The sequence below is a fragment of the Rosa rugosa genome, chromosome 3, assembly GCF_958449725.1.
Source record: "Rosa rugosa chromosome 3, drRosRugo1.1, whole genome shotgun sequence".
NCBI lineage: Eukaryota > Viridiplantae > Streptophyta > Magnoliopsida > Rosales > Rosaceae > Rosa > Rosa rugosa.
This window is the reverse complement of record NC_084822.1, coordinates 6,413,140-6,483,609: the sequence shown is the minus strand read 5'-3', so window position 1 is coordinate 6,483,609 and position 70,470 is coordinate 6,413,140. Positions and strand designations below refer to the sequence as shown.

Here is a 70,470-nt window from a genome sequence, read left to right as displayed (position 1 = left end):
TGTGCTGCCTATTGCATTCAAACATATTTTTTTAACATCTACAAATATATATTGAAGCTATAAATTTATTAACAAAATTTATAAATATCTTACAATTTGCTCTTGGTGAGACATAAATGACTTTGACCCAGCTTTGTGGTGATGTGTCAACTTTGACCTATTTATAGTATTTTTCTCTGAACGAATCTGAAAATTATTATGAAATATCCAACAGTTAGTTGGAATCTGAATAAAAACGAAAACTAAGATAACAAAAAAGTGAACTGTGTTGAAAAATAGTTAAAAAAATAAACAATATTGTACCTGAAACTTTTCACTAGAAAAACGAGCACAGAGAAACTCCCATTCTTCCTGAGTCTTGACATCATCGTGTTTGTTTTCAATTGCTTCCTCGATTGTTGAAAATTTCTCAAAATGTTTCTTCAACTTATAACGAAAATTACAAAATACAGTCTGGCATGTTGTAATTACATATCTCTTGACCCAAGGGAGAGACATGTCAATGTCAAACTTGTTCTGCATATATATAATTTCATGTCAAACAAAATATTTAATTAAAGTAATCAATGTAAACTTACATTTTAGAAAAACAAACCATCACTCACCGTTATTCTTTTAACCAACTTATCCACTTCAATTTTTGGAATTTTCTTCCATTTTTCCACATTTAGTGGGGCATGGTTTCGAACTGTGAAACCAATTTCATTGGCCAACATTTCAGAATATGGGCCTGTAGGCCTACCATTTTGTTCGGTCAGAGTGACAGGTATTTTAGCATTCAATTGAGAAAGCACCTTATCTGCATTCACTCCTCTTGTCTTTCCCCGCACCTTTTTTGTTGGACCTTTAACATAATTCTTAATTAATGTACACAAATATATTTAGTTCTCAAAATATAACAATATATATATAATATTGTATATACCTGTAGGAGGGTCTTGATTACTGGTTGACATCACATTATCATTTTGCTCTTCAGTTGTAACATTTATCAATAGCTGATCATTAGCAGTTTGATGCTGAAGACGTGAACTAATTCTGACCCCTGTCATTATACATATAATTTAGGTATACCCTTCTAATTTGCAATTCATGAAAACAAAATTACATTCCGCTCTTTTTTCCCTATACTTCTTAGTACATAAATAATTGAAGTGATAAAAATTGAATTCAAGAAGACTGCAATACTACTTACCAGTAGTAGTTCGTTCTGTAGTGGTACCAATAGCAGAATTGAGTCCATCTTCTCCATAATTTTCGCATGATTGATTAGTAGTTTGCACACGAGAGCGTTTACTCATTGCACTACCTGTTATTACACACACATGTTAAATTAATCAATATGAGTCAAATAAATAAGTTAAATCTAACTTTCTGTAAATATTGTTGTAGCAAAACAAAAATTGAAGAATTACCTGAAGTAGAACGGGATCCATTTGGGCATGGCTGATCAGTAGTTTGCACACGAGAGCGTTTACTCGGTGCATTACCTGTTGTTATACATACATGTTAAATTAAATTATTAATCAATCAATCAGCTAAATGAATTATAAACTTATAAAAAAAACAAAATACAATACATACCAGTAGTAGGCTTTTGGATGTTAGACACATTGGAACGGCGCATCTTGTGACTACTATTATAAAAAATGCAAAATCAAGAAATAACAAACTTCTCTGTCAAAAAAGAAAAAAAAAAATCTATAACGATAGATAAGAAAGCAGTAGCACTGTATACAATTGCAAAAGGTCTATATGTTTCAGAAAGAAAGGAAAAAGAAAAAGAAAAAAAAAAACTAACTGAACAATTAATAAAATACAATTGTGCCTAATTCAAAACCTAAGTCGTGGTCATAAGCTTCAGATGGCACATCAACTTTTGAGCACAGTTTTAAATGTTGCAGCAATGCCAGTAAATTAAACAATGAAGTCAATGCACTACTACAATCAATTCATCAATACACAACAATAAAGGCTAATTCAATATTGGGCTAAATACTAGTTAGTACCCTGTGGTTTAGGTCCAAAATCAATTCAGTCCCTGGACTTCTAATTTCATCAAAAACACCCCTGCACTTTCAATTTTGATCTAATAGGTCCAATTCGTTAATATTCTTTCAAATAGTTGGATTTTTTGTTGAAAAACTATTTATTTTTAATAGTAGGACTCACTCCTAAATTGACAATGCAGACCATCTTGACACCACATTATAAAATATAGGCCATATATGATCCACATTAACAAGTTAAATAACTCAATTGTCGGAAAACTAACAAATTGGACCTATTAGATCAAAATTGAAAGTGCAAGGGTGTTTTTGATGAAATTAGAAGTTCAGGGACTGAATTGATTTTGGACCTAAACCACAGGGTAGTAATTTGTATTTAGCCCTTCAATATTCAACACCAGCGGATGAGGGGCATCTTCTGCTGTGACTAGCATATTAAGTCTAATACATTTACTGCAACCTTGTGAGAACCTATACAGTGCCTGTTCCTACATTGCTCCAAGAACATAAAATGCAGCAGGCCTATAACAACAACCATGAACACTACCATGGTACCACCGCAGCTAGAACAAACAAGCACTTTAAACCTAAAATCTAGCAACTGTCATCCAAAAAAAAAAATGCAAGATCTCCATTTTACAAGACATACCAGCGTCTATTTTCGAAAAAATTAAAACAAACAGTCCACATTTAGATTACTATAAAAGAAGAAAGATCAGTATTTACGTTTTGATACAAAACGACCCCTATCAATGAAATTGATTCCCTCTTCCTTCTTTTAGGAAAACTTGCAGGTTTTTTTTTTTTTAATAGAAGGAGATAGTCAGATTCATTTAGAAAACATAAACACATGAAATGTTTGCTAGAGCTAAAGGACAAATAATCTTAATTCTTAAATAGGACAACTGCAAAGTAAAAATTTTAGACATAAAAATTTGAAAATACCCTTATGCATGTAATTAGTTTCAGTTCAAAGACATCACTGATCGAGGAAAATGTCTAATAGTCCCAACCATTCCAAATTCTCAAACTGGCTAAATGCGAAGACAAATTTTTTGGTTCTTCACTTGCTATCCTGATCCTCAAGATTTGAAAGTAATAGCCCCATTGGCCTTTAAACCACTCTGCCAATCTGATCGCAGTCACTGATATCGAAAGCCGTTGCTACAGCCGGCATATGAAATCTAGAGTACCATGAAAACTACCATGGCCTTTTCTTCCCTCTCCGCATTTCTATCATACTGCATCCTCCGGTCATAAGAATACCATGTGCGGACAGGATGGATAACAAGTTTTTCTAGTTCAACAGCATTCTCTATCAAATACATGACAAGTTCAAAATCACTTGTACGACCATGATACTCTGCCACTTCCACTTCCAGGAAAACTTGCAGGTTACACAATGAGAAATTACTAATATCAAGAATCTCCAATGGAACTTATAGAAGTTCAAGTACAATGAGTCAGGGGGACCAAGACATTACCCTTGGCTTAGACAAAGAAAAAAATGAAGAGCATTAACAATATTTGTGATCAAGCAGAACAAAAACGTAATGTTAGGCCAAAAACAAAGATGCTAAAACAATCACAGATGTACTGACAGTATAAACAATCACAGTATAATGTTATTCCAATCCAATTTCTCCTCCCGAATTTTCACCAATCAAACAATGAAAAATGAAACTAAGAACAACAACAAAGGAAAATTGAGAAAATATTCACAACCAACAATTAATCATATCTGAGAATGAAGAAACATTTGAACATAATTCAAAATGATCAAATTGAATCAGAAAATCTTGTCGAGGAGGAAATATTCTGTCGGGACAAGAATATCTCATTGAGGTAGAAATATTCGGTCGAGGCAAGAAAATCTGGTAGAGGTGGAAATATCTGGTTGAGACAGAAATATCTAGTTGAGAAGGAAATATTCGATCGACACAGGAATATCTAGTCGAGACAAAAATATTCAATTTGTCTCCTGAAGTTGTATGACTTATATATTGCATTTAAATTGTTGAGGTTCACTCTAAAGCAACCACGAAATGGAAAATGAATTTAGAGAAACCAACCGCTCGATAGAGAGGTTGTAATATTTTATGGTGGTTGTAAAAAATCCAGCCAATTTGGTTCTCGTTTCAAATTTGATCAACTATGTCAAACTTAGTTACTCTTATAAACCTATATTTATATATCATACACTCCAAAGAGCAACCCCTATCAATTTAAAGAAAATGGAAAAACCGACCGTTGGATGGGATTATTACAATAAATTATGAGTGTGGTAAAAAATTTAGCCAATTTCACCATATTTTCGAATCCGATCGAATTGGTCAACCGTCGTCATTTGTATGTCTTCTTGCTTGACCGATGTCTTGACAACCGCGAAACGTGCTTATTTTTTCACATCACGTCTGTAAATATCCCATCGATGGATGTGCGTGTACATAAGATAAAAATTTCAATTTTAATTACAAAGACGTTGGCCTATATCAATTTGCCTCCTAAAGTTGTATGACTTGTATATTGCATTTAAATTGTTGAGGTTCATTATAAAGCAACCCTGAAGTGGAGAATGAATTTAGAGAAACCAACCGCTCGATGGAGAGATTGTAATATTTTATGGTGGTTATAAAAAATCTAGCCAATTTGGTTCTCGTTTCGAATTCGATCAACTAGGTCAAACTTAGTTACTCTTATAAACCTATATTTATATATCATACACTCCAAAGAGAAACCCCTATCAATTCAAAGAAAATGGAAAAACCAACCGTTGGATGAGATTATTACAATAAATTATGAATGTAGTAAAAAATTTAGCCAATTTCACCATATTTTCGAATCCGATCGAATTGATCAACCGTCGTCATGATATGTAGAATATATATGCACATAATCTATATAGAAGTATGAGATAATGAGAACTTTCACACACATATATAAACACACACACACACACACACACACACATATATATGTGTGTATGTGTGTGTTTGTTAATATATATACTTATATAGATATATGTGTGTTTATATATATATATATATATATATATATATATATATATATATATATAGGATTTTTCTCAGGTAAGGATGTCCTTAGTTTTTCTTATGAAACGGATTTACTGTTTTCACCCACTTTCCGATCACATTTTCACATCTTAACCGTTCAGTTTTTAGATCCTAATGTATGGATCACCTCTGCAAAATTTCAGCCAATTTGGTGATCGTTAAGGCGTCCAAAACTGCAATTTACACGAACGAACCGAATCTGTCGAACCGGAACCGTTCGTTTACATTGTTGTAATTTGCAGTTTTGGATGCCTTAATGATCACCAATTTGGCTGAAATTTTGCAGAGGTGATCTATACATTAGGACCTAAAAACTGAACGGTTAAGATATGAAAATTTGATCGGAAAGTGGGTGAAAACCGGAAATCTGTACCTAAGAAAAACTAAGGACGTCCTTAGTGTAGCCGAACTATATATATATAACACATACATATATAATAGTTTACGGGCTTTTACGGGCCGGGCCTAGCGGGCTTTTGGCGGACCGGGCCTATGGGCTGGGCTGGGTTTTTTTATAAAACAATACCCTTTTTTATTACTTTTACTGTTTTTTTTTTTTTTTTTTTGTCTTTGTTATTGTAGTCTTTAGAGTGAATAATTTTTTTAAAGTAGTGAATAATCTTATTTTTTTGCCCACCAAAACCTAAAGCGATGAAACAATTAGATCCTCGCTAAATGCATCAAGGGCGAAGAGATCAATCATCGTTGAAATAAGACTTTTAGCGAGGAATTCTTACATTCGTCCCTATTAAATTTGGCGGATCTCTTATATAATTTTGCGCCAAACTAATAACGAGGAAAATATTATTTTCCTCGATAATGGCTTCTTTTGACGACAAAATAATTCCTCGTAGAACATGGACCATAGTTTTGTCACCATTGAATTTGGTGGGTCTTACACAATTTTGTCACCATTGAATTTGGTGGGTCTTACACAATTCCCCCCCCCCCCCAAACTAATAGTGAGGAAAGTGTTATTTCCTCGCTAATGGATTCTTTTGATGAGAAAATGATTCCCTCGTAGAACATCAATTTTTAGCGAAGAAATCTTAATTTTGTCACCGTTGAATTTGGCGGGTCTTATACAATTTTGCGCCAAACTAATAACGACAAAATCTTTTTTTCCTCGCTAATTATTTTTTCTTTTACAATGAAATGGTTCTTTGTAGAACACAAACTTTTAACTAGGAATCCATAGTTTTGTCGCCGTTGAATTTGGCTAGCCTGACACAATTTTTTCCCAAACTAATAACGGGGAAAGTATATTTTCCTCGCTAAATGCTTCTTTTGATAAGGAAATAGTTCATCACAAAACATGGACTTTTAGAGAGGAAACCATAGTTTTTTCGCCATTGAATTTGGCGTGTTTTAAATAATTTTCCTCCAAACAAGTAACGACGAAATCGTTATTTCCTCGCTAATTGCTTCTTTTCACGAGAAAATAGTTCATCGTAAAACATGGGCTTTTAGTGAGGAAACCATAATTTTTTCGCCATTGAATTTGGCGGGTTTTAAATAATTTTCCGCCAAACAAGTAACCACGAAATCGTTATTTCCTCGCTAATTGCTTCTTTTCACGAGGAAATAGTTCATCGTAAAACATGGGCTTTTAGCGAGGAAACCATAATTTTGTCGCCATTGAAATTGGCGGGTTTTATATAATTTTCCGCCAAACTAATAACGACGAAATCGTTATTTCCTCGCTAATTGCTTCTTTTCACGAGGAAATAGTTCATCATAAAATACGGGCTTTTAGTGAGGAATCCATAATTTTGTCGGCATTGAATTTGGCGGGTTTTACATAATTTTCCGCCAAACTAATAACGACGAAATCGTTATTTCCTCGTTGAATGTCGTTTTCGCGATGAAAAAATTCCTCACCCTAGTCTCATATTTCCTCGCTAATAACTTGATGATTTAGGAGACCAAACTATGGTCACCTTTAGTGATGAACAAAAATATTCATCGTAGAAAGTGGTGTATAGTGAGGAAAATATGTTTCTCGCAGAAAACTTAATGACATTTAGTGAGGAATCGAAATCTTCCTCGTAAAAAGTGACATTTACTGAGGAAAATAAATTCCTCGCAAAAAACTTGGTCGCTAAAAAGACTTTTTGTTGTAGTGATGGTTCGGTTGGTGTAATTCAGACATGGTGCTCTCACATGGCTTTGCTCTCCTCTGATGCTATTGTCCTTCCCAAGCCTGATACTCCCTGCAAGAGGTTCCCTTTATTTATTTCTTTTAGTTCTCTAATCATCTGATTAATTATATTTCTTTCGACAGGATTAATTTCTCTAAACCCAGTTTTTTTTTTTTTTTTTTTTTCGCTTTTTACTTTCAAATGAGTAATTGGTAGTGGGAAAACAAAGATGCATAAAAGCTATGTAGTATTGTTGAAAATTGCAACTGAAGGTTCAAAATGCACTTGATGCATGATGTGAGGCGAGACTGTTTTTTCTTGATCTATCCATGTGTGGAGAAGATAAAAAAGACCCAAAGACTTATAATTGAGAAATTGAGAGCATTTTGGTCTTTCACAAAGTTAACTCATGATACTCTGAGAATGCGATTATAAATTTTTGAACAATCAGCTGCAATGTGAAAAACAAGAGTTGAAATTTTTATTCATATATAAATTTAGTTGTCTTCACTAATGTTTCATTAAAGTTTGTGCACGAGTCCTGAATCATATAATGATACATACAGTTAGTTCTAATAACAATTTTTCATATAACACATGCCAGTACCCCAGTTGGAATTGGTTTTGTTTATACTGTAATGACATTCTCTGTGGATCAAACAGTCACATGAGTGAGCATTATGAGCTGACAGATCATTGTCTTGCTATCAGCTGCAGGTACACTAGACAAGTGCTTTATAGTTTCTATGAATTGAAGCGTCCAATCTTCCAACTTTTTAATTTTCTATATCGACTATTGACTTACTACAAATGTTTTATGGTTTTGTACCTTTAGTGATAGACTTCCATTTGTTTGGTGTTACTCCTGCACAATGTTTTCAAAGGCGAAAGCGAAGGCGAAGGCGTACGTCTTGCTAGTGCCTCGCGAGGTAAGTGCCTCAAGGCATTGAGGCGACCGCCTTTCCCGCAAATATTATTCTAATATATTACATTTATAAATAATATGAAAACAAATAAAAATATAATCTAATAAATAAAATATCAAATTATTGAATTATTTGGGCTATTGGGGCTGAATATAAATGGGCCATTATCTTTTGTACTTGACTACCTCCATTGGATTGGCCCAAATTTTTTGTTTCAGAAAGTTACTAATCAAAACGACGTCGTTTTGATAAGAAGAAATAAAAAATAAAAAAAAAACCAGTCGACTTCATCTTCTACCTTCCGCCTCCTGCCGCATCAGAGCTCAGTTTCTGCAAAAATGGCCGCCCCATCTCTTTTCGGTACGCTTTTCCAGTAGCACACCCTAGTTTGGACTAGCGAGGCGATTTCCGATCGCTTCACACCGAAGCGCGCCCCGTGTGCGCACCGGAATCGCCTTTGAAAACATTGCTCCTGCAAGGAAACTGCCGATGTTCATCAAGTGATCCGACGATTGCAGGAGTTTTCTTCATCCCCCAAGGTGAGTTGCTTCTCAATTTTTCGCTTTATCTATCCTCCAAATTTTAGTCACTCAATTATTTACATGACATTTTTAGGAAAAATCCTCATTAATTGAAGCTAGAGAAGCTTGATGCTATGATGGTTGATGTTGCTGATCTCATATCGAAGCCATTTCTTGGCTTCAATAATAATCCAGTGGATGCGCGCCAAGCCATTTGACGGTCATGATGCATTTGCATTGGCCAAGGAAGGACTTCAGAAAATCATTGATCAGGGGTTAGAAGCTTTAGCTAATGACCAATTGCAAAGAGAGTTTCTCACTTATTCAGCCATACTTCTATCAGCTGATTCCTGCCCATCGGAATTGAAGGCTGACCTTTCATCATTCAGAGGTAATCTCCCAGAGGAAACCTCTGCTTTTATTCAAGCTAGAAATGAGTTGAAGGTGGCCTCAGACCTAGCAGCTTCAATTACTCTAAAGAAGTTTGTCCTCCAGCAAGAGTCTTCCAAGTATTCCGATGCAAGGAAAGAAATTCTTGCCTCAGAGGAGAGAATTGCCAATCTTAAGGCTACTCTAGCAACAGAAGAGAGCAAGAAGGCAAAGTTCGATGAGATTTTGGGTTCGATCGTGACTCAAGTAACCTCTGCCAAAGATGGATTGGTCTCGGACTTGGCACAAGTCTCCAGCATGGAGGGAACAATCCAAGCTGCTACCCAGTTAGTATCTCAGCGACAGTCGGTGTGGAATAGCTTAAGGACAACCTTTACGAAGTTTGCATGATTTATATCTTGGTTCTGTTTACACAAACTGGTCGGCACTATGATCTACTGAACTTTAGAATGTGACAACATGGTATAATAATATGTCTCACTTGGACAACATAGTGCTTTTCAACCGTTTGTATGTCTTACTTTATTGGAACCCTTAACAGGCATTCATGTTGAACCAAAATTTTCAGTGGAGCTGTCACTGGAGCAGAACAGAACTTGATCAATGTCAGTGCAGTGTGAGCGAATGAGCAAAACTTTAAGAAATGGCAAAACTTTGACAACCATTTTTATCTGCTGTGTAGGCTCAAAATTTGCTTGCTGAGTCGGCCAACAAAAGTTTTAAACCCTAAAGCCACATTTGGTTTGCGGAAAGGAAGTATTAGGAAAGGAAACTTGTTCTTTTCCTGCGTTTGGGATGCAAAAAGAAAGGAAATCGTTTCCTGAAAGAAGGGAAAATAAGGGGGAAAGTGGTTCCTTCCAAATCTCAAAGGAATCAATTCCCCCCTTCTTTCCTTGCATTTATTACTCACATCATATTATTTTATTACATTATTTACAAATTTTTTAATAACTTTCCTGATCAATGTCAGTGCAGTGTGAGCGAATAAGCAAAACTTTAAGAAATGGCAAAACTTTGACAACCATTTTGATCTGCTGTGTAGGCTCAAAATTTGCTTGCTGAGTCGGCCAACAAAAGTTTTAAACCCTAGAAATTATCAACACTGAAAAGCTTTACATTTAGCTTTCAAATGCTTGTTTTTTTTGTCATGCTTGGCTGGTGCAAAGGGATGGTAAACACTACTACAAAAAAAGCATTTAAGGACGTTTGAAAAACGTCTTCAAAGACTTTAGATGACACGCCAAAAAAAACGTCATCTATCAAGGAGTCATTGTAAGTCACTTAAGAGGACGTTCGAAAAACGTCCTCTAATATCTATAAGGACGCTCGAAAAACGTCCTCTAATCTAAAAAAAAAACATCATCTAATGTCTTTAAGGACACTAAAAAAACGTCATCTAATGTCTTTAAGGACATTAGAAGAGCGTCCTCTAATGTATATGAGGATACTTTTTAAGTGTCCTTAAATCTAAAAAAAGGGTCATCTAATGTATATTAGGACGCTAAAAAAACGTCCTTATATCTATTATAGAACACAAAAAAAAAATTGTCCTTGAAACGAAAAGAAGACATTTACATACAAATCATCTTTACAATCCCAAAACAAATGTCATTGCATCTATTACTCGTTACAATATACTTGACTACAAGCACATTCCAGTAAGTAATTCCTAGTTAATACTTTCTAATCTTATGTAATCCTAGATGACAATAGACATACATACTTGGCCTAATCTTCAATATATATCTTCAGTCACCATCTGATACAATTGACAAAAACACAAGTGGTTAACAAAGTTTAAGTGTGTAGTTTTAGTGAATACATTCAACAAGAAACTCTAAATTACCTTTCAAATTTTCTTCCTTATGAACTTATGTAATCTAATCTATTCATAGCATGAAGCAACGTACTAATTCAAATCCCTAGACCTGCAATAAAAAAAAATAAACATCAATACACTGGACAAGATACAACAAAAACACAGCATACAAATGTACAGAGCCTTATCTAAACAAAACAAATAGCACAACATTCATTAAATAATGAACAGACACATTCCATTCATGACTCCCAGCAAGCAATAACCAAAGCAACAAATTGAGCTAAACTTAATTAAGTAGTAAACAAAGTAACATTTGTTCATTAAATAATGTACAGACACATTTCATTCATGACTCCCAGCAAGAAATAACCAAAGCAACAAATTGAGCTAAACTTAATTAAGTAGTAAACAAAGTAACATTTGCGAACATAAGTTTGCTTAGAATTTGTAAAGTTTAAAATTTAAAAGAAGTATCAGGGCATGTAAGTGTTCTAATTTTTCTCATAGAAATTTAGACAAAAGAACCCACCAATATTGGAAACACTAGACAAAATTTACCTGATTAATCAAGAAGGGCCTTGTATCTTTATATTTCTATCAAGCTTTTGATCTTTCATTCCCTGTAATTTACATACCCAAAAATCAATAATCTTCTCTTGGAGAGAAGAAGAAACTCAACATCTTTACAGTATCACTCAAATAACAGAGAACTATAAGAAAATATTGAAATTGAAAATATGGTACATGATATTAATTAGATTACCCTATTGTGTTCATAAGTCCATTCAAACTTCAGTACGAACATAAAGACATAAATATATCATTCGTCAACATAGCTAGTGAACATTGCCTACCACAATGATTCAAGCTTTTTACAACAAAATGGAACAAGGTCAATACATAATATACCTCAAAGCTAATGCAATAACCCCAGAAGAAATGAGGCAACCCTGCTGCCACCTGCAGATAAAACAATAACAAAATAGGGTAGAATATACAAGGAAATAGAAAACAAAAATCATATCTCCCACAAATAGTGAAGTTGCTTACATCAAGAAAATTCTAGGGACCATTATCATCCTACACAGACAAATCCCAGTCTTATTTAGATTCTGCATCCAAACCATTGAAACTACCTCTTCTTAACAATGTAGGATACCTAAGTGCACAACGAGTAGAGTACAAGACATCTCAAACAAATAAATAAACTATGCAGATGTAAGAACAAATTAACATGAAAATAAATAAATGAGAGAGTAAGGACCCACCTAGTTGTTATACTTTGAATCTTCTGATTCTTGCCGCTCTTGGTCAATTTTTCAATGAATCTTACAAAATCAGCATACTTTCAGCACCTGAGAAAAGTTAGAGAACTAAACAAACCCTAGATCAGAAGGCCTTTTGGCTCATATAAGAAATTGTTGTGATGCACAAAGTGGGTACCTCTCAAATTGGAGACTTGAGAAAACCGATGACGCTTCTGCTCGGAAGTGTTTTACCCTATTTTGAGCTCCTTAAAATCAATATAACTAACAACAATTTAATAGCCTAATTTTGGACTCATTTCAGAAACAAAAAAAAACAACATACTCAAGAAAGAAAACACTCACCTACACTTGTTCGAATACTAAGAAAAGCGTAAATTGGCAAAATGAGAGATTTTGGCTTACTTGTAGAAGATAAAAGGACTTTACCTCTTCCATAGCTCCAAGACCTTCTTATGAACTCTGAAACTTCTTCATTTAAGTTTCAAGCCAAAACTGAAAAAGGAGAATCTTCCAAGTCTTTCACTCTAAAGATTAAAACTAATCAGAGTTTGTAATTTAAACAACAATTCCAAATAACACATATGCAAGCCCATCTTGAATCTGAATTTGAATTAAATACCTACCCCTTTGAGTGAAAGCCAACCTCTGGAAAATCAACCTCTGAAATTGATCTCTAAAATCAGAACCACTTCAGAGACGAGCCATCTGCTCATGAAAAGCTCTCAGATTTGGTTGGTTTCCAAATTATTTTCTCTTAAAGATTCCATGCCGGTTCAAACCACTTCCAGATTACTACTTTCATACAGGTTGCACAGAAGGTAGATTCAAAATAAAGTAATAACAAGTCATACCCTCGATCTTATCTGTGTGTAAATCAACTGAGAAACCTTATGACTGCATATTACTAAGGTTATACAGTAAGGGAAATCAAGTAAACAGACCTTATTCTAGTTGCTTCCAGGTATACATGGCAGACATAAACAATTGCATAAATTAAAGTCTAAGACTTGCTCGGAAGAACGGAGAAGAAAAACCAATTTTGACAAAACCTAATCTTTGACATGATTACTCTGATTCAGAAGCGAAGCACAGAGACCCATTTCAAAATTGAGGAAAAAAATAGATAGAGAAGTTGGTACCTTTAGAGTAGAGAACTATATAGATCGAAGAAGAAGACTATGCAAGGAACAAAAGCTATAGATCGAAGTCAGTGATTTGCGATGGGTGATTGAGCAGCAGAGCACATCGATAAAACTTGGTTTCTTTTTTTTCTGCTCAAGGAGAAGATACCTGGGTTTGAGTAAATGAACGGGGTGAATTCTAAAGTGAATTTGGCGAGATTCAATGGTGGGAAACTGAAACTCGGAGAGGGAAAATTTGGAGAACCCGGGAAAGTGAAAATTTAGGGTTTTCTTTTTCAATTTTGAAGCAGAGTACTGTGATTTGGGAGACTTATATTTATACCGAGCTTTCTATGTTTGGGTATAAGCGAATCGAACCTGTGATGTTATACCAAACTTGGAGGCGCCTTTGTCTTAATTACGTCCTTGTTTAGCTGGGTGGGTGTCCTTGCTTTCTCTCCGTGTTTTGATAAAAACTGAAACGTCCTAAGTATGATACAAGGACGCATTTTTAAAATGATGTCATTGTATCCAAAACCCATGTGTCCCCAATCTTGTTTTCTGTAGTAGTGAAAGGAAGTCTTGGGTGATGAAATGGAACACCATCCTCACTACAATATTTAATCTACAGTCTAGCTAGATTAATCACTAGCTTGAGAAACGTCAAAAGTTTAACATCCCGGGAAGATCAAATCTTTACAATAAATTATATAACCTGCAAGGATCCCAATATTGCTTTATTAATATGGCTGGGAGAGAAGGACAACATACAGTCGAACACTAATGAGACAGGAGATGCGAATACAGTCAATGGAAAATTTCATTAGCTGTAAGGGAAGAAGCAATTTGCATAGCTGTAAGCAGCTTTAACTTTTATAAGCTAAAAGTTACCTCGGCCTAACTTTTATAAGCTGGTGCCAAATGATTAAACATTTAGGCTTGATTTGGTTCATGGAAATTATAGTTTGTCTCTTGCCTTTCTCATGGGATAGAAAATTTCCATTCCAGTGTCAAGAGACAATTGAAAAGTTGTCAGGCAGTGGTTTCCAATTTGGGATGTAATGTGTTTGGACATGTGTGTGGTGAGGTGATAAGACACTAGACATTTTGTAATTAATGTAATAAATTAATAAAAAAATTAGAATAAAAAATAAATCTCTTGGAGGTATGAGAGGAATCATTTTTTCCATATTTTCCCTTGTCCTGAAAGACTAGTTCCGATTTTCAACCCCTTACCAAACACAACAAATACAAAGTTTTTGTTTCTTGGGCTCTCAAATATGCGAACCAAACTAGACCTACAATAAATTGCTTTATTGAATTTTACCAAATACATTTTATTACTTAACTTATTTATTGTTTAGCTTTTTAAGTAACTTAACTAAGTCCTCCCATAGTCCCCATATATCACCAATAAAATTCACTTTTGATGAATCTCTCATAATCTTACGTAAGGCAATCGTGTCATGTGTGTGGTAGGGCTGGGTAATCAATGGCCATGCAAGAATCAGCCATATTATTATACTTTCTCAGACGACGGAGAATAAACTGCTTTATTGAATTTTACCAAATAAGTTTTGTTACTTAAGTTTTTTTGTTAAGTAACTTTTTAAATAATTTGGTTCAAGTCCCAAAAAATTGGACCTTAGCAGATTTGGAAAAATAAATAACTAAAGCCCAACACTAAATTTGCTGGGTTTTACATGACGCTTTCCTCGCACCTCCAGAACAGGAGAGCAAGGTCAACTGTAAGTCTATGAGGAATTGAGGACCAAGTTTAATTTGGTCGCTTTTTAAGGAAAAAGGTTCCCTCACACCTCCAGAAGAGGAAAGCAAGATCAACAGCAACTTCGCCATGGTAATCAAAGCAGACTCCTTAACTCTTCTTGCTCTTCTCTACAATTTATTCTCTGCAGATTGTCGGATCCCATAAAAGTAACTCTTAACTCTGCCTCTTCTTTTTAAAAGCTTATAATTAATTGCTTCTGTTTTGTTTGGTGGTCGATGATGGTCCAGAGCCAGAGCCAGACACAATGCGCTCACCACCAGGCTTTCGTTTCCTGTGATCTCACTGGCGTTCCCAGCCCTGACACTCCCTGCAAAAGGTTCATCTTCCTCTTTAATATTCCCATGCCATGAGTTACTTTCGATGAATCATCATCATATGCTTTGTTATTGCTTGAGAAGTTGAGATGGAATATTAATTGCCTATTAAGTATTCAGAGCTTGTTTCTCACTTTTCTTTTATTTTTCTTCTCTAAACACATGAACGAAGTTGCCCAACTATTAGTCTATTACTATTGCTCTGAGATTTTCGCTATCCTTATTCATGAGAATGTAGATTCCTTCTTGGAAATATTTATGTTTAAAGCAACTAGCTAAGTCAACTCAGCCAAATTTAGCTTGTTCTTCAAATCCTAGATCTAGGTACATTTATTAGCTTTACACATCTGACCTCTACATTCCCAGAGCCAACAATCTCAATGAAGAATTCCATCTGTTTTTTCTCATTGAACAATATCTTCAAAGTAATTGTTAAAGTGAAAAGCTCTACCAGGATTCTCTACTTATTATACACCATCAAAGTATGAGCACCTGAGTTTGACTCATATACCTCCTGTTACTAATTTGTATAATGGTTTTCATATAGTGTAGATGTCAGCAACCAAAAGAGAATTGGTTTTGTTTGTCCTGCAAGGACATCTTCTGTAGTAGTAGTGTGTATGGACATTTCATTCAGCATTATCAGCATTGTCTTTGTGTCAACTGCAGGTAACCATTACAATATTTTCTACAAATTGCAGGCTCAAGTCCTATCTTTTTCTGCAGTGATTTATTATAATAATGTCTTCTGGTTTTGCTGACCTTTTGAAACAGTAACAAATTAATTTACTGTTGCTCCTGCCGTAAATTTCTAGATGCGGAAGTGATCCAAAAATTATGGGCCAGGGTGAGCTTTTCCCTTCATTTTTGGTTTTAGGTATTGGATGTTGCCAACAGGAGTGGCGATGCCATACTCAGAAATGAAGAGACTCATGTCCACTTTCCATTCGCTCACACATTTTATATTTTTAGGGTCGATCATCTTCATCCAAGCTAGAGAGCATTGATGCAATGATTGGTGATGTTATTGATCTCTTGTCTAAGCCATTTCCTAGCATCAATGTTCATCCACAGTTGGATGCTCAGTCGTTTGGAGGCCAGGATGAGCTTGCATTGGCTGAGGGACTCCGGAAGATCTTTGATTGCGGGTTAAAGGCTCTACCTGATCCCAAAGTGCAAGAAGAGTTTCTCCTTTACTCAGCCACACTGCTATCAGCTGAGTCATGCCCCTCAGAATTGAAGGTTAACCTTTCATCATTCAGGTGCAATCTTTCCGAGGAAACGTCTGCTTTCGTCAATGCTCAAGATGAGTTGAAGGTGGCCTCAGACTTATTAGCCTCAATCACTCAGAAGAAGTTTGTGGTGCGGCAACAAACTTCAAAGTATGATGAGGTGAAGTAAGAAATTGTTGCCTCGGATGAGAAAGTTGCCGACTTCAAGGCGATGATGAAAGAGTTGTAAGAACAAATCAAAAGGTTGGAAGCTTGTTTAGCAACAGAAGAGAGCAACAGGACAAAGATTGATGAGGCTATCGGTTCCATCGAGAAACAAGTCACCACCGCGAGAGATGGATTGGTCTCGGACTTGGCACAAGTGTCTTCCATGGAAGGATCGACCCAAGCAGCTAACGAGTTAGTAGCTGAAAACAGTCGGACTGGGATAACCTAAAGCTTAGTTTTACTAAGTTTGCATGATGCGCTTGGCCTAATTAAGCTGTTGTTTGTATTTTGGTGGGATAACCACAAGTGTCTACATGAATTCATTTAGTAATCACCTTGTTTGGGTTTAATGGAACTCCATTTATTAGTGCACGTTCCAACTTCCATCTCTTTCAAATTTCAATGCATTGAAAACAAAAGCCTTCAGAATCTAAGTGGTCACCTCACAATAACGAAAGCAGCTTTTAATATAGTCTGTCAAAGCGTCAAACAGATAATTGTGCTTCTGAGTTCTGATTATTGACAAGCATGAATATAAGAAGGCACAGCTTGCAAACAAAGGTATACTTTGCATGCAAACAAAGGTATACTTTCCTTGCAAACAAATTTATACATTGTAACTTTGTTCACCATCAAACGAAGTTCAAGTGTGACTGTGTGAGTCTATAATTTGGCCACTTTGGTTTCCTTCAAACCTCCAGAACAGCAAGGTAAACTGCAACTTGGCCATGGTAATCAAAGCTGACTCTAACTCAGGCTTTTCTCTTAAGGTTACCTATCTACAATTTCTTTTCTGCAGATTGCAATAAGTAATTTGGGTTTTGTTTTGTACAGAGCGAGAAACAGTGCGATCATCACTTGGCTTTTTTGTCCTGTGATCTCACTGGCGTTCCCAGCCCTGACACTCCTTGCAAAAGGTTCATCTTCATCCATCTTTTATTAGTGTCGTCTGAAATTTCTATACTGCCATGCCATGAGTTGTTTTCTCTAATCGTCATCCTATGCTTTTCTATTTCTTGAGCCTTGAGATTGAATAATTGTTTGGTATCTCCGAAAGCAAGATTCCCAATTGATCATTCCACTTCAATGCTGCAGTAGAAATGATTGTTTTCCTATAAAAGCCATCCTTTAAGAATATTGTCTATTCAGAGTTTGTTTCATTTTTTCTTTTTTCCTCTCAAAACCCATGAATGAAGTTCCCAACTGTTACTGTTGCTATGAGATTTTCGCCATCCTTTTCATGTAAAAGTAGATTCCTTCTTGGAAGTATTTGTGCTTGCATTAGCAAAGCAACTGGCTATGTCACCTCAGCCAACAATGTGCAGTTAGCTTTGCAAATTTACATTTAAATTAGAGCAATGAATTGGAAACAGTTTTGATGAAAGAAGGAATTCAGTGTTTTTCTCATTGAACATAATCTTTAAATAGTTATAGTAAAAAGCTCTAGGACGATTCTCTACTCTTAAATCACCAAAATATGAGTACCTGAGTTTGAAGAATACCTCGTATTACTAATTTGTACAACATTTTTCATACTGTAGATGTCAGAATCCCAAGAATAATTGGTTTTGTTTGTCTTGTAAGGACGTCCTCTGTGGTCGTTCTTTTTCGGGACATATTGATAAGCATTATCAGGAGACAAAGCATTGTCTTTGTGTCAGCTGCAGGTAACCATTACAATGTTTTCTACAAATTACAGGCTCAAGTCTTTCTTTTTCTGCAGTGATTCAATATGAATATGTCTTCTGTTTTGCTCATCTTTTGAAACAGTACCAAATTAATTCTCTGTTTCTCCTGCCGTAACTTTCTAGATGCTCAAGTGATCCAACAATTGTGGGCCAAGGTGAACTTTTCCCTTAATTTTTGGTTTCATGTATCATCTTTCTAATAACTCATACACGTACTTGCATTTTTAGAGTCGATCATCTTCAGCCAAGCTCGAGAGCATTGATGCAATGGTTGTTGATGTTACTGATCTCTTGTCCAAGCCATTTCCTACCATCAATGTTCAACCCAAGTTGCAAGAAGAGTTTCTCCTTTACTCAGCCACGCTGCTATCAGCCGAGTCATGCCCATCAGAATTGAAGGTTAACCTTTCATCATTCAGAATCTCAGATGTAATCTTTCGGAAGAAACCTCTGCTTTCATTAAAGCTCAAGATGAGTTGAAGGTGGCCTCAGAGTTATCAGCCTCGATTACCCAGAAGTTGTTTGTGGTGAGGCAACAAACTTCGAAGTATGATGAGGTAAAGAAAGAAATGATTGCCTCAGACGAGAAAGTTGCCAACTATAAGTCCACGATCAAAGAGTTGGAGGCACAAATCAAAGGGTTGGAAGCTTGTTTAGCCACAGAAGTAAACAACAGGAAAAAGATTGATGAGGTTATCGATTCGATCGAGACACAATTCACTACTGCGAGAGATGGACTGGTCTCGGGCTTGGCACAAGTATCTTCCATGGAGGGAACGACCCAAGCCGCTTACCAGTTAGTAACTCGAAAACAGTCGCACTGGGATAACCTAAAGATTATGTTTACTAGGTTTGCAATTGCAAACGCCACCATGAGTCGACATCCTAGTGTGAAGTGGGCTCAGCAGCTTGATACGCTTTACATCACTATTGAGTTGCCTGATGCCCAGGATGTAAAGCTTACACTGGAGCCTGAAGGAAAGTTTCTATTCTCTGCTACAGCTGGAGCAGAAAAGACACCTTATGTAGTTGATCTTGATCTCTATGACAAGATTGATGTAAATGAGAGTAGGTATAGTGTTGGCTCGAGAAATATCTGTCACCTAGTGAAAAAAGCTGAAAATAAATGGTGGAGCAGATTGATAAAACAAGAAGGAAAAGCTCCTGGGTTCTTGAAAGTTGATTGGGATAATTGGGAAGATGAGCAAGTCCATGAATGAATGAAAGAGCCTTAATGCTCACTCATGGAATAAAACGTCTAAAGCTCATATATACTCGTTCTATTATAGTCAGAGTAACTTATTGCCTTAATGAGTACTATGACAAGACTAAAAAAGTCAAATTTGAATTATGCTCATATTGATGCAATGTATTCTAACTTTCGCAAAGTTATGAATCTAGAGCTCTTATCGAGCGTATATGAAATTATCATTTACACAAATTGGTATTTATGACTAAGTATGCCATACTTCAATGCTCGGAATATTGTACAAATTGTTGTAGGAGAATTGTAATTGTATTTATCATTGATAATAGGAGCCCTTTAAATAGGGAGTTACAAGGTATACAAAAGGTAATAGAATCCGAATACAATTGAATACCTAGAATACTTTCCTATTACAACTCTAAACCCTAGTTTGTAGAGGCACACATTATGTCGACATCCTTCAACACTCCCCCTTGTGCCGCTCAAACTTGGCGATGACGCTTTGATTGTTGCCTCGTTAAAAACCTTGCCAGGTAACAAAAACCCTGTGGGACAAAAATAACCCTGGTCGAAGGACAAAAAGAGCACAACACGTCATTCACTCTTCGAGATCTAACATGTAGACATCATACCTCCCCCTGATGTCCATATCTCCCCCTGATTGCTACAATCATAGGAGTTCAGATAACTTTTTCAATCCGATGCTCTTCACATGTTTCTCGAATGTGGATTTTGGTAACGACTTAGTAAATAAGTCCGCTACATTATCCTCTGATCGGATTTGGTTCACTTCAATATTTAGAAGTGCTTGTTGTCATTTTGATGGAGGGGAGGAGGAGCACGGAAGGTGGCATTTTGCCTTGTGGGGTCCGATCCCACACTTCCGTTATCTATTTTCTCTGTAGGGATAGAACAAGCCCATATCAATCGTACCTCTCAAATATCGAAAGATTGTCTTTATACCAATCTAATGGCGTTGCGTTGGCGCGGGACTATATCTAGCCAACAAGCCAACAAGTTCATAACAATTGAGGTGTCCGGTCATGTATTGTGCTAAGTACAATAATGCGCCTATTGTACATAAGTAAACACTTCTGCTATTAACATGTCTTCGTCATCATCCCTGGGACGAAACGGATCCCTTTTAGGGCCAAGACTACGGACGACCATGGGAGTGCATCTTTGACTTTATCAAAATGCCTAAGCATCTATTGACACGGTATACAAAACCGTGTTCTCCCAAGGTCCTTCCTCTCAAACTCGGATTTCAGGTGTTCAGCGGTTTTCCTTAACTCACAAGGGTTCCAATTATGTTTATCAACATAAACCGCGACAATTGCAAATCCGGAACTTGTCATGGAAACGCGTGGGCATAGTTCATCATATCCCTTCCCAATCAAGTAGTCACTTTAGTGAGCGTTTCAACCTCGTTGCAAACGCGCTCCGTGGTCTAGAGCCACTTGACTTGGGTAAATGAAGTTCACAAGAACCTTCATTATATTCCGTATCTAGATCCCCATAAAGATACGTAGTGACCACATTTGTAAGCTGCATGTTCAGTTTATTTGGAAACTACCAAACTGACAAGGTAGTGGAGTGCAATGACATCCATTACGAGAGAATATATATTCTCGTAGTCGATTCCAGGGCGTTGTGAGAAACCTTGCGCCATAAGGCGAGATTACCATCTCCTTTTTTCGTCACGCTATCTAACGAAGACCTATTAATGTCAACAGGTTTTATGTTAGGAGGTGTTGGCATCTCAGGCCCGAAATCCTTCCTCTTCGTTAGTGAATCCAATTCAACCTGGATCACATCTTTCCATTTAGGCCAATTTTCTCTACGTTGGCATTCTTCAACGGAGTACGGTTCGATGTCATTGGTCTCAATAATTCCACGTCCTCATGTACACTAGTGTAGTTCGTAGAGATCTCTATATTCTCAGGAATTGGTTCTAACATTGAGGCGTCCCCCAACGATGTCTCTTGGACATAACCACAATCCAAAATATTCTCATGAGACGGATTTTGAGTATCAATGATCAATGGATCAAGTTGTGCCAAACTCGCTCTCTTCTTAGGGCGAGAATCCATCGAACCTATGGGTCTCCTACGCTCTCTAGCGGAACCCATGGCCTATGACGCCATTATGCCACCTTGTGGCGTCACCATACCACCATCCATGGTGGTGGTGCCGTACCCATCTTCTTTGGGTGACACCATGTCCTCTTGTGGGGACATCAATCCTTGCAGGCATGTTTGCAGCAGGTATATGTGATCTCGTCACTTTTAGGGGATCAAGATGAGACATAGTGGGGACAGACCACTGTCGTTCCTGTTGAACATTGACGTTCTAATCTCCCCCTAACGACGGGAAGACTGTCTCATCAAAGTGACAATGACTCAAATCCAGCGAAATAGAGATCGCCTGTCAAGGGTTCTACGTAGCGGACTTATATATATATGCATTCGTTGCAATGACTCATGTTGATGCGCTGTGGCAGCGCAATTGGCACATAAACCGCACACTCAAATATGCATAAGTACGAGATATTAGACCCGAACCCAGTCACTAGCTGTAACGCAAATAAAAGTTGAGTGGCTGCTATGAGTCGTAGACGAATTAGCATAGCTGCATGCGATATTGCATAACCCAAGCGGAAATATTGGTGCGCATTACCAAAGTCTGGGCTACCATCGTAGTCTTTTAATGGTGGCTTTTCCGCCAGACCAATTGGGTGTGTACATGGGAATACGATACTTGATATCAATACCCAATGATATGCAATAGTCATCGAAAATTTTCGATGTAAACTCTCTAGCATTATCAAGTCAAATTGACTGAATGAGATGATCTGGGTAGTGAGCCCGTAGCCATATGTTATGTGCTAGGAGTGTAGTATAAGCAGCATTACGAGTGGATAATGGCACAACACGTGACCAGCGTGTTTGCGTATCAACCAACACCATAAAACATCTATACGGTCCGTAAGTTGGTTGATCAAATCCATAGAATTCCCTTAGATTCTTTGTAAGAATGGAATTATTTCCTCAATCTCCTTAGCATAGGATGGTCTCAATCCTAAATAACAGGCTTTACAGAACGAAACATGGGCCTTATAATCAACCAATGAAGGTTTTGGTTAAGCCACAATGGACTTGAGAAGTAGGGAGAGGAGTTGAATAAGGGTTTATGGCGTCAATGCCATGTATTTGCCACAGGGGGTAGGCGGCGTCGACCATATGTAGCCGGTCTTTGCACAATCATGGCACCATGTGGTGCATGTGCAGCTCCTCGAACCAATTCTTGGTTCTTACTTTTCTTCGTTCTGAAAATGGATGTCCGTGTAAAGTCTTTAATACACGGATCATCATGTCAAAGACTATATGTGTCAGAATCCCATAAGTCGTCTCTCATGACATGGTTGGATTCAATAACTCGAATAGTGGTTGCATACAACCCACTAGAGCGACACATAAGTTTCTCTAATACTCGTTTATGTCCATAGTCATTAGAGGTGATGCAAATGAACTCTGTCCATTCTCATAATGTGTTTCCACATGAAAACCATTGGCTCTTATATAATAAAGTTCGAATTAAGGTATGTCCAAGACATTAAGTAAAAGAATTGACACTTTATTAATAGCCAATGATTACATCAAAGTTTCCAAAATCTAATCCAAAATAAAATCAAACTAAGACACATTGTAGTCACTCTATCCGTTTGGTAACTCCAATCAAATATGACCAGGAAAGTAGAGAGAGATGTTGGTGGAGCGAGGCTCTCTTAAGTACCAATAATCTCAATGACTTTCCTAGACATCACATTTTATTGGGTCCGCCACATAAGAAAGAGTTAATACAATTGTCATTTATTGACTAAGGCAAATTGCCATTACAAAAGTTCTTGGAAAAATAAAAGGACTAATCTAATCAAAGTCTGCTGCATCCTTGTGCACTTCATCATCAGCTTTGAAGTCCTCTATGGTGAGATTGACATCTCCACCATCTTCTTCTTCTTCTGCAAGGTACACTTCTTGCTCTCTCAGGTCCCTGTATGCCCTGTATCTTTCAGCTAGTTCCTCGCTTGCCTTGCATTGCTTGAACCAATGCTCAATTGATCCACATCGATGACACTCATCATTGTGGTTGCCTCCCTTTAATTGAGGTGCACGTTGTGCACGTTGCGGGCGTTCCCTAGGAGGGTTGGTGCCACCACCACGACCCATGGCGCCACCATTACGGCTAGGGATACCACGACCTCCTCTCCCACGTGTGGCATTACCACCACGTGTATCCACACCAAACTTGCGGTTTCCTTCCTGGTTAGGGCGGTTATATGGGCCCATACGTCCCTCATATCCCCCATTCTTAGGGTTCCGCTCCTTGCGCCCTCCTTTGGGTGCATTATAATTCGCCTCATAAACGCTCTTAGTTCCAATAGGCCTTGAATTATAATTCCTCACGAGTATGTTATCATGTTTCTCAGCTACAGATATGATATTGATAAGCTGATGAAACCTCGTGATCCGTCCAGCATTGACTTCAGTACGATATTGCTTTGATATCACAATGGCTGAAACGGGGAAGGTGGAGAGAGTCTTCTCAATTAGCTCTTGCTCTGTGATAGGTTTTCCACAAAACCTCAACATGGATTGTATGCGAAAATAAAAGGAATTTAAATACAAGAAAGCAGCAACCTTAATTATAAAAACTTACGTGATGTTCTTGGCTTGAAGACACGCGCGTGTTGGAACAGGCGTGTTTTTTTTTTTCTGGACCGTCTGTTCTTTGGGCTTTCCTCTTTTTTTTTTCTTGGGCCGGGTCCCTTCTTCTTCTTTTTTTTTTTTTTCTGGGCCGGGTCCCTTCTTTTTTTCTTTTTCTTTCTTTTCCTTCGGGTCTTCTTCTTCTTTCTTTCCTCTGTTCTTCCTCCTCCTAATATGCAGGTGGCGGGGCAGAAACTGCAAGGTAGGCAGCAGCTTCGGGCAGGGACGCTGGTGCAGTGGCGCGGCAGGCATGGACGCAGGGCTGCAGGCGGGCTGGTGCGCAGGGCTGCAGGCGGTGTGCAGGGCAGTGGGCTGCAGCAGGGGCGTGTTGGGCTGCGGGCTGGTGTGCAGCGCGGGCTGCAGGGAGATGGCTGGAGGCTGCAGGATGCGCGGGGGCTGCAGGAAGCGTGCAGGGCAGTGGGCTGCAGCAGGGGCGTGCTGGGCTGTGGGCTGGTGTGCAGCGCGGGCTACAGGGACTGCAGTGGGTTGCAGTGGGCTGCTAGCCGAGCTAGGGTTTAGGGAGGAGAGGACTTGCGGCAGATTTTGTGAGAGATAGTTTTAGGTTTTTTTTTCTTTTTTCTTTTGGGCTAGGGTTAGAACTCGTGCTGATAACGTGTTGTAGGAGAATTGTAGTTGTGTTTATCATTGATAATAGGAGCCCTTTAAATAGGGAGTTACAAGGTATACAAAAGGTAATAGAATCCGAATACAATTGAATACCTAGAACACTTTCCTATTACAACTCTAAACCCTAGTTTGTAGAGGCACACATTATGTCCACATCCTTCAACACAAATGTTAATGTGCCAACCTTTATCTATAATTTTAGCATATGGAATTGGTTCTACTCTTATCATTTGAGGGAAGATTTATTGATAATATATATCATAGTTTTATTGGTATTACCCTAACATTTGCAAGAATTGAAATTCATCACTTTATGCAAAAACACACATGGTCTCACCTATGTGATCGACACACAATATCCGATATACATGGTACATGTAGATGAGGTGAAGAAAGAGTTGGAAGCACAAATAAAAAGGTTGGAAGCTTGTTTAGCCACGGAAGAGAGCAACAGGGTATGATGAGGTGAAGAAAGAAATGGTTGCCTTGGACGAGAAAGTTGCCGACTTCAAGGCCATGCACGATCAAAGAGTTGGAAGCACAGATAAAAAGGTTGGAAGCTTGTTTAGCCACGGAAGAGAGCAACAGGGCAAAGACTGATCAGGTTATCGATTTTATCAAGGCACAAGTTACCAACGTGAGAGATGGATTGGTCTCGGACTTGGCACAAGTGTCTTGCATGGGGGGGGAACGACCCGAGCCTAACCAGTTATAGTAGCTGAAAAACAGTCGAACTGGGATAACCCAAAGACTAGTTTTACCAAGTTTGCATGATGCACTTGGCCTAATTAAGCTATTGTTGTTCTATTTTGGTAGGATAACCAAAAGGGATCCAACCAAAAGTGTCTACATGAACACCATTTACCAATTACCTTGTTTGGCGTTAGTGAAACTCCATTTAAGTTGGTATACGTTCTAACTTCCACCTCTTTCAAATTTTAATGCATCGAAAAATCAGCCTTCGGATTTAAGAAGCCACCTCACATGAACAAAAGAAGCTTTTAATATAAGCAGTCAAAGTGTCAAACAGATGGTTGTGCTTGTAATTATTGACAAGCATGAATATAAGAAGACATTGCTTGCAAACTAAAAGTTTACCTTGCAACTTTTTTCACTATCAAAGTATCAAACTCATGGAACTGTCTAAGGTAAATCTCTCTACACTTTGTTTAATTTCTGTAGATTATAATTTGATATTTTACGCTGGAAATGCTACTCTCTCGGGGCTTATAACTCAATGCTTTGGTTGGTGTAATTCAGACATGGTGCTCTCACATGGCTTCACTCTCCCCTGATGTCATTGTCTTTCCCAAGGCTGATACTCCCTGCAAGTGGTTCCTCTACTTTTTTTGGTTCTGTAATCATCTGATTAATTATATTTCTTTCGACAGAATTAATTTCTCTAAACCTCGCCAGTCTTTTTTTTTTCCCCCCCTTTACTTTCAAACGAGTAACTGGTAGTGGGAAAACAAAGAAGCTTAGCTATGTAGTACTGTTGAAAATTGCAACTTTAGGTTCAAAATGCACTTGATGCACGATGTGGGGTGAGACTGTTTTTTTCAAGAAATCCATGTGTAGAAAAGATAAAAAAAGACTTGTGATAGAGACACTTTAGCTAATGACCAACTGCAAAGTGATTTTCTCACTTATTCAGCCATACTTCTATCAGCTGATTCCTGCCCATCGGAGTTGAAGGCTGACCTTTCATCATTCAGACATAATCTCCCAGAGGAAACCTCTGCTTTTATTCAAGCTAGAAATGAGTTGAAGGTGGCCTCAGACTTAGCAGCTTCAATTACTCTGAAGAAGTTTGTGCTTCAGCAAGATTCTTCCAAGTATATCGATGCAAAGAAAGAAATTCTTGCCTCAGAGGAGAAAATTGCTAAGCTTAAGGCAACTCTAATAACAGAAGAGAGCAAGAAGGCGAAGTTTGATGAGGTTTGGATTCGATTGAGACTCAAGTAACCTCTTCCAAAGATAGATTGGTCTCGGGCTTAGCACAAGTGTCCGGCATGGAGGAACAGTCCAAGCTGCTAACCAGTTAGTATCTCAGCGACAATCGGAGTGGAATAGCTTAAGGACAACCTTTACGAACTTTGCATGATTTATATTTCGGTTCTGGTTACACAAACTGGTCGGCATTGTGATCTACTGAACTTTGTAGTGTGACAACATGGGAATAATAATGTCTCACTTGGACAACAAAGTGCTTTTCAGCTGCTTGTATGTCTTACTTTATTGGAACCCTTAACAGGCATTCATGTTGAACCAAAATTTTCAGTGGAGCTGTCACTGGAGCAGAACAAAACTCGATCAAGTTCTGTGCAGTGTGAGCGAATGAGCAAAACTTTAAGAAATGGCAAAATTTTGACAACCATTTTGATCTGCTGTGTTGGCTCAAAATTTGCTTGCGGACTTGCGGAGTCGGCCAACAAAAGTTTTAAACCTTAAGAATATGAAAGTAGAAAAGCTTAACACTTAGCTTTGAAATGCTGGTTTTTCTTGTCATGCTTGGCTGGTGCAAAGGGATAGTAAAAGAAACCTTGGGTGATGAAATGGAGCACCATCATCACTACGATCTACAATCTAGCTAGCTAGATTAATCACTAGCTTGAGAAACGTCAAAAGTTTAATATCCCGGGAATCAAATCTTTACAATAAATTATATAACCCGCAAGGATCCCAATATTGCTTTATTAATATGGCTAGGAGAGAAGGACAACATACAGTCGAACACTAATGAGACAGGAGACGCGAATACAGTCAATGGAAAATTTCATTAGCTGCAAGGGAAGAAGCAATTTGCATAGCTGTAAGCAGCTTTAACCTTTATAAGCTAAAAGTTACCTCGGCCTAACTTTTATAAGCTGGTGCCAAATGATTAAACATTTAGGCTTGATTTGGTTCGTGGAAATTATAGTTTGTCTTTTGCCTTTCTCATGGAATAGAAATTTTCCATAAATTTTCCATTCCAGTGTCCAGATACAATTGAAAAGTTGTCAGGCAGTGGGCTGGTAAGGCAGTGGTTTCCAATTTGGGATGTAATGTGTTTGGACGTGTGTGTTGGTGAGGTGATAAGACGGTGATTTTCCACTAGAAATTTTGTAACTAATGTAATAAACTAATAAAAAAACTAGGAAAAAAAATAAATCTCTTGGAGGTATGAGAGGAATCATTTTTTTCATTTCCCTTGTCCTGAAAGACTAGTCCTGATTTTCAACCCCTTACCAAACACAGCAAATACAGAGTTTTTGTTTCTTGGGCTCTCAAATATGGGAACCAAACTAGACCTAGAATAAATTGCTTTATTGAAATTTACCAAATACATTTTATTACTTAACTTATTTATTTTTTAGCTTTTTAAGTAACTTAACTAAGGGCGAGTTTGGCCCCGAGGTGATTAATTTAAAAGCAGCTTTAGCTGTGTTGTGAGTATAATCAGTTGTGAGTATAATCAGCTGGGTGTTTAGTAAACTGTGCTTTTAAAAGTGCTGTGAGTACAAAAGCAGTGTTTAAGTGTTTGGTAAACTTTAGTATAAAAGTGCTGTGAGTTTAGAAAATGACCAAAAAGGACATGAAGTTAAAATGATGTTACTTATATATTTTTAGAAATAATAACATTTATGATCTTTATAATAACATTTATTATCTCTATAAGTTATACTCTACTCATTCATTTATCCTACATGTGTGTGTAATCATCTTCAAGTGTCTTTGACATTATATTTCATGTTCTAACTATATTATTGCAAGGAAATATGGGTTCTTTCCTCTGAGTAACTTCCGTCGACTGAATCAATAATCTTCCTTGTATCCTCTTCCATGTGAAGTCTTGTAATGCCAAACTTCTTATGCCCACCACCAAACTCTACTAGAATGTCCAAATCAATGTAGCCACCGGTTACAATTGGAACATCAAAGTGGGATATTTGGTACCCCTTTGGAAGGTCCGCGTAAAAGTATTGTTTCCAATCAAACAATTAAGATAGCTAATATGTAAATGAGCTATTTGCTTATACATATATAGTAGAGGATGCACAAACATAGTTCATTTGATGTTTCTGGGATACAAAACCTTTAGCACATCAGTTTACTTCCATTGCCAAAATATATACATCAAAAATTCAATCTCCAATGGAAAGGAGAGAATCAAAATGGAGCCAACAAAATCACTCCCATTTCTTGATCACCAACGAGATTGGTAAGGTGAAAGAGTTCTTGATATCAACACATCATCATATGAAAATATCAAATGGATCTTCTATGGTGAGCAAGCATTCATTAAACTTGCAGCAATATAATTTCTCACTACATCCATTTCTTGTGCCCCGAGATTGTAGTTTATACCATGTTCTTCTTGTGCATTCCCCCCCATATCCATCTCATTTTGGACATTATTTCTATTATTGAAATGAATATCATGTCGACTATGCTTTCTTACATAGTTATGAAGCGTCATTGTCGCAATAATTATTTTGACTTGTGTAATGAAGGGATAACTAGGCATGTCTTTTAAAATCTTAAATTTTTTTTTCCATGCTCCAAAAGTACGTTCAATGACGCTCCTAAGAGATGAGTGCATGTGGTTAAATACCTCTTTAGAACCGGTAGGTTCACCACCGTACCGAAATTGTGGAAGATGATACCTCACACCACCTCTATAAGGTCCTAGATATCCCTTCATTTGTGGGTAACCAGCATCCACAAGATAATATTTCCCTGTCAAAATAAAAATTATGATAATTTAATTTCTTGTTTTTCAATTTGGAAATTGCATAATTTCAGTCATTACCATTGGGAGGCTTAGGTGAATATCCTTGTATCATGTGCAGTTCCTTCCCACCCGGCACATGCAAAAGTGAATTGCATGTCAAAATTACACACCGCCATTATATTTTGAGTCGGTATGCCTTTCCTTCCAATATATGGTATTTGATCTCGAGGAGGTATTGAGGCATACACATGTACACCATCAATAGCCCCTATACAATTCTGCAAATAATATGGGATTAAAATGACTAAATGCCATCAACAAAATCAAGATCTGCAATAAATAACAGCAAAAAAAAAAAAAAAAAAGCCAGTTAAATTTACCTTAAAATGAGGCATATATCTTGTATCTCTTGATATTTCCTCAGGAATTTCATTGAACTCAGGATCCGGCGGCTTTATAACATCAATAGCCATTCGACATACACTGTCTAGGACAATACTAAATTAAGTATCTACTCACAGTCTCTCCAGAACGTTGGAATCGTTCTTGGGCTAACCTATTCCCAACACCATGTCCTAACATATGCACGAACATTCCCACTATCTCAGCAGCACATATGTTCTTTGAACCAGTCAAGCCATAGTTTTCTAGTAAATCATTACATAATCTGAGAAAAACATGTTTTTCCATCCTAAACATTCTATAACAACGACTTTCATGTCCTGCTAGTAATTCCATCATCCATCTATTTCCTGTTTGGTCAGAATTCATGCATGGAGTTTTAACAAGATATGTGTCATGGTAATATTCAACTGTGCGTAGCAACAAACATACATCTTGATAGAAGTAAAACTCCTCCTCATCTATAATGTCCATATTCTGAAAACAATCAAGTAAACCTGCAATTCATCATTTCATACATTCAATTTATCTTAATACAATCAAGGATCGATAAACAAACCAGATATAAATGAGAATTAATTAACAAATGAGAAGTAAAACCAGAAAAGTTCTATATATAACCAAATATATGATTACTAGTGCAAAGTAACATTCCAAGTTAAATATCCAACTGAGAATAGAACATATATACAATAGTTTATCCAAATACTAGCAGAACATGGTACTTGTCCAAGCTTCACAAGTAAACCAGTTTCAAAATCAAAATAGCTAGCTTCTTCCTAGTAGCTTCTTAGTCCTATTATTTTCCAGCAATTCCCATTTCATAATAAAGCCACTGAATCTTGATATCTGCATCTTCTATGGTGACAAACATCTCTCTCTTTTCTTGACTGAGAAATAACTGAGTTGCAAAAAACCACAAAGGACTACCTGGCTCTGCCCCGGGTAAAGATGAAACTGATTTCATCACTTCAGCAATACAAGGTCCCAACACACCTTTATTCATTACTGAAGTCATGGTGCTCCTAGTTTGAATTGATTCCACCATCCGATCAATTTGTATTGCTAACTTAGCTGCACCTCCAATCTTTCTTGATCCTATACCTTTGGCTTTATTATTTTTCTCAGTACCTGCATTAACTTGTTTTGTTGGTGTCCTTTTCCTCTTACCTAAAGAACTGGCAATGACTTCAATGGGACATGCCAAATCATCATCGCTATCTAATGGAACTGCAACATTGTTAACTTCTATATCATCAGGTGGAAGTACACCAGATGATGGTGCCCAAGCATGAACACGACTTGCAGTAACTTGCTGAATGATGCTTAGTTATTTGCTTCACACATAACTAAGCAATGTCCATCAAAACAAAGGCACTCAAATACTTCCTGTAAGATTCAACCACATATCCAAGTATGACTTCCCACCAAAAATAGGAGTCATGCTCTGCCCCAAACTTGATACCACTATAATCAAATTTGAGGACACGTTCTCATTGCATAGTTTCTACCATGTTATTATAATTTAGTACCATTGCTAGTCTACTTCCAACGATATCAATATCTGATCTAATTTATTCAGACCAAAAATATATATATATATCTAATTTATTTAAAATATCAAATTTCTGCTAGTCTACTTCCAACAATATCAATATCCAATCTATTTACTATAATATTTCTGTTGATTTCTAAAAGCTAAAGCAATTTATGATAGTCGGGTGTTAACATAATTCTAGTGTGATGTATAAATTGTTCTCTAAACACACAGAAAGAGTCAATATGATCATGAATCCACAAACATTAAACCCATATTTCAAAGTATTAGAAGAGATTCAGCAAACGCAATTAACAACATGCAGATCGTACTTACCTTTGCTAGGTTATAAGGAAGTAGATACAACCTTCTTCTAATTGCAATAGAGTAGTCCCTCTTCTTCGAATCAGTTACCTATGTGATCATTGTTTTCATCAAAACTTCTAAACAAAATCTCTGTTTTCAAAGCTTTAATCTAAAACCCTAATCTAAATTTGGAGAACCCGTAATAATTTATTCATCATGTAGACAATAAACTAGATAGGATGATGAAACCCAAAATACTACAGAAGATAAACAAGAATCAGAGACAGAACCCCAAATCAAAAAGTCAGAAACATGCATTCCCAATTCAAGCTACTGACTTTTCACACATATGAATTCCAATAACCATATAGCCTTACCAAATAAGATTGTAATGAGTGATTTGTTGCAGATATGTAGATGGAGAGAAACGAGAGCTTTGTTTGACGTCGATCAGTTTTCTGAAAGTCTAGAATGAAGTTTGTGAGTTGAGAGCGTGTAAAAACTGATGATATCAGGTAATATAGCAAATTAGATGAGGGCAATATAGGTAAAGCCAATAAATAGTCTCAGATTCTGAAATCAGAAGCATCACTTTTGCAACTTGTAGATTATAGCATTGGGAAGTGGGAGATTGAGTTATAATCCACAACATCTGGTCTTACCAAACACCTATCCAACTTAAATTATGGAATAAGCAGCTTAAGCTGCACTAACCTCGGGGCCAAACTCAACCTAAAAGTCCTCCCATAGTCCCCATATCACCAAAAAATTCACTTTTGATGAATCTCTCATAATCTTACGTAAGGCAGTCGTGTCATGTGTGTGGCAGTGGCCATACAAGAATCAGCCATATTATTATACTTTCTCAGACGACGGAGAATAAACTGTTTTATTGAATTTTACCAAATATGTTTTGTTACTTAAGTTTTTTTGTTAAGTAACTTTTTAAATAATTTGGGTCAAGTCCCAAAAATTTGGACCTTAGCAGATTTGGAAAAATAAATAACTAAAGCCCAACACTCAATTTGCTGGGTTTTACATGATGCTTTCGTCGCACCTCCAGAACAGGAGAGCAAGGTCAACTGCAAGTCTATGAGGAATTGAGGACCAAGTTTAATTTGGTCGCTTTTTAAGGAAAAAGGTACCCTCACACCTCCAGAAGAGGAAAGCAAGATCAACAGCAACTTCGCCATGGTAATCAAAGCAGACTCCTTAACTCTTCTTGCTCTTCTCTACAATTTATTCTCTGCAGATTGTCGGATCCCATAAAAGTAACTCTTAACTCTGCCTCTTCTTTTTAAAAGCTTATAATTAATTGCTTCTGTTTTGTTTGGTGATCGATGATGGTCCAGAGCCAGACACAATGCGCTCACCACCAGGCTGTCGTTTCCTGTGATCTCACTGGCGTTCCCAGCCCTGACACTCCCTGCAAAAGGTTCATCTTCCTCTTTAATATTCCCATGCCATGAGTTACTCTCGATGAATCATCATCCTATGCTTTGTTAATGCTTGAGAAGTTGAGATGGAATATTAATTGCCTATTAAGTATTAAGAGCTTGTTTCTCACTTTTCTTTTATTTTTCTTCTCTAAACACATGAACGAAGTTGCCCAACTATTACTATTGCTCTGAGATTTTCACTATCCTTATTCATGAAAATGTAGATTAATTCCTTCTTGGAAATATTTATGTTTGAAGCAACTAGCACTTAACTCAGCCAAATTTTGCTTGTTCTTCAAATCCTAGATCTACGTACATTTATTAGCTTTACACATCTGACCTCTACATTCCCAGAGCCAACAATCTCAATGAAAGGTGGAATTCAGAGTTTTTTCTAATTGAACAATATCTTCAAACTAATTGTTAAAGTGAAAAGCTCTACCAGGATTCTCTACTTATAATACACCATCAAAGTACGAGCTCCTGAGTTTGACTCATACCTGATACCTCCTGTTACTAATTTGTATAATGGTTTTCATATATTGTAGATGTCAGCATCCAAAAGAGAATTGGTTTTGTTTGTCCTGTAAGGACGTCTTCTGTAGTAGTAGTGTGTATGGACATTTCATTCAGCATTATCAGGAGACAAAGCATTGTCTTTCTGTCAACTGCAGGTAACCATTACTATATCCCCACAAATTGCAGGCTCAAGTCTTTTCTTTTTCTGCAGTGATTTATTATAATTATGTCTTCTGCTTTTGTTCACCTTTTGAAACAGTAATAATTTAATTTACTGTTACTCCTGCCGTAAATTTCTAGATGCGGAAGTGATCCAAAAATTATGGGCCAAGGTGAGCTTTTCCCTTCATTTTTGGTTTTAGGTATTGGATGTTGCCAACAGGAGTGGCCGGCGATGCCATACTCAAAAAGGAAGAGACTCATGTCCACTTTCCATTCGCTCACACATTTTATATTTTTAGGGTCGATCATCTTCATCCAAGCTAGAGAGCATTGATGCAATGATTGTTGATGTTATTGATCTCTTGTCTAAGCCAATTCCTAGTATCAATGTTCATCCACAGTTGGATGCTCAGTCGTTTGGAGGCCAGGATGAGCTTTCATTGGCTAAGGAAGGACTCCGGAAGATCTTTGATTGCGGGTTAAAGGCTCTAGCTGATCCCAAAGTGCAAGAAGAGTTTCTCCTTTACTCAGCCACACTGCTATCAGCTGAGTCATGCCCCTCAGAATTGAAGGTTAACCTTTCATCATTCAGGTGCAATCTTTCCGAGGAAACGTCTGCTTTCGTCAAAGCTCAAGATGAGTTGAAGGTGGCCTCAGACTTATCAGCCTCAATCACTCAGAAGAAGTTTGTGGTGCTGCAACAAACTTCAAAGTATGATGAGGTGAAGAAAGAAATTGTCGCCTCGGACGAGAAAGTTGCCGGCTTCAAGGCAATGATCAAAGAGTTGGAAGAACAAATCAAAAGGTTGGAAGTTTGTTTAGCCACAGAAGAGAGCAACAGGGCAAAGATTGATGAGGCTATCGGTTCCATCGAGAAACAAGTCACCACCGCGAGAGATGGATTGGTCTCGGACTTGGCACAAGCGTCTTCCATGGAAGGATCGACCCAAGCAGCTAACGAATTAGTAGCTCGAAAACAATCGCACTGGGATAACCTAAAGCTTAGTTTTACTAAGTTTTCATGATGCGCTTGGCCTAATTAAGCTGTTGTTTGTATTTTGGTGGGATAAACCACATGTGTCTACATGAATTCCATTTAGTAATCACCTTGTTTGGGTTTAGTGGAACTCCATTTATTAGTGCACGTTCCAACTTCCATCTCTTTCAAATTTCAATGCATCGGGAAAAAAAAAAAAAAAAAAGCCTTCAGAATCTTAGTGGTCACCTCACAATAACGAAAGCAGCTTTTAATATAGGCAGTCAAAGCGTCAAACAGATGGTTGTGCTTCTGAGTTCTGATTATTGACAAGCATGAATATAAGAAGACGCTGCTTGCAAACATGGTATACTTTGCATGCAAACGAAGGTATACTTCCTTGCAAAACAATTTGTACTTTGTAACTTTGTTCACCATCAAACAAAGTTCAAGTGTGTCATCGAAAAAAATAAATAAATAATAAAAAACGAAGTTCAAGTGTGAGTCTATAATTTGGCCACTTTGATTTCCTTCAAACCTCCAGAAGAGCAAGGTAAACTGCAACATGGCCATGGTAATCAAAGCTTACTCTAACTCTGGCTTTTCTTTTAAAGTTACCTATCTACATTTTCTTTTCTGCAGATTGCAATGAGTAATTTGGGTTTTGTTTTGTACAGAGCCAGAAACAGTGTGATCATCACTTGGCTTTTGTGTCCTGTGATCTCACTGGCGTTCCCAGCCCTGACACTCCTTGCAAAAGGTTCATCTTCGTCCATCTTTTGTTAGTGTCCTCTGAAATTTATATACTGCCATGCCATGAGTTATTTTCTCTAATCGTCACCCTATGCTTTTCTATTGCTTGAGCCTTGAGATTGAATAATTGTTTGGTATCTCCGAAAGCAAGATTCCCAATTGATCATTCCACTTCAATGTTGTAGAAATGATTGTTTTCCTATAAAAGCCATCCTTTAAGAATATTCTCTATTCAGAGTTTGGTTTTCATTTTTGTCATTTTTTCTCTCAAAACACATGGATGAAGTTTCCCATCTGTTACTGTTGCTATGAGATTTTCGCCATCCTTTTCATGTAAAAGTAGATCCCTTCTTGGAAGTGTTGTGCTTGCATTAGCAAAGCAACTGGCTAAGTCACCTCAGCCAACAATGTGCATGCAGTTAGCTTTGCAAATTTACATGTACATTAGAGCCATCAATTGGAAAACAGTTTTGATGAAAGAAGGAATTCAGTGTTTTTCTCATTGAACATATTCTTTAAATAGTTATAGTCAAAAGCTCTAGGACGATTCTCTACCCTTACATCATCAAAATATGAGTACCTGAGTTTGAAGAAAACCTCATATTACTAATTTGTACAGATATGAAAATTGTGTGTAGATGTCAGCATCCCTGGGCGAATTGGTTTTGTTTGTCCTGTAAGGACGTCTTCTGTAATGTTAACAGACATGCTACTGAGCATTATAATCAGACAAAGCATTGTCTTTTTGTATACTGCAGGTAACCATCACAATGTTTTCTACAAATTACAGGCTCATGTCTTTCTTTTTCTGCAGTGATTTAATATGAATATGTCTTCTGTTTGGCTCATCTTTTGAAACAGTAATAAATCAATTTGGTGTTACTCCTGCCGTAAATATCTAGATGCTCAAGTGATCCAACAATTGTGGGCCAAGCAGGTGAGCTTTGTCCTTAATTTTTGGTTTTATGTATTGTCCACTTTCCAATAACTCATACACGTACTTGCATTTTTAGAGTCGATCATCTTCAGCCAAGCTCGAGAGCATTGATGCAATGGTTGTTGATGTTACTGGTCTCTTGTCCAAGCCAAATCCTAGCATCAATGTTCATCCACAGTTGGATGCTCCGTTGTTTGTTGGCCAGGACGAGCTTGCCTTGGCGAAGGAGGGACTCCAGAAGATCTTTGATTGCGGGTTAAAAGCTCTAGCTGATCCCAAAGTGCAAGAAGCGTTTCTCCTTTACTCAGCCACACTGCTATCAGCCGAGTCATGCCCCTCAGAATTGAAGGTTAACCTTTCATCATTCAAATGTAATCTTTCGGAAGAAACCTCTGCTTTCATTAAAGCTCAAGATGAGTTGAAGGTGGCCTCAGAGTTATCAGTCTCGATTACCCAGAAGAAGTTTGTTGTGCGGCAACAAACTTCCAAGTATGATGTGGTAAAGAAAGAAATTACTGCCTCGGACGAGAAAGTTGCCAAATATAAGTCCATGATCAAAGAGTTGGAGGCACAAATCAAAGGGTTGGAAGCTTGTTTAGCCACAGAAGTGAGCAACAGGAAAAAGATTGATGAGCTTATTGATTCGATCGAGACACAACTCACCACTGCAAGAGATGGACTGGTCTCTGACTTGGCACAAGTGTCTTCCATGGAGGGAACGACCCAAGCAGCTTACCAGTTAGTAACTCGAAAACAGTCTCACTGGGATAACCTAAAGACTATGTTTACTAGGTTTGCAATTGCATACGCCACCATGAGTCGACATCCTACTGTGAAGTGGGCACAGCAGCCTGATACGCTTTACATCACTATTGAGTTGCCTGATGCCGAGGACGTAAAGCTTAAACTGGAGCCTGAAGGAAAGTTTCTATTCTCTGCTACAACTGGAGCAGAAAAGATACCTTATGTAGTTGATCTTGATCTCTATGACAAGGTTGATGTAAATGAGAGTAGGTATAGTGTTGGCTCGGGAAATATATTTCACCTAGTGAAAAAAGCTGAAAATAAATGGTGGAGCAGATTGATAAAACAAGAAGGAAAAGCTCCTGGCTTCTTGAAAGTTGATTGGGATATGAACAAGTCTACGAATGAATGAAAGAGCCTTTATGCTCACTCATGGAATAAAAAGTGTAAAGCTAATATATACTCATTCTATATTTCTATTATAGCCAAAGTAACTTTTTGCCTTAAGAGCATCTTTAGCAGACTCTCTATTTTGGCTCATTAGCTATTTTGGAGAGCATGTTTAGCTTTTTATCTATTTTAGCAGCTGCACCAGACTCCTAAGTAGCTCTCTATTATAACTTTTAGCTATCTCGCTCCTAAATATAGAGAGCGGGATATAGCCAAAGTAACTTTTAGCTATCTCGCTCCTAAAAAGTGTAAAGCTAATATATACTCATTCTATATTTCTATTATAGCCAAAGTAACTTTTACTCTCTATAATTTAAAACATTTTTTTAAAGTTATTTTATGTAATTTATAAATACATTTAAACTATTTAATCTTCAATTAAAAAAATAATATAAATTCAAAACTAGCTAAAATAGAGAGCATTGATGCCGACGTAATTCTAAAGTGGCTAGCTAAAATAACTTATTAGCTACTACTTAAAAATGGCTAGCATTGCTAAAGATGCTCTAATGAGTACTATGACAAGACTAATTGAAAAAATAAAATTGGAATCATATTCATAATATTGCAATATATTTTAACTTTCACGAAGTTATGAATCTAGAGCTCTTATTGAACTTATATGAAATTGATATTTATGGCTAAGTATGCCATACTTAAATTTCAATGCTCGAAATATTGTACAAATGTAAATGTGTCAATTGTTGTTCCTTTATATTGTTATTCTTTGCTAATATCTTTATCTATAATATCATAGATTTATTGGTATTACCCTAACCTTTGCAGGAATTGAAATTCATCCCTTTATGCAAAAATACACATGGTCTCATCTATGTGATCGACACACCATATCCGATATACATGGTACATGTAGATGAGGTGAAGAAAGAGTTGGAAGCACAAATAAAAAGGTTGGAAGCTTGTTTAGCCACGGAAGAGAGCAACAGGGCAAACTTCAAAGTATGATGAGGTACGTGAAGAGAGAAATGGTCGCCTTGGACAAGGAAGTTGCCGAGGCCATGCATGATCAAAGAGTTGGAAGCACAAATAAAAAGGTTGGAAGCTTGTTTGGCCACGGAAGAGAGCAACAGGGCAAAGATTGATCAGGTTATCGATTCCATCATATTGAGACACAAGTTACCAAAGCGAGAGATGAATTGGTCTCGGACTTGGCACAAGTGTCTTCCATGGAGGGAACGACCCAAACAGCGAACCAGTTAGTAGCTCAAAAACATTCGGACTGAGATAACCTAACGTTTGCATGATGCACTTGGCCTAATTAAGCTATTGTCGTTCTATTTTGGTGGGATAACCAAAAGTGTCTACATGAACTCCATTTACTAATTACCTTGTTTGGGGTTAGTGAAACTCCATTTATGTTGGTATACGTTCCAACTTCCACCTCTATCAAATTTCAATGCATCAAAAATCAGCCTTCGGATTTAAGAAGAGTCACCTCACATGAACAAAAGAAGCTTTTAATATAAGCAGTCAAAGAGTCAAACAGATGGTTGTGCTTGTAATTATTGACAAGCCTGAATATAAGAAGACATTGCTTGCAAACAAAAAGTTTACTTTGTGTTGAAGGAAGTCGACATCATGTGTGCCTCTTCAAACTAGGTTTTAGTCGTAGAGTTGTAATATGAGAAGGTTCTAGATTTCCTAGTTATGTTCGGATTCTATTACCTTTAATGTACTCTGTAACTCCCTATATAAAGGGCTCCTATTATCAATAATACAACACAATTCTCCCTGCAATTCATTTTCACTTAAACACGTTATCAGTATGAGCTTTAACCCTAGCTTAAGAAAAAAGAAACAAAAAAAACCCTAAAACCTAAAACTGGCGCACCGCAGCCCCCTACAGCCTCCCCACCGCGCAACTGCTGCTCCCCGCAGCCCTGCGCCCAGCCCACGCTGCCCCTGCAGCGTCCCTGCTGCCCCTGCAGCCAACGCACACTGCTAGCGTCTACCAGCCCGCTTGCGCGCGCCCCGCGCCTTCTGCTGCACGTCTGCTACGCGCCCTTGCGCTCCTGCCACACACTTCGCGCGCCCGTGCGCCTGCAGCCCTTGCGCAACACCCCGCAGCAGTGCCCCCGCAACACACCAACAACCCAACAGCCTTGTAGCTCCGCAGCTGCGCTCCCGCAACGCACCAGTAGCCCAGCAGCCTCGCAGACCCTCAGCAGCACTCCCGCAACTCACCAGCCACCCAACAGCCTCGCAGCCCCGCAATACTGCTACCTTGCATACACGCTGCCATTGCAGTCCCTACTGCCCCGCGTATCTGACACCGCTGCAAGCTCTGCCCCATCACGCCTGCACCAACACGTGTGTGACTCAAGCCCTAAATCACCAAGTAAGTTTTTAAAGATTAAAGTTCCTGCTTTCTTGTCTTTTGGATTCCTTAATTTGCTGCAGGATTTGTATAATACGAACATGGGTTCGATTATTTAATAAGCGGAATTGTGGAGATTCACGCTAAACGAACTAATAGCGTTCGTAATCAATGAACTAAGAGTGTTCATAATAAACGAACTAAGAGCGTTCGTAATCAATGAACTAAGAGCGTTCATAATATTCGGACTAAGAGCGTCCGCAAGCATCAAATTGTGACCATATTAAACATCAATGTTTCGGTCTAATCCAAATATTCTTGGAAATTGATTTCTTGGTAGCATAGCTCGGAAATCTTATTATTTTTAGTTTTCGTGGAAGTTTATCTCCGAAACTAATTCGTTCATGTTTCACCCTTTTTCAGGATGTCAAACTCGAACATACTCGATATTGTTCCATTGGATTATGCAGGCAAAAGATACCTAATGTGGGCTCAGGATGTTGAGCTCCACCTTATTGCTCGTGACTTATTGCATACAATCCAAGAGCTTTGTTCTGAAGGAACTGCTCCAGACCCTCAAACTGAGATTGACAATTCCAGGGCACTTGCCCTAATTATGCGTCATATGGATAGAGACCTCCAGTATGAGTTCATGAATGAGGATAGCGCCATAAAGCTTTGGCAAGCACTTCGTGACCGTTATGGCAATGTTCGTGACTCCATCCTTCCGAATTTAGAAGCCGAATGGAATGATCGTCGCTTCTCTGACTTTGATACAGTCATACAATTTTATTCGGAAGCTCTTTGCATCACAGGAATGATGCACTTCTGTGGCAAGACGATCACAGAAGAACAATTGATTGAGAAAACCCTCAATATCTTCCCTGTCTATGCTATGAGGTGCTGTGATTTATTTCGGACTATATAAATGCAAGACGGATCACAAGCTTTCAAAAGCTTATTGAAACTATGGAAATTGCTGAAAGGCAAGACAACGAGCTTGTGAGAAGAGAAATTGATAGGCTTCGAGATAGCTATCCAGAGCATCGTCCCATGGCTAGAGAAAGTCGCCATAGACATCATGATCCATATGATCGAAATGCTCATGAAGGTAGTCGCCAAAGGCGACAATCACGCCACCATAGTAGCCGTGACTTTGAGGGACTAAGGGTTGGAAATCATAGAGCCAACGTTGGCCATGGTCATAATCTTCCAACGCCTCAGATCCTAGGGACCATGCACATTGCGCCAATGCGCCTCAATCAAGGGAGAATCCTCTTCATGGTATCTATTTCTGATATGGAACGTCTGATCAATGGGCCTGATTTTGCAATGTACCTAAGAAGGTAGCTGACTCACAGTGATCAAGACATCGAGTTCAAGAAGACTTTAAATCTGGTGATGAAGACAAAATGCCGCAGATTTTTATTTAGAATAGTCTTTTATTTCCAAGAATTATGTAATGGCAGTTATGCCTTAAATCAATAAATGACATTTTGTTTTAACTCTTTCTCACTTGGCTTACCTAATTAAGTATGATGTCTAGGAAAGTAATTGAGATTAGTGGTACTTAAGAGAGCCTCGCTCCACCGACATCTCTTCCTACTTTCCTGGTCATATTTGATTGGAGTCACCGATCGGATTGAGTGACTACAATCTGTCTAAGTTTGATTTTTTTTTGGATTAGACTTTGGTTAAGAAACTTTGATGTAATCATTGGCTATTAATAAAGTGTCGATTCTTTTACTTAATGTCTTGGACATACCTTAATTCGAACTTTATTTGAAAGATATAAGAGCCAATGGTTTTTATGTGAAAACACATTGTGAGAATGGACAAGAGTTCCTTTGCATCACCTCTAATGACTACGGACAAAAACGAGTATCAGAGAAACTTATGTGTCGCTCTAGTGGGTTGTATGCAACCACTATTCGAGTCCTTGAATCCAACTATGTCATGAGAGATGATTTATGGGATTCTGACACATATAGGCTTTGGCATGACCGTTTGAGACACCCAGGTAGTGACATGATGATCCGTGTATTAAAGACTTCACACGGACATCCATTTTTCAGAACAAAAAGAAGTAAGAACCAAGAATTGGTTCGAGGAGCTGCACATGCGCCTCATGGCACCATGATTGTGCAAGACTAGCCACACATGGCCGGCACCACCTACCCCCTTGCGGCCAATACATGGCATTGACGCCATGTATGGAGACTTGGCTCCTCTCTCTACTTCTCAAAGTAAATTGTGACATTCTGGCTCAACCAAAACCTTCATTGGTTGATTATAAGGCCAATCTTTCGTTCTGTAAAGCCTGTTTTATAGGATCAAGACCATCCTATGCAAAGGACACTAAAGAAATAATTCCATTCTTACATAGAATCCAAGGGGATTCTGTGGATCGACTCAACCAACTTGCGGACTGCTTAGATGTTTTATGCAGTTGGTTGATATGCGGACACGCTGGTCACGTGTCGCACTATCGTCCACTCATAATGCTGCTTAAAATGAACTCCTAGCCCAAATCATATGGCTATGGGCTCACTACCCGAATCATCCCGTTCAGTCAATTCGACTTGAAAATGCTAGAGAGTTTACATCGAAAATTTTCGATGACTATTGCATATCATTGGGGATTGATATCAAGTATCATATTCCCATGTACACACCCAATTGGTCTTGCGGAAAAGCCACCATTAAACGACTACGATGGTAGCCCGGACATTGGTAATGCGCACCAATATTTCCACTTGGGTTATGCAATATCGCATGCAGCTATGCTAATTCGTCTACGACTCATAGCAGCCACTCAACTTTTATTTGCGTTACAGCTAGTGACTGGGTTCGAGTCTAATATCTCGTACTTATGCATATTTGAGTGTGCGGTTCATGTGCCAATTGTGCCGCCACAGCGCATCAACATGAGTCATTGCAACGAATGCATATATATATATATATTTGTGTTGGACATGAGTCTCCAACTATAAGTCCGCTATGTAGAACCCTTGACAAGCGATCTCTTTTTTCGCTGGATTTGCGGATTGTCACTTTGATGAGACAGTCTTCCCGTCGTTAGGGGGAGATTAGAACGTCAACGTTCAACAGGAACGACATTAATTGTCATGGTCTGTCCCCACTATGTCTCATCTTGATCCCCTAAAAGTGACGAGATCACATATACCTGCTGCAAACATGTCTGCAAGGATTTATGTCCCCACAGGAGGAGATGGGTACGGCACCACTACCATGGATGGTGGTATGGTGACGCCACAAGGTGGCATAATGGCGTCATAGGCCATGGGTTCCGCTAGAGAGTGTAGGAGACCCATAGGTTCAATGGATTCACAAACGAAGAGGAAGGATTTCGGTTGAATTGGATTCACTAACGAAGATGAAGGATTTCGGGCCTGAGATGCCAACACCTCCTAACATAAAACATGTTGACATTAATAGGTCTTCGTTAGATAGCATGATGAGAAAAAGATATGATAATCTCGCCTTATGGCGTAAGGCTTCTCACAAAACGCCCTGGAATCGACTACGAGAAGACATATTCTCTCGTAATGCATGTCATTGCACTACACTACCTTGTCAGGTAGTTTCCAAATAACTGAACATGCAGCTTACAAATGTGGTCACTACGTATCTCTATGGGCATCTAAATACAGAATATAATGAAGGTTCTTGTGGACTTCATTTACCCAAATCAAGTGGCTCTTGACCGCAGAGCGCGTTTGCAATGAGGGTGAAACGCTCACTAAAGTGACTACTTGATTGGGAATGGATATGATGAACTATGCCCCAGCATTTTCATGACAAGTTCTGGATTTGCAATTGTCACGGTTTATGTTGATAAACATAATTGGACCCCTTGAGAGTTAAGGGAAACCGCTGAACACCTGAAATCCAAGTTTGAGATGAAGGACCTTGGGAGAACACGGTTTTGTCTAGATTTAGAACTTGTATACCGTGTCAATAAATGCTTTGCATTTTGATAAAGTCAAAGATGCACTCCCATGGTCGTCCGTAGTCTTGATCCCAAAAGGGATACGTTTCGTCCCAGGGATGATGATGAAGACGTGTTAATTGGCAGAAGTGTCTTACCTAAGTGCAATAGGCGCATTATTGTACTTAACATAATACAAGACCAGACATCTCATTTGTTATGAACTTGTTGGCTAGATGTAGCCCTGCGCCAACGCAACGCCATTAGACTGGTATAAAGACAATCTTTCGTTACTTAAAATGTACGATAGATATGGGCTTGTTCTATCCCTGCAGAGAGAAAAGAACGACGGAAGAATGAGAACGGATCTCATTAGCCCAAGTGGCACCATCCAAGACGCCGTGATCAGCAAAGCCGCCGGCCACCCATCCTCCTCCCTTACATCAAAACGATGATGATGTCTTAATGGGCTTTGCTGATGCAGGGTATCTCTCTGACCCTCACAAAGGTCCCTCCCAAACGGGTTATGTCTTTACCATGGGAAGCACTGCGATATCTTGGAGGTCTGCAAAGCAGACCCTTGTTGCTACTTCCTCAAATCATGCAGAGATTATTGCTCTACATGAAGCCGTGCAAGAATGCATATGGCTAAGGTCTGTAATTAGACATATTCGAGGAACTTGTGGTTTGAAGTCTACCACAGATGAACCTACATGCATTTATGAAGATAATGCAACTTGTATTGAGCAAATGAAATTAGGTTTCATCAAGGGCGACAACACCAAGCATATATCGCCTAAGTTCTTTTACAATCAGCAACAACAAGCACTTCTAAATATTGAAGTGAATCAAATCCGATCAGAGGATAATGTGGCAGACTTATTTTCTAAGTCGTTACCTAAATCCACCTTCGAGAAAACATGTGAAGAGCATCAGATTAAGAAAGTTATCCGAACTCCCATGATTGTTGCAATCAGGGGGAGATATTGACATCAGGGGGAGGTATGATGTCTACATGTTCAATCTCGAAGAGTGAAGGATGTGTTGTGCTCTTTTTGTCCTTCGACCAGGGTTATTTTTGTCCCACAGGGCTTTTGTTACCTGACAAGGTTTTTAGTGAGGCAACGATCAAAGCGTCATCTCCAAGTTTGAGCAGCACAAGGGGGAGTGTTGAAGGAAGTCGACATCATGTGTGTCTCTTCAAACTAGGTTTTAGTCGTAGAGTTGTAATAGGAAAAGGTTCTAGATTTCCTAGTTATGTTCGGATTTTATTACCTTTCATGTACTCTGTAAGTCCCTATATAAAGGGCTCCTATTATCAATAATACAACACAATTCTCCCTGCAATTCATTTTCACTTAAACACTTGGCAAATTTTTTCACTATCAAACTCTTGGAACTGTCTAAGGTAATTCTCTCTACGCTTTGTTCCTGTAGATTAAAATTTGATATTTTACGCTAGAAATGCTACTCTGTCGGGGCTTATAACTCAATGCTTTGGTTGGTGTAATTCAGACATGGTGCTCTCACATGACTTCACTCACCTCTGATGCCATTGTCTTTCCCAAGCCTGATGCTCCCTGCAAGAGGTTCCCTACTTTTATCAGTTCTCTAACCATCTGATTAATTATATTTCTTTAGACAAAATTGAATTCTCTAAACTTGCCAGTCTTTTTCTTTTTTCTCTTTACTTTCAAATGAGTAACTGGTAGTGGGAAAACCAAGAAGCATAAAAGCTATGTAGTATTGTTGAAAATTGCAACTTTAGGTTCAAAATGCACTTGATGCATGATTTGGGGTGTGACTGTTTTTTCTTGAACTATCCATGTGTGGAAAAGATGAAAAAGACTTGTGATTGAGACACTGAGAGAGCATTTCGGTCTTTGACAAGATTAACTCGATCATGATACTTTGAAAATGCAATTAATTAAAAGTCTTTGAACAATCAGCTGCAATGTGAAAAACAAGAATCGAAAGTTCTATAATACATTCTCTTTAAAATTAGTTGTCTTCACTTGAATGTTTCATTGACAAAGTTGAGTCCTGAATCATATGATGATATGTGTACTTGATTCTAATATGCGGAACAATTTTTATATACTAGATGCCAGCACCGCAATGGGAATTGGTTTTGTTTATACTGTAAGGAAACTCTTTGCAGTGGATGGAACAGGCACATCAGTGAGCATTATGAGCAGACAGATCATTGTCTTGCGATCTACTGCAGGTACACTTGACATATGCTTTATAGATCCACAAATTGAAGCCTCCAATCTTCCAAGCTTTTCACTTTTCTATATCGACTTACTATAAATGTCTTCTGGTTTGGTCACCTTAGTGAAGGAAATCCAATTGTTCGGTGTTACTCCTGCAAGGTAGTTACCGATGTTTATCAAGTGATCCGACGAGTGCAGGTTGCTTCTCAATTTTATCGCTTTATCTATTCTCCAAATTCCAGTGACTCAATTGTTTACATGGTATTTTTAGGATATATACATCCTTACAGAAGCTAGAGAAGCTTGATGCTGTGATGGTTGCTGCACCTTTTTTTTTTTTTTTCATCAGCAACCATGCAGCAGAAATCACCATAACCCAAACCCACCTTTTCATGAAGTCTATCAAGCACCACAAAATTAGCGAATACGGAAATTCGGTAAACCTTGCAGATTGTGAACAAAGGCAGCCGAAGCACAAGGAGGGCAAGAGTCCCACCAATAATGCCCCTCATGATCCACCCCATAGTTAGCTAAGCAGTCAGCCACTTGATTCCCTTCTCGATAAATATGTGAAAAACGTATCTGCATAGAGGAGAGAATGGTACAACAATTGACCCAATCAACAGATAGACGCCAAGGGACTGAGCAATTATTAGTGGCAAGAAAGTGAATTGCTACCGCGGAATCACACTCAATCCAGAGAGAATTCCATCCTTTTCCTGATGCTATTGTAACTGCATGAATAATGGCTTGAAGCTCTGCTTCTAGAGCAATAGCAATACCCATGGAACCAGCAAAACAACCCATAAAATTGCCCAAGTGATCACGAAAAATACCTCCATAGCCTGCAAGCCTTGGCGTCCCACGAGCAGCACCATCAGTATAAACCTTTAATTGAAAAGCAGAAGGAGCAAGCCAATTTACTTCATGAATTTGATGTGTTCTTGAGGCTCTACCACTGATTCCAAGAGCACTAAAAATACAAAGCTCATCTACTGAGTTACGCATAATTCCAAAACCCCAAGAGTCAACCTCTCGAAGTTGCAGCTTGATAGAGTGAATCAAATAATCAACCGTTAAGCGACGCTCATCAAAACGAATAGAATTTCTAGCATTCCAAAGAGAGTAGAAGCCAGCTCCCATCATCCCCCACCAAAGCAATTGCAATTGAGTACCAAAACCATGCTGTAATGGGTAAGAGAAGAAAGCGGATATATCCAAGAAAAGAGTAGTGACTTTAAACAAAGATAAAATTGCGGACCAGACCTTCATAGAGAAAGAGCACTAAAAAAAAAGGTGGTGGGCTGTCTCAACCGATGCATGACAGAGGGAGCACATAGAAGCAAAAGAAAAGCCTCGCTGAAGCAAGAGATCATCTGTTAAAAGCTTACCATGAAGAAACTTCCATAACGTAACAGAGTTGCGAGGGCGAAAACACTGACGCCAAACCCATCTATCCCAAGGAACAATTGCTTGTTTACTCCTCTTCAACTCATAGGCTATAGATAAAGATAAGTTCCCATCAGAAGAATCCAACCACACTAGCCTATCCTCCATGTCTGAATAAGGAAGTCTAATAGCTGAAATTTCTGACCAAAGTGTAGCAAGATCAACATATAAATTAGTAGAGCATTACCAAGAGCCATCTTTGATGAAATCAGAAACTTTGGCACATAATAACTTGCCAAGTTGATGGTCAATACCCAATTTGTCAACAACTGAACCATTAAGCCAATTACCATGCCAAAAATCAATTGAACGACCATTGCCCACTAACCATTTAGAGCTATAGAAAATATCCATAAACAAGGGTCGCATGCCAGGCCAAATAGATGATTTTTTATAGTAAGGACATGGCTGACCTGAATGTGGAAGAAACCGAGCAGAAAAAAAAGCAGCCGCTGGTGTAGACTTAGTTAAGAAATCCCAAAATTTTTTTAGGAGGAAAGCTTTATTAAGAGCCATAATATTACGAACTCCAAGACCACCCTCCTTCAACGGAGCACAACACTTTTTCCAAGACACCGGATGATAGGCTCTAGAAGACACATTGCCGGTCCAAATAAAATTCCTCATCCAATTTCGAACTTGTTGCAATACAGTCCTTGGCCAAGCATAAATTGTGAAACTATGGGAAAGCATACTAACCGGATGGTTGCTGCACCTGATCTCATATCAAAGTCATTTCCTGGGTTCAATAATAATCTAGTGGATTCCAAGCCATTTCATGGTCATGATGTGTTTGCAATGCTAAGGACGGACTTCTGAAAATCTTTGATCAGGGGTTAGAAGCTTTAGCTTATGACCAACTGCAAACTGAGTTTCTCACTTATTCAGCCATACTTCTATCAGCTGATTCATGCCCATCGGAGTTGAAGGCTGACCTTTCATCATTCAGACGTAATCTCCCAGAGGAAACCTCTGCTTTTATTCAAGCTAGAAATGAGTTGAAGGTGGCCTCAGACCTAGCGGCTTCAATTACTTTGAAGAAGTTTGTGCTCCAGCAAGAGTCTTCCAAGTACACCGAGGCAAAGAAAGAAATTCTTGCCTCAGAGGAGAAAATTGCTAACCTTAAGGCTACTCTAGCAACAGAAGAGAGCAAGAAGGCGAAGCTTAATGAGGTTTTGGATTCGATTGAGACTCAAATAACCTCTGCTAAAGGTGGATTGGTCTCGGACTTACTACAAGTGTCCGGCATGGAGGGAACAGTCCAAGCTGCTAACCAGTTAATATCTCAGCGACAATCGGTGTGGAATAGTTTAAGGACAACATTTATGAAGTTTGCATGATTTATATCTTGGTTCTAGTTACACAAACTGGTCGGCATTACGATCTACAGCTATTGAACTTTATAGTGTGACAACCTGGTATAATAATATGTCTCACTTGGACAACATAGTGCTCTTCAACTGCTTGTATGTCTTTATTGGAACCCTTAACAGGCATTCATGTTGAACCAAAATTTTCAGTAGAGCTGTCACTGGAGTAGATAAAACTTGATCAAGATCAGTGCGGTGTGAGGGAATGAGCAAAACTTTAAGAAATGGCAAAACTTCAACAACCATTTTGATCTGCTGTGTTGGCCCAAAATTTGCTTGCTGAGTCGACCAGCAAAAGTTTTAAACCCTAAGAATATGAAATTACCAACACTGAAAATCTTAACATTTAGATTTCAAATGCTTGTTTTTCTTGTCATGCTTGGTGCAAAGAGATAGTAAAGGGAACCTTGGGTGATAAAAGGAAACACCATCTTTACTACAATCTACAATGTAGCTATATTAATCAATATATAGCTTGGGAAAGTTTGTTTCTTCTGTTATGCTCGGGTCAGGTGCAAAAGGATTAATCCCTAACTTGGGTGATGGATGAAGGGAAAGCTTGGCACCATATGGATACTTCTCAGAGAAAGTATAAAGGGGTTTGCTTTTCTCAGTTAGATCAAGGGAAACGTCAAAAGTTTAATATCCCGGGAAGATCAAGTCTTTACATACAGTGAATTATATAACTAGCAAGAGGATCTCAATATCGCCTTATTAGGGCCAGGAAAGGACAACATACACTCATACAGTCAAACACTAAAGAGACAGGAGATCTGTGTATATATACAGTCAATGAAAAAGCTATAAGACAAAACACAATTCGGCTAGTATAGCTGTGCTTAAACAATAAGTAGCTATTGTTGTAAGAAAATATGATTCGAGAGAAATTGTGTGTTCTATCTTTACTACTATAAATGGAGGCTAGGCCCTCTTTTGGTGTCAAAAGGCTTCACCAAATTTTGAAGTACCTATAATACCCTTCGATAACATAATTATCAAATTAAGTTAATAGAATATAAAAAGATAAAAGTGTAATTAGCCAAACTACCATTATTTTATGTCTAAAAAATAAATAACAACTATTCTTTTTAGTTGATCTATTTTCCATTAACATCATAATATCACCCACGAGAAACGCGGGCACGTTGCTAGTTATTGATAATAGGAGCCCTTTATATAGGGATTTACATAGTACATATAAGGTAATAGAATCTGAATATAACTAGGAAATCTAGAACCTTCTCCTATTACAACTCTAGAAAATAAACCCTAGTTTGAAGAGTCACACTAGAATTCAACATCCTTCAACACTCCCCCTTGTGCCACTCAAACTTGGTGATGACGCTTTGATCGTTGCCTCACTAAAAACTTTGCCAGGTAACAAAAACCCAGTGGGAAAAAAATAACCCTGGTCGAATGACAAAAAGAGCACAACACGTCCTTCACTTTTCGAGATCAAACATGTAGACATCATCCCTCCCCCTGATGTCGTCATCTCCCCCTGGTTGCTACAATCATGAGAGTTCTGATAACCTTCTCAACCCGATATTCTTTACATGTTTCTTGAAGGTGGATTTAGGTTGATAAAGTAATCTGGGGTTCACATCCAAAACCAATTGGCAATAGATGGAGTGGCCCAAACCCTTATAAACCCATAGGCAAGGTCCCATTTTCCCATGTAGGATGTATATATTCTCAACACGCCCCCACACGTGTGGCGAATTTTCAAGCCATACACGTGGGCAACTTTTGGGTGACGTGGAGCCCGTGTGGCCGTTAGGCATGCACACGTGGGTAACCTGGCTTTGATACCATGATAAAGTAATCTGGGGTTCACATCCAAAACCAATTGGCAATAGATGGAGTGACCCAAACCCTTATAAACTCATAGGCAAGGTCCCATTTTTCCCATGTGGGATGTATATATTCTCAACATAGGTAATGACTTAGTAAATAAGTCTGCTACATTATCCTCTGATCGGATTTGATTTACTTCAATCTTTAGAAGTGATTGTTGTTGCTGATTGTAAAAGAACTTAGGTGATATATGCTTGGTGTTGTCGCACTTGATGAAACCTAATTTCATTTGCTCAATACAAACTGAATTATCTTCATAAATGCATGTAGGTTCATCTGTTATAGACTTCAAACCACAAGTTCCTCGAATGTGTCTAATTACAGACCTTAGCCATATGCATTCACGCACGGCTTCATGTAGAGCAATAATCTCCACATGATTCGAGGAAGTAGCAACAAGGGTCTGTTTTGTAGACCTCCAAGATATCGCAGTGCTTCCCATGGTAAAGACATAACCGGTTTGGGAGCGACCTTTGTGGGGGTCAAAGAGATACCCTGCATCAGCAAAACCCATCAAGACATTTCTGTCATTTTGATGGAGGGGAGGAGGAGTAGGGCGCTGTCCACTATGGGTAGTGACGCTAACGACTACATTACGGAAATTGGCGTTTTGCCTTATGGGGTCCGATTCCAAACTTCTGTCAGTTCTCTTCTCTCTGTAAGGATAAAATAGACCCATATCAATCGTACCTTTTAAGTATCGAAAGCTTGTCTTTACATCAATCCAATGGTGGTGTGTTGGCGCGGAACTATGTCGAGCTAACAAGTTCACAGCGAAGGAGATGTCCGGTCTTGTACATTGAGCTAAGTACAATAATGCGACTATTGCACTTAGGTACGGCACTTCTGCCTCTAACAACTCTTCGTCCTCATCCTTTGGACGAAATGGATCTTTTCCGGGCTCATGACTACGGCCAATCATGGGAGTACTCACAGGCTTTGCTTTATCTTCATTAAAGCGCCTTAGTAATTTCTGAGTGTACACTGACTGATGGATCATAATCCCATCACTACGGTGCTCGATTTCTAATCCGAGACAAAACCGTGTTTTCCCAAGATCTTTCCTCTCAAATTCGAATTTCAAGTACTTAGCAGTTTCCCTTAACTCATCTAGAGTTCCAATTAGGTTCATGTCATCGACATAAACTGCTACAATTGCAAATCCGGAACTTGTCCTTTTAATAAACGTGCATGGGCATATCTCATTGTTTACATATCCCTTCCCAATCAAGTAGTCACTTAGACGGTTATACCACATTCGTCTGGATTGTTTTAATCCATAGAGTGAGCGTTTCAATCTTATAGAAAACGCGCTCCGTGGTTTAGAGCCACTTGATTTGGGTAATTGAAGTCCATCTAGAACCTTCATATATATCTCTGAATCTAGATCCCCATAGAGATATGCTGTAACCACATCCATAAGCTGCATGTCAAGTTTTTCTGAAACTACCAAACTGACAAGGTAGCGGAACATTATAACATCCATTACGGGAGAATATGTCTCTTCGTAATCGATTCCAGGGCGTTGTGAGAAACTTTGCGCCACAAGGAGGGCTTTATATCTAACAACCTCATTTTTCTCATTACGCTTTCTAACAAAAACCCATTTATGGCCAACAGACTTTATACTTGGGGGTGTCAGCGTTATAGGCCCAAATACCTGTCTCTTTGTTAGTGAATCTAATTCAGCCTAGATCGCATCTTTCCATTTAGGCCAATCCGCTCTTCATTGACATTCTTCAATAGAGCGAGGTTCGATATTATCATGTTCTATGATTCCTTGAGCAATAGAATATGCAAACGCATCATCAAGGATAATAGAGTTTCTCTTCAACATCTCATGTACACTAGTGTAATTCATGAAGATCTCTCTATTCTCTAGAATTGGTTCTGACATTGGAGCATCCCCCAATGATGTCTCTTGGACATAACCATAATTAGGAATATCTTCATGAGACGGATTATCTATATCGATGATTAATGGACCTTTTTTTTGCCAAACTCGCTTTCTTTCTTGGGCAAGAATCCATCGAACCTTTAAGTCTCCATCGTTTTCTTGCAGGGAGGCTGGCCTTAGCCACAGTGCCATCTCCACTAGAGACGGCAGCGCCATGCCTATCTCCCCTAGGTATGGCGTCATATCCTCTACTTTTGGGGATATCAATCCTTGCAGGCACGTTTGCAGCAGGTATGTGTGATCTCGTCACTTTAGCGATATCAGAAAACACATCAGGCATAGAATCTGCTACGTTCTGAAGATCGAGTATTCTCCGCACTTCAATTTTGGACTGTGCGGTTCGGGGATCAAGATGAGACAAAGTGGGGACAGACCACGACAATTCATGTCGTTCATTTTGAACATTAGTGTTCTTATCTCCCCCTAACGACGGGAATACTGTCTCATCAAAGTGACAATCCGCAAATCTAGCGGTAAAGAGATTGCCTGTCAAGGGTTCTAAATAGCGGATGATCATTGAAGAGTCATATCTAACATAAATGCCTAATCGTCTTTGAGGTCCCATTTTGGTGCGCTGTAGCGGCGCTATTGGCACATAAACTGCACACCCAAATATGCATAAGTGTGAGACATCAGGGCTCATATCCAGTAACCAGCTGGGATGTAGAAAAAGGTTGAGTGGCAGTAGGCCTTAGACGAATAAGTACGGCTTCATGCAATATTGCATAACCCCAAGCAGAAATAGGGAGATTGGTGCGCATAACCAATGCTCTAGCAACCATTTGAAGTCTTTTAATGGCGGCTTCTGCGAGGCCATTTTGGGTGTGAACATGAGGAACATGATGTTCAACCTCAATCCCGATGGACATGCAATAATCATCAAAAGTTTTTTATGTAAACTCCCCAGCATTGTCAAGACGTATTGACTTAATAGGATGATCAGGGTGGTGAGCCCGTAATTTAATGATTTGTGCTAGGAGTTTAGCAAATGCAGCATTTCTTGTGGACAAGAGCATGACATGTGACCAGCATGTCGATGCATCAACCAACACCATAAAATATCTAAATGGTCCGCACGATGGTTGAATAGGTCCACAAATATCACCTTGGATTCTTTGTAAGAATGGGATATTTTCTTTAGTGTCCTTTGCATAAGATGGTCCACAAATATTCTAACTTTGCTAAAGAGCAGGCTTTGCAAAACGAAAGATAAGGTTTAGAAGCAGAAAATTGGGTCAAGGAGGCATGAAAGCCAACTTTCGGCCGCAGGGGGTAGGCGGCTCCGGCCAATGACGGCCGGTTTTGCATAGGAATGGCGCCATGTGGCGCCGGTGCCCTTCCTTGGACCGAATTTTGGTTTTGACTTCTTTTCGTTTTGAAAAATGGATGTCCGTGTGAAGTCTTTAGTATACGGATCATCATATCATGACCTGGGTGTCCCAAACGGTCATGCCAAAGCCTATATGTGTTAGAATCCCATAAGTCATCTCTCATGACATGGTTGGATTCAATGATTCGGATAGTGGTTGCATACAACCCGCTAGAGCGACACATAAGTTTCTCTAATACTCGTTTATGTCCGTAGTCATTAGAGGTGATGCAAAGGAACTCTTGTCTATTCTCACAATATGTTTCCACATGAAAACCATTGACTCTAATATCTTTAAAACTCAATAGGGTTCTTCCGGCCCTAGGAGCATATAGAGCTTCGGTGACATTAATATTTGTGTCATTTGGCAACATAAATTGGGCTGGTCCTCTACCATGAATCAATTTAGATGATCCAGCCATTGTAGTCACAGAAGATCGAGTAGGCGTCATCCATAGAAAAAGTTGCCTATTTCGAAGAATAGTATGTGTGGTTGCACTATCCACAACGCATTCTAGCTCTCTGGGAAACATACTGAAAATAATAAAGTTCCGAATTAAAATATGTCCAAGACATTAAATAATAAAACGATACTTTATTAATAAAAATAGCCAATGATTACATCAAAGTTTCTTAACCAAATTCTAATCCAAAAAAAATAAAAATCAAACTTAGACAAATTGTAGTCACTCAATCTGTTTGGTAACTCCAATTTAGTTGTGACCAGGTAAGGTAAGGCGAGATTTTGGTGGAGCAAAGCTCTCTTTTAAAACTGTTCTCTCAGTTCAAACTTTTCCTAGACATCACAATTAATTGGGTGAGCCTAGTGAGAAAGAGTTAAAAACAAAATGTCATTGATTGACTAAGGCATAATTGCCATTACATAATACCTGGAAAATAAAAAGGACTAATCTAATCAAAGTCTGCGGCATCCTTGTGCACTTCATCTCAAGCTTTGAAGTCCTCTATGGTGAGATTGACATCTTCGCCATCTTCTTCTTCTTCAGCAAGGTAGACTTCTTGCTCCCTCAGGTCCCTGTATGCCTTGTATCTTACAGCTAGTTGCTCGCTTGCTTTGCACTGCTTGAACCAATGCTCACTTGATCCACATCGATGACACATGTCATTGTGGTTGCCTCCCTTTAATTGAGGTGCACATTGTGCACGTTGTGGACGTTCCCTAGGAGGGTTGGCGCCACCACCATGGCCTGCTGCGCCACGGCCACCTCTCCCACATGTGGCGTTGCCACCACGTGTACCCGCTCCAGTTTGGCTGTTACCTTCCTTGTTAGGGCGGTTGTATGGACCCACACGTCCATCATCTCCCTTATTCTTCGGGTTCCGCTCCTTGCGCCCTCCTTTGGGTGCATTATAATTCGCTTCATGAACGTTCTTAGTTCCAACGGGCCTTGAATTATAATTCTTCATGAGTATGTTATCGTGTTTCTCAGCTACAGACATAACATTGATAAGCTGATTAAACCTCGTGATCCGTCCAACATTGCATTCGTTTCGATATTGCTTTGTTACTAAGATTGCTGTGACGGGGAAGGTGGAGAGAGCTTTCTCAATTAGCTCTTGCTCTGTGACAAGCTGTCCACAAAATCTCAGCATGGATTTGAGGAGAAGAGCTTCTAAATTATATTCAGCAACAGTTTTGAAGTCAGCAACACGCAGATTGCTCCATTGGACCTTCAAATCAGGGAGGAGGGAATCTTGGACATTGCCAAAACGCTCTTCTAGAGCTACCCATAATTCTCTTGCATCTTTGATCGACATGTACTCCAAACGAAGTGATTTATCCATGTGTCGTTACATCAGGATGACTGCTCGAGCATGCTTAGTGGCTGTAGGCTTGAAAACGAGTTCCGGATTTGGTGGCCGGATTATGGGTAATATTCCCAAAGAAGTGAGGTGGTTCTCAACGTCGGTTACCCAGCTATGGTATTCCGAACCCATTGAGTCAAGCATGGGAAAGTCGAGTCTTGGTTCATTCGACATCCTGAAAATAAGAAGAAATAGATTAGTATCGAAGTAAACACTTCCACGATCACTAATAATAAGATTTCCGAGCTATGCTACCAAGAAATCAATTTCCAAGTTTATTTGGATTAGACCGAAACAATGATATTTAATATGGTCAAAGATCGATGCTTGAGGATGCTCTTAGTCCTACGATCACGAACAGTCTTAGTTCGTATATAGCGTGAATCCCCACAATTATGCTTATTAAATAATCGAACCCACGTTATAGAAAGGTGGGATGGAGGAGAAGGGAAGGTTGCAAATCCCCGAATAAAATAAAGAAATTTAAAAGACATGAAAGCAGGAACCTTAATCTTAAAGACTTATTTGTTGATTCGGGGCTTGAGAACACACACGTATTGATGCAGCGGCAATAGGGCAGCAGCAGCAGTAGTAGCAGCAGACTAGTAGCAGCAGCAACAGAACAGCAGTAGCAACAGTAACATAAGTAGCAGCAGCAACAACAGCAGCAGCAGCAGCAGCAGCAAAAAGCGGCGGCAGCAGCAGCAAGGGATAGCGGCGTGACACGGGTGCGTAGGGGCTGCAGGGGCAGCGCGTGGAGTGGCTAGCTAAGGCTAGGTGCGTGCGGCAGTTTTTGGTGAGGGAAGCTTTCGGGTGTTAGGGTTTTTAGGGTTTTGGTTTTTAGGGCTAGGGTTAGGGGTCGTACTGATAATGTGTTGTAGGAAAATATGATTCGAGAGAAATTGTGTGTTCTATTATTGATAATAGGAGCCCTTTATATAGGGATTTATAGAGTACATACAAAGTAATAGAATCTGAATATAACTAGGAAATTATCCTATTACAACTCTAGAAAATAAACCCTAGTTTGAAGAGGCACACTAGAATTCAACATCCTTCAACAGCTGTAACTTTTAGCTTATCCCGGGACAATTTTTATAAGCTGCTGCCAAATTGTTATTTAGGTCATATTTGATTTGTGGAAATATGTTTTTTCTTCGCCGTTCTCATGGGATATAAATTAAACTAAGATTTTCATAAATCCGGTGTTTGGAAACAATCTAAAAATTGTCAATAAAGTTGGGGTATGAAATGATTCATTTTCCATTTTCCCCCACATTTTCTCCTATCCCAAGAAACTTGTTCCTATTCTTGGCCTTACCGAAATAGGAAATAAAGGGTTTTCTTTCCCAGACTTTCAAGACCTTTTCTTTACTCAACTTATACTAACCTTATACCTATGGAATGCATGTGTGATTGGTGAATACCCGTCAGTCACTTCTTTAATTTTTTTAATTATTTTTATTTATGTTTTATTTTATTTTACTTAAATAACTATTTTGATGATTTTATTATGAATTTTTATTTTATCTATATAATAAAGAAAATTTTTAACAATAGTTCATGACAAATATTGGCCACTCTAAATTTATGTTAATTTAGTTTCCAAATTTTCAAAATGATAAATGGCTTTCAAAACTCAACTCCAATTTTGTACATGCCGTCACATGCTCGTTAACCTGACATATTTTCAAGGGTAAATTTGTTTCTCCTCTCATTTCTTCTCCAACTCACTCTTTTCTCCACCAAAATATCAAATATTGAGTTTAATGAAATACTGATGGAGCTTGGAAGCATGAATCCGGTCGTGGTGGGTATGGTGCTATTTTCCGGGATTATAAAGGTGTTGTTCTCGGTGCTTTTGCCTCTAATTTGGACATTCCTAGCTCAGTTGCAGCAGAGGTAATGGCAGTGATCAAAGCAATTGAACTAGCTTGGGTTAGAGATTGGAAGCATGTTTGGCTAGAAGTTGACTCTTCTATCATTCTTGATTTTCTTCGGTCTCCTTCTTTAGTGCCTTGGCAACTGCGGGTAGAATGGAAAAACTGTTTGTTTTGTATTTTTCAAATGCATTTTCGCTCATCTCATATATTTCGTGAAGGGAATCATGTTGCTGACGCATTGGCTAACTATGGTACGTCGAATAATGGTTTTGTGTGGTGGAATATAGCTCCCCCTTTCATTGCTTCGCTTTGTAATGAGGACCGTTTGGGTCTTCCGAAATTTCGTTTTCGATAGTTGGTATCTTTTTTAGGGAGCTCTTGTCTCTATATGTCCCCTCTCTTGTACTCTTTTTCTCTTCTTTAATAAATTCTGGAATGCTAGGGATCTTCCCCTCGTCTCGTTTCATAAAAAAAAAAAGGATTAAATACTTGTTACTCCTCAAACTTTTGTCTGAAAAACAGTTTAGTCCCTCGCCTTTCAAATTAAACTGGATAGTCCTTATTCTTTCTAATTCTCACACAACAGGTCGAAAACAGGTATAAAATGACTATTCTACCCCCAATTTTCTATTTTTATTTTTATTTTTATTTTTTCTATTTTTTTAATCTTTCTCCCCTTTTTTTATACTCTCTCTCTCTCTCCCTCCCTCTCTCCCTCTCTCCTGGCCGCACGGCCTCTCTCTCTCTCTTGACCTCTCTTCTTCTTCTGTTCCTCTGCCATCACCGGAGACCACCACTTCCGGCCACCATCTCACCAAAAACCTAAACTCTCCCTTTCTCTCTTCTCAGCCTCGTCCTTATCTCTCTCCCAATGCAATCACATTTTCAACACTTTCATACACAGTAACAGTAAAAATTGCAACCTACATCATCTTACCTCCCTCTCATTGCACATAGGGATCTGCAACAACACCATGGGATAATCCTCCACATTCTCAGTCCCACCCTCCTCCTCACTGGACGGCGTCGTTTTGTACTCCATGGCGGCCTTGGGCTTGACTCGCCGGAACTTGATCCAGAAGCATCCGAGCACCAGAATGACGCGGTCCACCGACTGTAATTGACTCTGACGTGGAGCCAATTCGCATATATACGATTCCGATGACCTCGGCGGACCCCACCGTCGGCGGACTGAAATGCCAGCCCTTAAAGTAGGCGACGAGCTCAACGCAAAGCAGCAAGAGCACGAAGATCAGGAACCCCTTGATGACTCGGTAGAGCCGCGACGAGGCCTTCGTCGGCCGGCGAATCGGGAGAGACGATGCGGCGGTTGGTGGTGCGGACGAGGCCGACGAAGGAATTGGTGACGGAGGCGAAGGAGGCGGCGATTTGTTGGACTTTTAAGAGCCAGAGCCAGGAGAGCTGGCGGGCGCTCAGGGTGCGGTCTTTGCCGACGGTCCGATCGGCGCCGGGGCTGCTGATCTCGACGGTGACCAAGTGACTGGAGGAACCGTCGCCGTTTTCTTGATGGAGAGAGGGAGGGAGGGGGAGAGAGAGAGAGAGAGAGTATAAAAAAAAGGGGAGAAAGATTAAAAAAATAGAAAAAATAAAAATAATAAAAATAATAGAAAATTGGGGGTAGAATAGTCATTTTATACATGTTTTGGACCTGTTGTGTGAGAATTAGAAAGAATAAGGACTATCCAGTTTAATTTGAAAGGAGAGGGACTAAACTGTTTTTCAGGCAAAAGTTTGAGGAGTAACAAGTATTTAATCCAAAAAAAAAAATAATAAATAAAAAAAATCAAAGCAGAAACTTGTCGAGCGCCTAAATATGTTGTGTGGGGGAAATGCGCTGGTTCTGGGTCACAAAACTTGCATTCCAACAGTTCCCCAGAACAGTCTATTCAGCTCATGACATTTTGTTTGCGAGTTCATGGTTTCCAGGGAAAACAAACCATCATTAGCTCTACTTCTAGGCAACATTTTCAAATAAGTCAACACAAGATCACAAAACTTGCATTCCAAAGGCATCCCCATTACATCTAGTATTTCAAGATTCAGTTGTTCTCTAACCTTCTTATCACGACTGTGATAGCTGAAAAGTTTCGACGACACCCCAATCCCGAACCAAGCACAATTGAATCAGTGGAGCAAAACCCCCACACTAAACTCCTAATCCCCCTCTAGAAAAAACCACATCTCAATCTAACCGCATCACTCTCAACCTCATTCTCACCACATTCAAATTCATACCTCACATCAACACAACTCGATCAATTGACTATCTCTAGTAACAAATGCCTCATCCACATTCTCGAAAACTCTTCGAAATCTCTCACAAAATCCATTCAATCTCCAAACGCTCATCACCCATTTCTACATTCAAGAACTCAAACACAAAATTCAAAGACCCACACACCGGCGAAAACAGAACAACCAAATTAGACCTCAAAACATCAAAACTCGAAAACGTATCGGTCTTGGAGATGAGAGAGAAAGCGTCTGCATTCTGCAAGCGAAGAGAAAAGAGAGGAAAGAGCTGAGAAATGGGGTTGAGTCTTGGAGATGAAGCAGTTGGTTTAAATCAATCAAAAGCATAATTCGCTGGGTACGGCCGTGGTTAGAAACTGGATCGCCGAAATTTGAATCGGACGCCATCGCATCTAAACACAGATTTCACATAGCTATAGCAACTATTGGGTTGAAGAAGAAAAAGAAGAAGTGGGATTGAAAGTTTTTTTTTTTTTTCAAAACCCTTAGCCTTAGCCCACCCCACGTCCCCACCCTTACATATGTCAGTAAGAATCGAACACATACTTTTACAATATTGGATGAGACCATCCGTGAGAGGTGAGAAAGAAAGGGAAGTATGAAAATACTGAAGTATCCTTTCAAAAATGAAAAATGACATAAGAGTTAATGGAATCATTGACGGTAGGTACCAAATTTGGGTCGGGTTTGAAAGCTAGGTACCATTGTGGTATTTTAGAAAGTAAAATAAGTGGTATTCGAAATGGGCTATTATCATGTACTGTTCTTAAGATTTTTAGGGCCGTAAATGAGTCGAGCTGAAGCAAATACCAAAGTGATCGAGCTCGAGTCATTTGATTTCTATTGAGCTTGAGCCGGGCTTAAGCTTGATTTTTTTTTTCCACCTGAGCTTAGCTTGATTTGCTGGACAAGCTCAACGAGCTTGAATTAGGCTCAGCTTGGCTTTTTTTTTTTTTCCTCTTTAAAGAGGATCAAAAGATTTCACTCCTACCCCATGATGACTTGAATTCATGACCTGAATCTTAGGTAGTGGGTGCTCTAACCACTGAGCTAACACCACTTCGTCCAGCTTGGCTCATTTGGCTTCAAATTTAAAAAATACTTCAAAAATTAAAAATTAAAAACCAGTTATGGCTGCCTCATCTTAATTGTTTTATTTTCATAGTGTCCATTAGGGTTTAGTTTAATTTTTGCCGAAGTATTGTTCTTTATTGTAATATGTTATACTTAAATTATTTGATTCTCTTCCAATTGAAATGGAAGATAATAAAAAAAAATTTAAGATTTGGCAATAAAAAAACTATATTTTATTTTCTTTAAGGGGAAAAACTATATTTTATTTATACTCTAAATTTAAATTTGAGTTTTAACAAACTCGAGTTACTCATTAACGAGCCGAAGATATCCTAATTCAAATAAACGAGCCGAACAAGCTAAAAACGAGCTGTATTACGTCTATTTACAGTCATAAAAACGTTGTCTATAAATAAAGCCCAACACTTGTTTAAGGAAATCTCTCTTTTATGTGTTTGGCCCAAACTCTAGGTTACTTGACCTAGTGGTAATAGGATTTAATTAGAAGGATCTAGAATCCTAATCAATGTAGAATTCCTTTCCTTGTATGATTGAGATTCTATGCATTGTAATCCTCTATATAAAGAGGCCCCTATTATCAATGAGAATACACAGCAAATTCCTCTCAATTTCAGTTTCTCTACAACACGTTATCAGCATGAGCCCTAACCCTAGCTTTAGAACCCAAAACCCCAGAAATTGATCAAGCTCCACCGGATTAGCCTTGTCTGCGCTACTACAGCCCCCGCGTCGCAACTCAACGCTAACCCTACCAGGTTAGCCTCGCTGCCCATGCAGCGCCCGCAAGCCCTTCTTGCCTTCTGCCCTAGCGCGCTCGCCTGCCCTAGCGACCGCGACTCACCAGCGACCTCGCGACATCCCCGCAGCATCCTCGCGGCATCGCGGCATCCCTGCAGCGACCTCGCGGCATCGCGGCATCCCTGCAGCGACCTCGCGGCATCCCTGCAGCATCCTCGCGGCCCTGCATTCTCGCAACACCGCGACCCTGCGACACAGTCCACATTCGCAACCCCGCGACACGCCCACGATACCGCGACCCCCGCGACACCGCGACCTCGTGCCCTCGCGACTCCGCGATTCCGCGACCCTCGCGTCTTCGCTACCACGCTGCAATCCTACAAGTCTGCTTACTTGCACTAGGACTGAAGCTCGTCTCCAATCCTACGACAAGGACCATATGTGTTCTGCAATCCTAAGAGGTAAACTTTTCTAAAAGTTCCTGTTTTTGAAGTTTTTCATTCTTTCTCTTCTTTTCTCGGGGACTTTCAACCTCCCTTCTTCTACCCCCCCTTTCTTCTTCATAGGGGAGACCAAAAGCCGAACTGTGGGGGTTCGTGCTCACTCCAAGCTTGGAGCTTGTAGAGTCCTCCAAACTTAGAGTTTGTTGAGAAGAAAAACGATCGACCACATACATCATTATTTCGATCTAATCCAAAACCCCTCTTGGAATCGGATTTTCTTGGAAGCGACTATGCTCAGAAAATCCCTAATTTCTTGGAAGCGACTACGCTCGGAAATTCCTAATTTCTTGGAAGCGACTACGCTCGGAAATTCTTAATTTCTTGGAAGCGACTACGCTCAGAAATTTTATATGTTTTCGTGGTAGCTTTTCACGCTCCGAAACTAACCATAATTTCTTGTTCTCTTTCAGGATGAGTAACCTGAACAAATTGGACTTTACTCCATTGGGAACAACGGGCTCTGAATATCACAGGTGGGTTCGTGATGTCCGCCAGCATCTCAAGGCCGATGGAATCCTGGATACGATTCTCGAGCCTAACCAGGACGTGCTAACTGTTGAGCAAGCTCAAGCTTTGGAAGCAAATAGAGCAGCCTTAGAGGCAAATAAGGCGAAAGCCATCATCCTAATGACTCGTCATATGGATGATTCGCTCCAGTACGAGTGTATGAATGAAGAAGACCCCAGAAGGCTGTGGGTCTCACTCGAAGAAAGATTTGGCAACGTCCATGACTCCTTCCTTGCTTCCTGACCTAGAAGTGAGATGGCATAGCCTCCGCTCCTATGATTTCAAGTCAATTCTTGACTACAACTCGGAAGCACTTCGCATTAAATCCTTAATGGAATTTTGTGGTAAAGAGATCACAAATGCGATGTTGATTGAGAAGATTCTCTCTACCTTCCCCGTTTCTGCATTGATGGTTGCTAAGAACTATCGAATTGATGTTACTGCAGGACGGATCACAAGGTTTCATGAGCTCATTGGAGCTATGAATGTCACTGAAAAGTATGACAACATCCTTGTGAAGAACTATAATTCGAGATCCGTGGGAACAGAGCATATTCCGGAATCCAATTATAGTTGCGCCCCTAAGAGAAGGCGCCAAGAGCGAAACCCTAACCTTAGGGATACTTTTGGACGTTCTGGTCCATATAATCGCTCTACTTGGGAAGGTAACCGCCAATATAGGCGAACACGGAACCGAAGAGGTCAACGTGGAAAGAGAGAGGGAGGCAACGCCTCTGGCCATGTTGGTGGCGCCACCAACACTAAGAGCCATCTAAATGACGCTTTCAAAGCGCCTCAATCAATGGAGTTTGAGCAAAGAGATGTATGTTCTCAATGTGGAGTGTCTGATCATTGGGCACACATTTGTAGAGCTCGTGAAGAAACTGTCACCGCCTACAAAACATATTGTGAAGCAAGAGAAGCTCACTATGTTGAACAAGAAGATCAAGAAGATGATCTAGAGTGAAGGGTTGAAGACTACGAATCTGGCTGGGATCAATAGATCGCCAATTCTGTTTAAGTCTTTATTTTCCAAGAGATGTAGGCAATTGCCATATTATTTTTGTAGTAGATGCCTATGGTTTAGTCTTTCTTCAAAGTAGGTGTACTCAATGTAAATGTGATGTCTAGGAAGGTTTTGAGATAAGTGGTAATTAAGCGAGCTTTGCTCCACCGACATCTCCCTACTCACCTGGTCACATTTGCGTTGGAATTACCGAAAGATGTTAGACGACTACCATTGTTTTGCATTAGCTAAGCATTTGGATTAGATTCTCCAAATGGTTAAGAGACAATGATGTACTCCGTTGGCTTATGAATAAAATTTTGAGTTCTTTTCATTATGACTCCATTTTGATTCATGAGCATGTTACTTTGTGACTACGATGGCTGGGCCATCAGTATTAATTCAAGGACATGGAATAGCCCAAGTTCTCTTTGCCAAATGGCACCTTGATTAATGTCACAGAAACTCTCTACGCTCCTAGGGCAACTCGCACCTATGGATAGCCAACGGACTCCATGCGAAAACGCATGTAGAGAACAGAAATGAGTTCCTTTGTAATGCTTCTAATGATTGCGAACGAATGCGCATCTTAGAGAAGTTTATGTGTCTCTCTAGTGGACTCTATGTCACTATTCGAGCTATTAAATCCAATAAAGTTATGAGAGAAGATCTCTTGGATTTAGACACATATTGGCTTTGTCTCGACAGGATAAGTCACCCTGGTCATGATCTGGTGATCCGTCTACTAAAGACTTCACATGGACACCCTCGAGCGAAATGAAGCAAGAATCAAAAATTGATTCCTGGACTTAGCAAGACCGCAACAATTGCAGCATCTGGCGCTGCAGCTGTCTTGGAGCGCCATATGGCCGCCCAAGTCCCTTGTGACAACGCCATATTTGGCGCTACCCATGGCCATGACGCCATGGATGTCAATCCCCATGGTTATAATGCCATGGATGCCACTTCCCATGGTCATGACACCATGATGGGTGATGTAGTCACAAACTTTGCTTCAATATGCGTTTCAAACGCTCAGGCCCAACCAAAACTCTCCTTGGTTGCTTCTAAGGCCTCTCGCTCATTTTACAAAGCCACTTCCTTAGGAAAATTAGGACTGAGACCGTCCTATGCAAAGGATATGAAAATACTCATTATGTTCTTACATAGAATCCGTAGGGATTCTGTGGACTGATTCCACCAACTTGCGGACGTTTAAATATCTCATGATGTTGGTTGATATGCCCACACGCTGGTCCCGTGTTGTGCCATTGTCCACTTGTAATGCTGCTTATGAAACACTCCTAGCACACATCCTATGACAACGGGCTCACTCCCCGAATCATCCTATTCAGTCAATTGGATTTGACTATGCTAGTGAGTTTACATCGAAGACTTTCGATGGATATTGCAATGAGACTGATGTTGGACATCATATTCTCCTGTACACACCCAAATGGTCTCGCGGAAACGACTACGATGGTAGTCAAGACATTGGTAATGCGCACCAATCTCCTTATATCCGCTTGGGGTGATGCAATATCGCATGCAGCTATGCTAATTCGTCTACGACCTACCGCCACTCAATCTACCTCGGCGTTACAGCTAGTGACTGGGTACAAGTATCGTACTTACGCATATTTGAGTGTGCCATTTATGTGCCAATTGCGCCGCCACAGCACTCTATGATGGGTCCATACAGACGAATGGGCAACTACGTTGGATTTGAGACTCCAACAATCGTCTGCCACTTCATACCCTTGCTAGGCGATCTCCTTACCGCTAGATTTGCGGATGTCACTTTGATGAGACAGTCTTCCCGTCGTTAGGGGGAGATAAGAACACGAATGTTCAACAGGAACGACAGGAATTGTCGTAGTCTGTCCCCACTATGTCTCATCTTGATCCCTGTTAAAGTGACGAGATCACACATCTGCTGCAAATATGCCTGCAAGGAAGTACGTCCCTACCAGAGGACGTAGCGCCACCCTACACAGAGGTAGGCATGGCGCCAACGCCAATGAGAGTGGCACTCTGGCGTTATAGGCCATGGCCCCAGCTAGGATGCGTGGGAGGCCTGTGGATTCGAAGGATACTTTGGCACATTCCAATCCTTTGATCATCGACACTCATAATCCGTCTCATGAGAATCTTCCGGGTTATGGTTATCGTTGGGGGACGCCTCAACGTTAGAACCCTATTCCTGAGAATATAGAGCTCTATGAAACTTACACTAGTGTACATGAGACGTGGGATAAAAACTCCATCATAATTGATGATGTAGTTGCGCATTTCGTTGCGCAAGAGTTTGTTGAGTCTGATGATATCGAACCACGCTCCGTTGATGAATGAATGCCAACGTAGAGAGATTTGGCCCAAATGGAAAGATGCGATCCAGGTTAAGATGGATTCTCTAACGAAGAGGAAGGTTTTCTGAGCTAGTGATGTCAACACCTCCTGACATAAAACCTATTGACTAATGGGTCTTCGTTAGAAAGCGTGATGAGAAAAAGAGATGACAATCTCGCCTTATGGCGCAAGGCTTCTCACAAAACGCCCTGGAATCGACTACGATGAGACATATTCTCTCGTAATGGATGTCATTGCACTCCACTACCCTGTCAGTTTGGTAGTTTCCGAATAACTGATTATGCAGGTTACAAATGTGGTCACTACGTATCTCTATGGGGATCTAGATACGGAATATAGATGAAGGTTCATGGTGAACTTCATTTACCCAAGTCAAGTGGCTCTAGACCACGGAGCGCGTTTATAAAGAGGTTGAAACGCTCACTAAAGTGACTACTTGATTGGGAAGGGATATGCCCACGCGTTTCCATAACAAGTTTCGGATTCTATCGCGGTTCATGTTGGACATGATCTTCATTAGAAGCCCTTAAAGAGTTAAGGGAAACCGCTGAACACTAGAAATCCGAGTTTGAGATGAAGGATTTTGGGAGAACACGATTATGTCTCGGTTTGGAACTTAAGCATCATGTTGATAGATGCTTAGGCATTTTGACAAGGTCAAACCTTCAAGCACCCCCATGATCGTCTGTAGTCTTGATCCTGAAAATAATCCTCTTCGTCCAAAGGATGATGACGAAGATGTGCTAGAGGTAGGAGTGCCTTACTTAGTACAATAGGCACATTATTGTACTTAGCTCAATGCACAAGACCGGACATCTCATTTACCATAAACTTGTTAGCTAAGATATAGCTCTGCGCCAACGCGACGCCATTAGATTGGTGTAAAAGATATCTTTCAGTATTCGAGATGTACGATTGATATGGGCTTGTTCTATCCCTACAGAGAGATGATGGATTCGGACCCATCACACACCAGGAACGCCGCCAACACTGGCCTGCGTCCCCTCTCCCCATCCCAAAACGAAGTTAGCGTTTTGGAAGGTTTTGCTGATGCTGGGTATCTCTCTGACCCACACAAAGGTCATTCCCAAACTGGTTATGTGTTCACCATGTGTAAAGACTGCGATATCTTGGAGGTCTACAGAATAGACCCTAGTCGCTATATCTTCGGACCATGCAGAGACTATTGCTCTTCACGAAGAGATTCGTGAATGTATATGGATTGGATCCATAATTACGCATGTTCGAACAATTGTGGTTTGAAGTCTACCATAGATGAGCCTATGAGCATTTAGGATAATGCAGCTTGTTTTGAACAAATGAAGTAAGGCTACATCAAAGCGACAACACCAAGCTTAATCAGCAACAACAGACTCTCCTTAAGATCAAAATGAACTAGGTTCGATCTGAGGATAGTGTGGCAGACTTGCTCACTAAGTCATTGCCTAAATTCCACTTTCGAGAAACATGTTGGTAGCATCGTTTACGGAAGTTATCCGAACTCCCATGACCGTAGTCATCAGGGGGAGATGCAGACATCAGGGGGAGATATCTACATGTATGGTCTCGAAACGTGAAGGGTGTGTTGTGCTCTTTTTCCCCTTCGACCGAGGTTATTTTTGTCCCACTGGGTTTTTGTTACTCGGCAAGGTTTTTAACGAGGCAACGAGAGAAGCACCGCGTTTGGGCAACACAAGGGGGAGTGTTTAAGGAAATCAATCTTTTATGTGTTTGGCCCAAACTCTAGGTTACTTGACCTAGTGGTAATAGGATTTAATTAGAAGGATCTAGAATCCTAATCAATGTAGAATTCCTTTCCTTGTATGATTGAGATTCTATGCATTGTAATCCTCTATATAAAGAGGCCCCTATTATCAATGAGAATACACAGCAAATTCCTCTCAATTTCAGTTTCTCTACAACAACACTCAATTTAACCTTTTTTTTTTTTTTTTTTTTGTCTTCTTCTTAATTTTCTCATGAAAGGTTTTCCGGGCACCTCCAGAACGCAGTCGACCTTGCTGAGTCTACGACTCTACAAGAAATTGAGGAAAAGGTTCCCTCGCACCTCCAGAAGACCAGAACAGGAGAGCAAGGTCAACAGCAACTTCGCCATGGTAATCAAAACCCAACACTCTAACTCTTCTTGCTCTTCTCTACAATTTATTCTCTGCAGATTGTCGGATCCCATAAAAGTAACTCCAACTCTGCCTCTTGTTTGAAAAAGCTTATAAATTTATAATTGCTTCTGTTTTGTTTGGTGGTGACGGTCCAGACCCAGACACAGTGCGCTCACTACCTGGCTTTCATTTCCTGTGACCCCACTGTGGTTCCCAACCCTGACACTCCCTGCAAAAGGTTCTTCTTCCTCTTCAATATTGCCATGCCAAGAGTTCTTTTCAATAAATCATCATCCTATGCTTTGCTAATGCTTGAGAAGTTGAGACTGAATGATTGTTCCTCACTTTTCTTTTATTTTTGGGGAATTTGATTCTATACCCAAATTGACACACCTCTTTTAGAATAAACCCAACCATAAGAGTGTTTTAATATACACCCAAATCAATTAATTTTTTTTTATGCAAAATAAAAAAACCTATTAAATAGAATAAATAATAAAACTCAATGTTGTTAAGAATTACTAAAGTTGCCACTATCAAATTTCTCATTCACCTATTAAATATGATTGATAATAAAATCCAAATTTGTTGCCGATGGAAGTCGATCATGAAACGGCTGCCCATAGACGTCGCCCAAAATTACTCAACCCTTGATTTCAGCAATTGAAAATTCTCCTCTGGGTTGGAGGTTACGTAATCTCCATATTGAAGAGTCTAATCTGTACATTCAAAGCCGGTGTCAATATCTCTACAAGCTTGTGATATAAATGGATTGCACAATCAGAGGTTGGTGGGTTGCCTGTGTTCGACAGCATATCCGATTGGTACGGTTGATGAGTATTGTGGTTGCTACCTATTCAAAAGGTGTGTGTGCTCCTGACGAAGAGGTTTTTGCTATTTAGTAGGTATGATAGACTATACAAGTTCTTGATTGCAGGTTTTTGTTTCATCTTCTTGTTTCTCAATAGATACTACAAGTTAATTTTGATGGCTAAAGAATACACCCACCTGGAATTTAGGTGCGACCTTCTCAAGTTTGGATGTGTTATGACCGACGAGTTAAGGGCAGATATTACTGAAGTGAAGCTTGATCTGATAGAGTCCACACTGTTCAGGGATTTGTTTAGAGCTTTTTATGAGCGGCAAATAATAGACTCTGCTTGTAGGTAGTCTAATAGTGACATCATTTCTCTTTTAAAATGCTTTGACAAGGAAAAAAACTCGTTTCAGTTTGGGGAAATTACTGGTACCATATCTGTAGGTGACATTCCAGAACTGTTTGGTTTGAATATTGAAGGTCGTGAGATCAACCTTAACCAGAAGAAGAGAAAAGGGGATTCTGATTTCATTAAAAGACGATTCCCTGGAGTGAAAAGGTTGTCCAAGGTGATCCTGGAGCAACTAATCAAAGATGTATCTAAACTGAGGGGGCTTGAGAATGAATGTGATTTTGTTAGGTTGGTTTGTCTCTATTTTTGTGTAACACTATTTTTCTGCAATAGTGGCAATGACCTTAGCTGGTTTATAGTTCCATACATAGAGGACCTAGATTCAATGTCTCTCTATGCCTGGGCACCCGCAGTGAAGAATTACTTGGA

At 39.3% G+C, this 70,470-nt stretch overlaps 9 protein-coding genes and 1 long non-coding RNA gene across 11 annotated transcripts in view; 6 read left to right on the top strand and 4 right to left on the bottom strand.

Moving 5' to 3' along the window:
- Positions 1-78: 78 nt before the first annotated feature.
- Positions 79-1,867, bottom strand: LOC133737100 (uncharacterized). Its single transcript, XM_062164722.1, has 7 exons — positions 1,585-1,867; positions 1,416-1,490; positions 1,196-1,309; positions 926-1,045; positions 606-844; positions 304-516; positions 79-186 (listed from the first exon to the last, which is right to left on the bottom strand). Exons 1-7 carry the CDS (start codon positions 1,625-1,627, stop codon positions 79-81), a joined length of 912 nt encoding a protein of 303 aa, XP_062020706.1. The 5' UTR covers positions 1,628-1,867.
- An 8,870-nt stretch (positions 1,868-10,737) lies between these two features.
- On the bottom strand, positions 10,738-11,652 carry LOC133736984 (uncharacterized). Its single transcript, XR_009859775.1, has 3 exons — positions 11,442-11,652; positions 10,908-10,989; positions 10,738-10,820 (listed from the first exon to the last, which is right to left on the bottom strand). It is a non-coding gene; the product is annotated as an uncharacterized LOC133736984 (long non-coding RNA).
- A 3,330-nt stretch (positions 11,653-14,982) lies between these two features.
- LOC133741153 (uncharacterized) lies at positions 14,983-17,204 on the top strand. Its single transcript, XM_062169104.1, has 5 exons — positions 14,983-15,130; positions 15,289-15,377; positions 15,928-16,044; positions 16,150-16,222; positions 16,348-17,204. The coding sequence occupies exons 1-5, from the start codon at positions 15,128-15,130 to the stop codon at positions 16,774-16,776; spliced, it is 711 nt and encodes a 236-aa protein (XP_062025088.1). The 5' UTR covers positions 14,983-15,127; the 3' UTR covers positions 16,777-17,204.
- An 800-nt stretch (positions 17,205-18,004) lies between these two features.
- On the top strand, positions 18,005-19,804 carry LOC133737099 (RING finger protein ETP1 homolog). The gene is made up of 5 exons (XM_062164721.1): positions 18,005-18,138; positions 18,356-18,481; positions 18,585-18,657; positions 18,731-18,820; positions 18,922-19,804. The coding sequence occupies exons 1-5, from the start codon at positions 18,005-18,007 to the stop codon at positions 19,720-19,722; spliced, it is 1,224 nt and encodes a 407-aa protein (XP_062020705.1). The 3' UTR covers positions 19,723-19,804.
- A 10,101-nt stretch (positions 19,805-29,905) lies between these two features.
- LOC133737098 (uncharacterized) lies at positions 29,906-31,236 on the bottom strand. The gene is made up of 4 exons (XM_062164720.1): positions 31,149-31,236; positions 30,373-30,715; positions 30,197-30,299; positions 29,906-30,094 (listed from the first exon to the last, which is right to left on the bottom strand). Exons 1-4 carry the CDS (start codon positions 31,234-31,236, stop codon positions 29,906-29,908), a joined length of 723 nt encoding a protein of 240 aa, XP_062020704.1.
- Positions 31,237-33,167: 1,931 nt separating this feature from the next.
- Positions 33,168-35,325, top strand: LOC133739190 (RING finger protein ETP1 homolog). The gene is made up of 5 exons (XM_062166927.1): positions 33,168-33,255; positions 33,414-33,496; positions 34,049-34,174; positions 34,279-34,351; positions 34,481-35,325. The coding sequence occupies exons 1-5, from the start codon at positions 33,253-33,255 to the stop codon at positions 35,204-35,206; spliced, it is 1,011 nt and encodes a 336-aa protein (XP_062022911.1). The 5' UTR covers positions 33,168-33,252; the 3' UTR covers positions 35,207-35,325.
- A 1,449-nt stretch (positions 35,326-36,774) lies between these two features.
- LOC133737097 (uncharacterized) lies at positions 36,775-38,003 on the top strand. Its single transcript, XM_062164719.1, has 2 exons — positions 36,775-36,847; positions 36,924-38,003. Exon 2 carries the CDS (start codon positions 36,963-36,965, stop codon positions 38,001-38,003), a length of 1,041 nt encoding a protein of 346 aa, XP_062020703.1. The 5' UTR covers positions 36,775-36,847; positions 36,924-36,962.
- A 7,606-nt stretch (positions 38,004-45,609) lies between these two features.
- LOC133737096 (uncharacterized) lies at positions 45,610-48,104 on the bottom strand. The gene is made up of 4 exons (XM_062164718.1): positions 47,939-48,104; positions 47,226-47,782; positions 45,876-45,950; positions 45,610-45,762 (listed from the first exon to the last, which is right to left on the bottom strand). Exons 1-4 carry the CDS (start codon positions 48,102-48,104, stop codon positions 45,610-45,612), a joined length of 951 nt encoding a protein of 316 aa, XP_062020702.1.
- Positions 48,105-68,836: 20,732 nt separating this feature from the next.
- The window catches only part of LOC133740926 (uncharacterized), a 5,370-nt gene continuing 3,736 nt past the window's right edge, over positions 68,837-70,470 (top strand). The window contains exons 1-2 of the mRNA XM_062168859.1: positions 68,837-68,869; positions 69,028-69,110. Coding sequence (XP_062024843.1) covers positions 68,867-68,869; positions 69,028-69,110 — 86 coding nt within the window. The 5' untranslated portion in view covers positions 68,837-68,866. The remainder of the gene's footprint in view (positions 68,870-69,027; positions 69,111-70,470) is intronic.
- Positions 69,869-70,470, top strand: part of LOC133741259 (uncharacterized) — a 1,128-nt gene continuing 526 nt past the window's right edge. The window contains exons 1-2 of one of the 2 annotated variants that reach the window (XR_009861755.1): positions 69,871-70,038; positions 70,134-70,470. The exon at positions 70,134-70,470 is cut by the window's right edge and continues 298 nt beyond it. The gene's annotated coding sequence lies outside the window, so the exon portion shown is untranslated. The other variant, XM_062169193.1, reaches the window with a different exon arrangement.

Coding starts and splice junctions, on each gene's coding strand:
- LOC133737100 (XM_062164722.1), bottom strand. CDS start 1,627: ATGCGCCGTTCCAATGTGTCTAACATCCAAAAGCCTACTACTG. Junction 1,046..1,195: donor TACAGAACGAACTACTACTG/GTAAGTAGTATT, acceptor GTATAATGACAG/GGGTCAGAATTAGTTCACGT. Junction 517..605: donor AGTTGGTTAAAAGAATAACG/GTGAGTGATGGT, acceptor ATATATATGCAG/AACAAGTTTGACATTGACAT.
- LOC133741153 (XM_062169104.1), top strand. Junction 15,378..15,927: donor CCTGACACTCCCTGCAAAAG/GTTCATCTTCCT, acceptor CATATAGTGTAG/ATGTCAGCAACCAAAAGAGA. Junction 16,223..16,347: donor TCCAAAAATTATGGGCCAGG/GTGAGCTTTTCC, acceptor TTATATTTTTAG/GGTCGATCATCTTCATCCAA.
- LOC133737099 (XM_062164721.1), top strand. CDS start 18,005: ATGAAGTTCCCAACTGTTACTGTTGCTATGAGATTTTCGCCATCCTTT. Junction 18,658..18,730: donor TCCAACAATTGTGGGCCAAG/GTGAACTTTTCC, acceptor TTGCATTTTTAG/AGTCGATCATCTTCAGCCAA. Junction 18,821..18,921: donor AGCCATTTCCTACCATCAAT/GTTCAACCCAAG, acceptor TTCATCATTCAG/AATCTCAGATGTAATCTTTC.
- LOC133737098 (XM_062164720.1), bottom strand. CDS start 31,236: ATGACTTCAGTAATGAATAAAGGTGTGTTGGGACCTTGTATTGCTGAA. Junction 30,716..31,148: donor TTTACCCGGGGCAGAGCCAG/GTAGTCCTTTGT, acceptor GATGAATTGCAG/GTTTACTTGATTGTTTTCAG. Junction 30,095..30,196: donor GATATATGCCTCATTTTAAG/GTAAATTTAACT, acceptor TATTATTTGCAG/AATTGTATAGGGGCTATTGA.
- LOC133739190 (XM_062166927.1), top strand. Junction 33,497..34,048: donor CCTGACACTCCCTGCAAAAG/GTTCATCTTCCT, acceptor CATATATTGTAG/ATGTCAGCATCCAAAAGAGA. Junction 34,175..34,278: donor TGTCTTTCTGTCAACTGCAG/GTAACCATTACT, acceptor CTTTTGAAACAG/TAATAATTTAATTTACTGTT.
- LOC133737097 (XM_062164719.1), top strand. CDS start 36,963: ATGGTTGTTGATGTTACTGGTCTCTTGTCCAAGCCAAATCCTAGCATC.
- LOC133737096 (XM_062164718.1), bottom strand. CDS start 48,104: ATGGAGGATAGGCTAGTGTGGTTGGATTCTTCTGATGGGAACTTATCT. Junction 47,783..47,938: donor GTTATGGAAGTTTCTTCATG/GTAAGCTTTTAA, acceptor CTTTGTTTAAAG/TCACTACTCTTTTCTTGGAT. Junction 45,951..47,225: donor GGATTGAGTGTGATTCCGCG/GTAGCAATTCAC, acceptor ATAATTAATCAG/ATGGTTAGAGAACTGATAAA.